At 37.9% G+C, this 72,089-nt stretch overlaps 4 protein-coding genes across 6 annotated transcripts in view; 1 reads left to right on the plus strand and 3 right to left on the minus strand.

The window, feature by feature from the left end:
* Positions 1–705: 705 nt before the first annotated feature.
* Positions 706–4,973, minus strand: LOC144419964 (uncharacterized). Its single transcript, XM_078110248.1, has 5 exons — positions 4,871–4,973; positions 4,120–4,193; positions 3,174–3,189; positions 1,899–2,246; positions 706–836 (listed from the first exon to the last, which is right to left on the minus strand). Exons 1-5 carry the CDS (start codon positions 4,917–4,919, stop codon positions 706–708), a joined length of 618 nt encoding a protein of 205 aa, XP_077966374.1. The 5' UTR covers positions 4,920–4,973.
* A 2,989-nt stretch (positions 4,974–7,962) lies between these two features.
* LOC120336587 (coiled-coil and C2 domain-containing protein 1-like) lies at positions 7,963–42,249 on the minus strand. 3 transcript variants are annotated; one of them, XM_078119774.1, is made up of 22 exons: positions 42,068–42,249; positions 39,490–39,652; positions 38,434–38,531; positions 36,638–36,832; positions 35,484–35,625; positions 34,992–35,143; positions 34,272–34,394; positions 33,492–33,579; positions 31,115–31,237; positions 30,430–30,648; positions 28,932–29,062; positions 25,505–25,583; positions 24,739–24,899; positions 24,258–24,416; positions 23,281–23,438; positions 21,909–22,038; positions 21,348–21,490; positions 20,195–20,285; positions 19,289–19,482; positions 13,196–13,386; positions 12,154–12,230; positions 7,963–11,233 (listed from the first exon to the last, which is right to left on the minus strand). In XM_078119774.1, the coding sequence occupies exons 1-22, from the start codon at positions 42,140–42,142 to the stop codon at positions 11,150–11,152; spliced, it is 2,976 nt and encodes a 991-aa protein (XP_077975900.1). In that variant the 5' UTR covers positions 42,143–42,249; the 3' UTR covers positions 7,963–11,149. The 3 variants fall into 3 exon arrangements, with proteins under 3 accessions (XP_077975900.1, XP_077975899.1, XP_077975904.1); XM_078119773.1 differs by having other exon boundaries at positions 24,739–24,902; XM_078119778.1 differs by lacking the exons at positions 7,963–11,233; positions 12,154–12,230; positions 13,196–13,386 and adding an exon at positions 16,202–17,236 and having other exon boundaries at positions 24,739–24,902.
* A 7,142-nt stretch (positions 42,250–49,391) lies between these two features.
* LOC120336603 (glycine amidinotransferase, mitochondrial-like) lies at positions 49,392–68,472 on the plus strand. Its single transcript, XM_039404321.2, has 10 exons — positions 49,392–49,515; positions 51,335–51,415; positions 53,937–54,053; positions 54,855–55,050; positions 56,110–56,300; positions 57,019–57,156; positions 63,782–63,946; positions 65,165–65,228; positions 66,350–66,466; positions 68,218–68,472. Exons 1-10 carry the CDS (start codon positions 49,486–49,488, stop codon positions 68,325–68,327), a joined length of 1,209 nt encoding a protein of 402 aa, XP_039260255.2. The 5' UTR covers positions 49,392–49,485; the 3' UTR covers positions 68,328–68,472.
* A 482-nt stretch (positions 68,473–68,954) lies between these two features.
* The window catches only part of LOC120336604 (uncharacterized), a 9,835-nt gene continuing 6,700 nt past the window's right edge, over positions 68,955–72,089 (minus strand). The window contains exons 4-5 of the mRNA XM_039404323.2: positions 71,333–71,882; positions 68,955–70,115 (exon numbers count right to left, since the gene is read on the minus strand). Coding sequence (XP_039260257.2) covers positions 69,866–70,115; positions 71,333–71,882 — 800 coding nt within the window. The 3' untranslated portion in view covers positions 68,955–69,865. The remainder of the gene's footprint in view (positions 70,116–71,332; positions 71,883–72,089) is intronic.

Genomic DNA, 72,089 nt, shown 5'->3' on the forward strand with positions numbered 1-72,089 from the left:
GGAATCATTGTGCGTAAATAATCTTGCAGTTGGTAGTAGTGTGTGACGTCATAAATATTAGCCAGCTTGTTTTCACAGAGAGATACGGCATCGTTGGAAGTGACGTTGTTCGTCTTATAAATAATCGCGCGAAAGCATTTCAAATCGTAAACCAGGCCACACTTTTCTGAAAACAAAAATTACAAGTTTTATCAACCGTTATGTGTAAACTGCAATCCACATAGTTGGGTGTTTTGAGTAATACTACCTTACATTGCAAATCTGTTTCTACACTCATCCCCGACACACATCCATTCACTAAAACTTATTAACTGGGTCTCCCATGTTTGACACGAACTGGTGCCAGATTCTGTCCTCACAATCAAGTGAGCTTACTTCTCATTCAGGGTAAAAAAATCTTAGTCGGACCTGTATCCACAGTCGAAGTTGACTCTTGAAAGGATCGAGTGGATGCAATGGAAGTGATTGATCGAGTTGTGTACTCGTTGTCAAGCACCTTAGTAGTTGTGACGTCACTAATTTCCTTCGTGCTGGAGATATTTCTTGTTGCAGACGACATAACGGATTCACAGATAGTTCCGCTATATAGCGACGAAGGAGGGACGTTATAAATCCCCGTTTTGGATTCGGGGTCTTTACTGGCGCGAACAACTATAGTTGTGTAAGATTGATCGGTAGACGGAAAACCAGGAAGCCAGTCTACATTTAGTGTGTGACGTCATAGATATTAGCCAGCTTGCTTTCACAAAGAGATTCAGCATCGCTTAACGTGACCTTGTACCTGTCGTAAACAATCGCTCGAAAACACTTTGAATTGTAAATCAGGCCACAATTTTCTGAAAACAAAAATGAAAGATTTATCGTTTTATTATCTACTATTATTATCGTTTTATTTCTATGTTGTTGTTGTTATTCTTCTCATTGTTGTTACCTTATGAAAAAATCGCTTTTCTCATTACTAATGGGCCAATGGAAATTTTTAATGATGAAAGGTAATATTTTCGCTGTTACTTTAATTTATACCTAGATTTCCTATACGATCTGATATTTCATCCGAAATTCTGCTATATTTTTATTTTTCATGGGAACACTGTTCATGGCCGTTTATGCATCGCTCTCTTGTTGTCAGATGTTCAGAAAACAGAACAGAAATTTCATACCACGTTTTTCATATGTCTTCGAACAAGGCTCTGTACCTGGGGCTAAAGAGGGGGGGGGGGCGGTTGTAGCTTGAAACGCTTTTTAGACCCGCATAACTCTTGAGAACCCACGTTTTCACGGAGCCGCTTTTGCGGTCTAACTTGAAAATTAGAAAATTTTGAACCTCCTTGCATTTCAAATTCCTGCGCACGCCCTTGCTCTGTGTGGGTTCGCAGGTTCGAATCCCATGCAGGGATGGTTATGTGCGAGAGGATTGCTGGACTCCTCGCCGTCGTTGGGTGGTTCACGTAACCGCTGGTCGGTTACGGCTTCCTCCACCACCAAGTCCATGCTCCGAAAACAAACAATATAACTAATCCCATACCCGACTTGGAATGGTAACCGGACGAGAGGCCATGGTTCGTCATATGGATAAGCCGTCTTATCGGCTTTCCCCTCCCCCCCTCGGATAAATATGTAAATCCTATCCTATCCTAGATAAATCATGACAAACTGAGTGGGATGTTGGGTATGGGATTTCAACTCGAAATGTGTAAAATTCGATTCACGTAGTTAGGTGGGTGTTATGCATGTTCGACCTCAAATTACACAGCTATTTTATACACTCCTCCCCCAAAACACCTTCATTAATTGAAACACACACACTAACTCCTTCCATGACGCCTGCTGGTGTCAGATTCTGACCCCACAATGAAGTAGGCTTACTACTCATTCGGTATAAATAATCTTAGTCTAACCTGTAACCAAAGTCGAAGTTGACTCTTGAAAGAATCGAGTGGAAGTTATGGAAGTGATTGATTGAGTTTTGTGCTCGTTGCCAAACGCATTAGTAGTTGTGACGTCATTAATTTTATCCGTGCTGGAGATATTTCTTGTTGCAGATGACGTAACGTCTTTAGTGATGTCATTACCTTCAGTAACGAAAGTCGTGCCATCCATCTGATTCGGGGTTGTTAGGTCAAACTTGGTCACTTCAGTTGAATGAACATTGTTGCCATGGTAAATTTCGGTTGTTATGGTAACTTCATCAATCTGTTTGTCCAGTAACGCTTCCTCCAGATTTTGAGTCAATTTATTTCTCAATTCTGCGGAAACGAAAGCTTTTTAACGATGTTTCTCAATTTTTACTATACTGTCGGGTATAAACGATTCCGGATACTATATATGGTGAATGAATTTTGACTTCAACCTCATCTTTCAAATTCATATTTTCTAAAAAAATCTCAGGTTCGAATTCCATGCCACCATCCAACACAGGGTGTAATAAATACGGTAGGGAATGCCGTAGTGGAAAGATCCTAAGCCTCTCAAAAACATCGTTTGATATTAGTTGCTTTTCACAGCTCAATAACTCATAAATTTGCCCATATCTCTAATGATTATAGAAAATAACACGTGTCCAAAAATTCACTGCACCAAATTTCGCAGTAGGAAATTTCGTCGTATAGGGTTATGGTTAGGACTGGGCATTTCGAATCGAATATGAAATTATTCGAATCGGTTCAGAGCAAAATTTCGAATCGCCGCCATCTTGTTTTTTTTTCGTTAATGATCGAGGTAAATTCCTCAATTCTTTTTATTGAAGCCTTACTTTTTCAACGCAATTCTGACATAGGACGTATTGATGATAACGTGTTTTTTATTGTGTGTGATCGCTCAGGAATATGCCTGAGTGATGTACTCTATGTTTTCAGTAATTTATGTGTCTGGAGGACCTAATACAATAGGAAAGTTACATACAATTACATATCTCCCAAGTATTCGAGATTCAATTCGATTCGAAAAAATTATTCGATTTGAATCTGAAATCATCAGGTATTCGAAAATGCCCAGCCCTAGGGTATGCTCTTGAAAAAAAAAAAATTTTTAATGAGAATTTACCTCAAAAACCTAATTGTTTGCATCACAAATACTTGTTTTACAGCAAAATGTTCTTGCGGCGATTTTCCCTATGCGGCAAGATTTCCCACGGCAAAATTTTCTAGAACCAGAATAATAAATTAGTAACTTACCTTGCTCATTTTTTGCCTGAAAAATAAAACAATAAAGTTAAGTGGATTAAAAAGGGTTAATGAACATGATATTGAGTGCAGTGTTCCCTCTAATTCCCTCTAAAATGTTACACTGCACAATTTTTTGTTTTTCTGCGCATGAATATTTTAAGGCTGAGCAGAGTCCTAAATGATTTAAGAACTCTGTGAAATAATACAATAATATATATTATCAGAATGCAAACAAAGTACACATTTAACATAATAGCTTCTTGAATTGCGACATCGGCCAGCGCTGGCATTGTAGAATCGGCTAAAAATTGTCCGTACCAAATGATTCCAAAGAAATCAAGGCATTTGGACGAAACAGACACGTGTGTGACATCACAATGAACAGTTTCGTCATTTTTACCACTACGTAAGCTTACTACGTGAGCTAAACGAACATGATGCGCTTTACATAACTTTTGAAACAATATTTTTTTTGTATAATGACGTGATACGACGCTTACTCGTGCCTTTTGCTTCGAACAAAGCCGTTTGTCGAAGTTCGATCCAAGGCATATAATCAGTGGTGAGATTCAAATTTTTTGTTAGCCAGTTCCGTCACAAAGGTCATTTTTTTCAGCCGGTTCTGGTGTCAAAAAGTCAAAGCCAGTAACCAGTAATGCTAACCGGTTCGCTGATCTCATAAAATTCCGTGAGACAGTTCTATAGAACCGATGCGAACCGGCTGAATCCCACCAGTGCATATAACGCATTTTCATCTATCTCGATTGGTTCACGCGGTGAAAGGATTATTAATTTCAAGCCAGAAAACGTCTGGTTTTCAGTAAATCGTTCAAGAATAGAGCAAAATGGTGTTGAATTGAATGAATTCATGCCATACTGCAAATGCCGCACAATTGCATTTAAAAAACGTTAAAAATTGTTCGAGAAAATGCCCCCTATGCTCACTATAACTCACCGTAATTGTTTCCTCCTGGCGGTATGACGTCACCACAACTCTGCCTCTGAATTGAACTTTCACAGAGATATCGACTGGGAATGTGAAAAGAAATATTGGCTTGAATTTTGTACAATTCCGACTCCGGAAATTTGAAAACAAGACTCCGACTCCGGAGAATGAGATTCGAAAAATTTGAAAGAAAAACTCCGGCTTTGTTTCATTTAAAAATCAGAATCGAACTCCGGAAAATTTGTAAATAAGACTCCGACTCCGGAGTGCGTGAATAGTACTTTATGTGTTCGATCTTCATGAAATATCACTCGCGTCGGTTGCGTTCAGTTAGAATACCACGTTTTCCCAACCGGAAAGTAATTTTGTGTTTGATGTATAATTATCGATATTGTTTAGTCTTTCTGCTTACTATAATACTTATTTATGCACATTATTTGGTGATTCCGAAGTATTCGTACCAAGATGGCGTACAACATGAACATAGTATATGTGTACCGGTTAGGATTAAGGTTGTACGTCATCTTGGCACGAATACTTCCGGAGCGCCCAATATTTAAACTGCACAAAACCGGAAGCGGTGCTCCAGAAGTATGCGCACCAGGATGTCGCACAACCTGAATCCTAACCGGTACACACATACTATGTTTAGGTTGTGCGCCATCTTGGTGCGCATACTTCTGGAGGTCCCCGGGAGCGCATTGAACATCGATTCATTGAACACCCCGACGAGAATATTACCAATATTTAAATCAATCACCTGCCGTGGAAAATCCAATGCACAAGAACAACAGCTTCAATCTTTCCATGGCAGCTTGCTTCAATTCCAAGCGCGAAATTTGCCTTCGTAAAGAGAAGTCGATATCAGTGCTTTTTAACCGTTTTGGTGGAGCAGAGGTCAAGTCCAGTTTTTTCCAACCAGTAAAAGACAAAAATCATACAAAAAAATAAGGAAAAATGATATTTGCATCACTGGGAAATGAAAGCCGGATGCAACTGAAACTGGTTATCGAACAGCGACACCAAAGGTTCGGTACTTCCGAAGTATGTGAATCAAGATGGCGACACCGGTACGTAGTATGTACACGAGGTTAGGTTAGGGCGTTCGGCCATAATTTCAGGTAATAATACTGCGGGAGTTACTTGGCTAGTTCCTGAACTCGTAATGTAACTTTATTATGGAAAATTGGAATAAAAATATGGCTTCACCCTAACCTGGTACACAGACTATACGTTCCGGTGTCCGGCATCTTGATTTACATACTTCGGTAGCGCCACCCAAGGTTCTAACATCTAATTGGACAGATTTTGGAGGGAAGTTTCAAAATAACTGATATTAATGGTGAATACCATATCGTCACGCTAATAACTGAATTGCGTAAGTCATTTTTCGCAGTTTTGAGAAAAACGTAAAAAACTTCCTAATGATATTGTTATGCCATTGAGAGTCGATAATTTGCCATGGTTCAATTTTTTGATCGTAGCCGGATTTAAGTTAATTTGTATGACGCAGTTAAGTGACGTAATAATGTCGCACTGTGACTTAGGCACAAAGGTGTCTATGACTTGGGGACATTTTGCAATTTTGCAACTTTACTATATGCACCAGTCATGAAACCTAAACATTCCAAATATTTCATATTATGAATTTTGCGTATTAGCCAACTAATACCAATTATTAGAGATTTGTACTAGAAATTACCGTGTATATGAGCAATAAGCCCAGGGAATAGCCGGGGATCTAAAAACTCTCAGGAATTACTGCACAAAGAATTGCATAAAGTATACAAAATTATGATACTAACAAAACAAAATGTTCCTTTAAGTGTCGCAGGTTTAAAATCATATTGGCAAACTTGATAGATATTTGATTATATGAATCTTTCGTACAAAGCCACTAATGCTAAAATGTGAGATTTGAAGAAACACCCCCAACGCCATGTTTTATGAGAACAAATTAGTAATTATCCAGTTGTGATTCGTAATGATTTTAAAATTTGATTTTCCAGCGCAATCTGCATTCTTAACCCAAACCTTAACTGGATAACGAGAATATCGGTCAGAGACCGAAGACACATCGATCGAAAGTTAGGGGATCCCAAAACAGCGCTCTTACTCCATAGTGACACCTTGTGTCCCATCACTAATTAGTTAATAACTCGCTAATTATACGACATAATTCATCCAAAATCATATGATGAATGCACATGCAAAATCTGAAGCAGATTCAATCTCGCTTTCGTGAGATATCGCGTGCATCTAACAGACAGACAGACAGACAGACAAACAAACAGACAGACAAATACCTATCAACATACTTACCGATTAAAATCGATAAGTAATTACCAATTTTCCTTTTTTGATTATATTTAAACAATATACATATATTAATATAAACTCTCGAATGTGAATGGAAACATGGGGAACCCCCTGGACTGAGCTGGTGGAACCTCAGGGACCGATTTAAAGCCATTGGTCTTCAGGGTGGTCCAAACCCAGGTCCATGGGCCACATTTGGCCCGCCACTTCAATATCTGTGGCCCGCGTTGCATTCGGAGAGGAATCAAAAAATCGCATTTCGTGTGTTTCGTCATAAAATTAACCAAAAAATCTGACATATTGTTGCATCACTAATGTCACTAAATTGGCTATTGTTATGGCTTGCTGAGGCAACTAGCGAAGTTAAACGAGAGAGGTTCTTGGCACTATTGTGGCCCGCGAACAATGCAAAAGTAATTTTGTGGCCCGCGGAGCTGCCAATCTTGGACCACCCTGGTCTATATATAGTTCTCCATGGTGGCGGCTGCAATTCATCTACGAATACTATTCCTTGGACCATGTTCACAACCAGCCGCTGCATTCCGTGTCAATCATCGTTATTACTTATCGATTTTAATCGGTAAGTATGTTGATAGGTATTTGTCTGTCTGTTAGATGCACGGGATATCTCACGAAAGCGAGATTGAATCTGCTCCAGATTTTGCATGTGCATACATCATATCTCGGTCCAGAAGCCTATTGATTTTGGGCGAATTATGCCGTATAATTAGCGAGTTATAAATTAATTAGTGATGGACACAAGGTTTCACGATGAAGTAAGAGCGCTGTTTTAGGGATCCCCTAACTTTCGATTAATGGCTTTGGTCTCTGACCGATATTCTTGTTTCATAAATTGTTAAATAACAGGAAGACGAATTGTGGTAGCATGTTTAGCGTTTCCAAATTCTAAACGGTTTCCTTGTCACTGACTGGTCCTTCGCATAATCGTACGTTTGATTCGGATTGCCCGGTATCTACAATATTATTTAAAAAGAGCACGGCGTTTAGTTAACTTACGCCCTAATCTTAATTTAGTGCTTTTTTTCAGAAACCTGTAGAACAAATCTAAAACATAACTAACTTGTTAGCATCGCGACCTGACTGAAATTGAGCAATTTCCCGGAGTTATTTTTAGGTCCATGCTGTCAAAAAGTTTGTAATTTCAATGTCATTTTAGTGTAACCCTCTTAGGTGATTTATTGTAAATAAGCTTGTTTATTGACGAGTTATATATGGCCGAGTATAATTTGCAATAAGTTGTGAATATTTTATTTTGTCGCTGACCCTAATCTGTGTAGCTGTATGACATCATAGGTCATTAAAATACTTCCGCATGCGTACCTGTCCCAGGCCCGTTTAAATGAGTACACAGGATATAAATACCTACAATACGTAATATACCGTAGGTTTATACATGCAATATCAACCATTGTGCTACGGTCGTCTAACGTAAAAAATAGAAAAACAAAAACGGGTTTGCCGACTATCCCGTTATTCGAGATTCTCCGAGTTTCAATGACAAAAACGCAAATGTTGCATAGGCATTTATTTAAAACGATGAAAGAAAAATTACACATGTGCTCTAGTATAGATTACGATTATTTATTATACATTTATTACTGCAAAATAAAATGGGATTTTTATATTTATCCCGGGGAGGAGAAAAGTCGATAAGCGGCACATTGCATACCACGACCTTTCGTCGGTATACACGTCAGGGTATTGGTATACCGGTAGGTAATTACCCAGAGGAGAAAAAAATGCGACAATACAGCTTAATCACATGGCAAATCATCGCCTCTTGTCCGGTTACCAGTACATGTCGGGTATCGGATTAATTAGCCAGTTGTTCGTTCCAGATACAAGGCATTGGCCCGCATACTTCATATCTGATGAAATGAAGCTAAATTATGGACGACAAAGAGCAATATTAAAACTTAAATTTACAGATTTGACATGTTTATCTTGGGGAGAGGAACGCCGGAATGATGACCCATATGGCGAACCATGGTCTTTCGTCATGTTGAATATGGGATTATTTGCTAAATATACAACGACTTTGATGGGGTGCAGACATCCCACTCCTGACAATAGAGCTCATTGTTGAATTATATTTGGACGATTCTTATGGCATATTATGTACAGAGCTCAAAATGAAATCATTAACTCTTGAACATGAAGTCGAAGGGTAAACGAAAAGATGGCTTACTAATGTGGAAAACCGCGATAATGTTCGGACCATCTCAATGGTTCGGTTGGATTGTTGCGCATATTTTGTGCAAAGCTTGAAATGAAATTTTTTTCTTGTAAGAGTGATATCATTCACAAAAAATGGGATTGAACATGCATAATGAATAAAGGGATTTCATGTTTACCCAGGGAGAGGAAAGTTGATAAGATGACTTTTCTTCTGGTTACCAGACCATATCTGGTATGTGGTATGGGAATAGTAAACCAGTCATTTGTTTTAGATGCATGGACTTGGTGATGGAGGAAAGAATGAATAGAACGTTCCATTCTTCGCAATTGGACGTCGAATATACTATTGGGTGTCCATAAAGTCCCTTCACAATTTAATTTTTTGTTATGAAGTTAGTTCTCAATATATCTTAGCCAGGTTTGTTGTTTTTAGTCAATAATTGTTCAAGTATTTTTAGTTCATTTAATACATCTGTGAGGGCCAAAACAATATATGGTATCGATAAATTTTGTATTGCACTTTGCATTGCAATATTCAAATTTTTGAATTTGAAAATTCACCATTTTGACGTCAAGCATTTACAATGAAAACTTAAGAGCAATGACAATACTTGTACCGTTACACATACCGTTGAATTCAAGCTCGTCAAAATCGTCAGATAAGAAACACAGAACGTAAACAGAGGGTCAAGAAAGAAAGAAATATATAAGTAATTGCCTTTCACTGGTCATTTATATAAATTTTAGGCGCTCCAGAAGTGTATGTACCAATATGGAGGTAACTTATTTTGTTCGTCTATTTTACATCAAGTTTTGTAAAGGGACTGAATCCTATGGGCAGTACCCAATTTTTTATATATGACAAGCAAAATGTGCTGTAGAGGTTCAGAGAAAGAAATGTGAGTATATGGATAACAAAGAATGGATATATGGGTTACAGCCTTTTACTAGACATTTTTTTCCTTAACTAGCACAAATTTCAAAGCCGTCAAGAGAAAAGTGATTTTCTGCTATAACAACACCAAGACCATCCCACAATGACAGCAACTCAAGGAAGTATCCATTTTTCCAATATTCCCATTTCTGTGGACAATGTGTCCATGCATGAAATATTCCTGGAGTGAGGTGCTTTATAGCAGCCTTATATAGCCCAGGTAGAAATTTCTGAAGTTGGTTTTATGGCCCTTCAACAAAAAATGTTGCACATCTGTGCATTAGATGAATAGAGACACTTTGAGTCATTATTAAATTGTGACTCGAGTTAGTTAGTTAGTTATGGTAACACAACATGACCATTCCTAAAAACAAAACGATCCGGCACTCCAGAAGTATGTACACCATGATGGTGCACAACCTGATAACCGTAACCTGGTACACATCCTATGTTCAGGTTGTGCGCCATTCTGGTTAACTTGAGTTACTCGATAGTGGTATTCATAATTGAAAGTGATTGATTGCCTAACACACTGGTTCTTAACCAGAGGGCCATGGCCCATTACTGGGCCACAGGAACATATTCAGGTGAGCCATTGACCTATTAAAAATTGCTAGAGTTGTCGATAAAGTTAGTTAAATTTGATGGTAGTAGCAATGGATGATGATGTTTTTGTTACACGGTGATAATTTTTCCCTGATTATTATTAACGTAAAAGTGTCTCTTGAACTCTTGGTACTCTTGAAGTATATGCACCAAGATGTTGCATAACCTGAACCCTAACCTGGTACACAATCTGAGTTCAGGTTGTGCGCCATCTTGGTGCACATACTTCAGACACTTTTACTTTAATATTAATTAGGTGAAAATTACCATCGTGTAACAAAATAAAGCATCATTTGGTGCGCATACTTCATGAGGTCCAAAAATTATATGTTTTTTTTATAAGTTTTCCCCCCACATAAAAATGTTAGTTGGCCACTGAATTTTTTTGCAACGAAATTGGGCCACAAAAAAAAAAGTTGATTGAGAACCGCTGGATGAATTGAATTGAAAAGTGATTTCCTGTTGTAATGAAACCACAACACATCCACTCCTCTCTCTCCCAACAAGGTGTTTATACATGAAAAATTCGGTGCTCCAGAAGTATGCGCACCAAGATGTCGCACAACCTGAATCCTAAACAGTACACACATACTATGTTCAGGTTGTGTGCCATCTTGGTGCGCATACTTCTGGAGGTCCAAAAATTCTTATAAGTGAAGCGCTTTATAACAGCCTTATATGTAAGTGTTTGACGGAGCCATTATCGATAAATAGTGACTCAAGTTAAAACTTTAACTGGAGCCTCTTCTATGGCGGTTAGCCATAATTAAAAGTGACCGATGAAATAGTTGAAACAAAAACCAATTTCCTGTTTCTATAAGTGAGCGCTTTATAACAGCCTTATATGTAAGTGTTTGACCCAAGTTAAAACGTTAACTGGAGCCTCTTCTATGGCGGTAAGCCATAATTAAAAGTGACCGATGAAATAGTTGAAACAAAAACCAATTTCCTGTTTCTATAAGTGAGCGTTTTATAGCAGCCTCATATGTAGGTGTTTGATGGAGCCATCTTCTGAAGTTCATTTTCAATCATTTTCCTTTTGGTTAAGCTGAACTTAGCTTGATCCTGCAAAGAAAGTAACTATTATTTAAATATGCTTTTCTTAGTTCCATTACATTTGAAGCAGTTTCCACAGAGCACGGCGCGTTGGCAGAATCTCATGGTCTGGTGAGAATGACGTCATCGGAAACACCGCGATCTTTAAAATTTTAATGAACGATTATCAAATATCTTGACTATGTTTATCATAATAAAAATATCAAAAATAATGTAAAAAATATTCTATCCTCAAAACTGCTCACGTGTACGATGAAACATATCTAGAAAATCCCAAAAAATGCAAATATCTGCTCTGGTGATCACATTTCCCATAAGAGCTAATGTTAAAATTTTTTACATCACTTTTATTTTTGCGCGTAGGATGGATTTTAAATGAATAAGGTCTATTGCACCTGCATACTATTGCACCTATGGGAATTTTTTTTTTGGATAGTTGAACCCATACTAACCCTAACCCATGGATTTTAGCACCCACATATAGATTGAACTCGCGGATATACGGGTGCAAACGTATGGGTTCAAATGTACGGCCAGGGCTTTTCTTATTTATTTCAGATGAAAAGAAAGCCGATAAGACAGCGGTCCTGAAAATGTGCAAATTGATAATTGCGGCGCGAATATCAACAGAATTGTGTTGAACATAATTAAAATATGATCTACTATTTTACATACTTTATCTATCTACTTTATACTTTACATACTTTGTCTATCTTTTCTATTGTTTCTCACTTTTCCTGTGTGTAAGTATGATAAATCCTTTTTACCTTTCTATGTTATTTAAAGTGATAAGACAATACAATTCCAGAAATTATTTTAGAAATTTTTACAATCTTTCCGAGAATAGTGGCACCCGTGGCATCAGTGACCACCTCCTGTGAGCCTTGTAAAAAGGCTCAAAAAAAATTCACATCAAATTTATAACTTACATGTTTCCCTTGCCTCACATATGTTTGAGCTTCTTTCTTCAAATTTTCAGTTTCAGATTTCAAAAACTGAACATAAGCTGGAATATAAATTAATTTTTAGATACTGGTAATTGAATCTCCAAATGCTTGTTCAGAGTACAATAAACAATACATATTTTAAATCAAAATCATCGTTATGAACATTCAAACAAGTTTGCTGCCAACTCGCAAAAACAATCAAAACAAGCATAGAAAATCTGGATTTTTTCCAGTCCCCGCCAACCCCCCCCCCCCCCCCCCCTAATATAAAAATACTCACATTATTCAGTCAGGGTTTGGGTTAGAAATGCAAATTGGGCGGGATAATTCAATTTCAAATTATTCCCAGCCCCAATTCCAACTGGGTGATTACTTACTCGGTATTTTAAAACATGGCGGGGTAATATTAGTGGGGGGGGGGGGAATAATTGGAAAGGGTCTGACAATTTTGCAAAGGTAAAGTAAGAAAATATTTTTTCTGTGGTCAAGATCGGAGGAAACATTCATTAAAACGGCGTCTGATTCTACATTTAAGGACTGAATTTTATATTGAAACTTAAATTCAATGAAGATTAACAAAAACCACTCATCCCACTTAGCATTTCCCCTTTCCGTCAAAATTTTTCTCCGCATTCAGTTTTGTTGACTCCCCAAATTTTGGACTGGTTACCCTTATAGCTCTTGACAAAATTCGGTACTCCCGTAGTATGTGCACCAGGTTAGGGTTTAACTTTATTCCTATTTTCCTTATTCGGATTCTATTAAGAGTTCAGGGACTGTCTGTGTTAGCCAAGTGAATATACCCTCTGCCCATAGGTTTCAGTTCCTTTACACAACTTGATGTGAAGTGGGCGAACAAAATTAGTTACCTCCATATTGGTACACATACTACTGGAGCGCCCAGTTTTGGTCCCTCTCAAATTTCGGACTGGATATGCCTTTGTACCTTTATTGCTCTTGACAGCATGCTATATTCAAAAACTCAAGATTCCAATTTGGAAAAGAATCATGATAACCCACTCACCGCGCTTAGCATTCATTCCACCTTCTCGTAAAAACTTTTGCGTCGCATTCAATTTCGTTAAAACTGTTTGTTGATTTTGAAGCACAGAGGTCGGAGGTCGTTCGCCTTTTCCTTGCAGGTCTTTGATCTTTGCTTCCACCATTCGTTTTTCTAATGCTAAGACTTCGAGGCTGCCAATCTTAGATTCTTTCCTGTGAGAATATTATGAATATTGTATAATATAAAATGGAGACTGCTGTAATAGTTAGCTGACAATGGACTTTGAGACAATCTTCGATATTTAAAGCAAAACGGCGACTGCTGTAAAGATCAACAGACGAGCGTGATAAAATTTGGGGTAAAATATTTAATATAGAATTCTATGAAGAGGAGAGTGTGTTTCTACATAGTTATCGGATTGAAATCAATATATAGTCAGTCCTAAGTTGAAGGCTGTTGTATTCTATGAATATCTCACCTGCTCTCATAAAATTAGGAAACACAACCAAAAACTGACAAATAGCATACAAATGAAATTTGAGAATTTAAAAGTGATATCCTTCTGGAGAATTCTTCTATCTTAGAGCACGGAACATTTAATATTGATTAGGCCTTAAGTCGCGGAGACAACCAATAAAACACAATCAACCCCGCAACAACAAGACTAATAAAAATAATTGGCAAAACACTCCCTTCTGTTTTCAATTTTACTTTGCTATTTTTGTATCAAGATCACAATTTTATTTAGAGGCATTTTACCCCACAAAAAGACATAAATTCACAATCCAGCTCCTGACTTGAAGAATTCTCAATTCAAACTACGGCCAGCGATAAAATTCAAAGTTTTCAAGACGCTTTGATGTCTGTTAAGAACTCAAACCTTTAACTTTCGAACTCTTGACTAGCTCAAATTTTTGACGAGAAAATACAACTCTTGTCTCAAGCTCAACACTCGCAAAAATCAGCAATTTTGTATAACTAACTACCATGCTGCTCATTTCATTTATAAGAACTTTTTAAATATTATTAAAATAAATGTGACAAAAATACATTAAATTTCAAAAATAAATTTTATTAAAAAATTTATATAATAAAGCTAATTATAGTCTATCTTTGGAACAAATAAAATATAATGCATATTATATACAGGAACATATCTAATAATAATACATGCATATAGTAGTAACAAGAAAGCAATACTCAAATATATGAACATGAAGGCCAAATCGAAGCAAGTAGTCTACCGGTACCGTCAAAAACTTACTTCGCGCAGCAAGAGAGAGGTGGAAGAAGCGCTACAAATACTTAGTATTAATTTCCACCACACAAAATTTTGAAGTAAAAAAGGAATCACTTAAAGCCCACAGAAAGTTTTGAAATAAATAAAAGTAATAGTCTTCTAATGATGAATACAATCTCAAACCACTGAAAATTTCAAAGCAATTAATGAGAAAAGTGATTTTTTCATACAGTAACAACAAGAAGATAAATGTCAGTTAGGACAGGATTTATTTACATATTTATACAGGGAGAGAGAAAAGTCGATAGGACGGCTTAATCATATGGCAAACCATGACCTCTCGTCCGGTTACAACAACATCTATGAACACGAAGTTATAATCACTAGCAGTAGCATAAACAAACTACACCAGGGGTGGCCAACCTATGGCGCATGCGCCAAACGTGGCGCATTACATCTTTAACAGGAAAATAAATGAAGTTTAAATATTGATACTAGAGGCCTGTTGTCACAATATTACGCCTAAATTTACTTCTTTATCGTACCTTTTTCTCTTCGTTGTTAAAAACAGCTTTATTGCGTAATGCTCAAAGTTTTATTTATTATACTTCCTTGCTTAATTTCTATTCATGTGAAGTTGTAAATTGTAAAAACTACATATACGTGTGTATATATGTGTGTGTATTATAAATTTATATAATTTCAACAAGAAGCGGACATTAGGCGTGGGAATACAAGAGATTTACGGCGCATCTGAAACATTATGTTCAAAACGTGGCGCGTGGTATGTGAAAGGTTGGCCACCCCTGAACTACACAGAAAACCAGGTCCATAAAGTCCCTTTTCAATTTCGTTATGAAGTTAGTTCTCAATACATCTAAACCAGGTTTTGTTTTATTTTACTCATTCAATCCCTAATATGCATGTAAGTGCCAACAGACTATATATCGGTGTCAATTAATTTTTTCTTGCCATTCAAAAAGGACTTTTTTATAAACATCCTGTTAGGGTCAAATAAAATAGTACATGCATGCAGTGTGGGTCAAAGGGAGGATTACTTTTGACTCTCTGCTGGTCGGCTACACTTCTCAAACTAACAAAATTCACACGAAAGTCATATTTCTGCAGTATTTAAATCAGTTAACACAGTTCAAATAAGTAATCTCAAATTAGCAGTGTTGCAGGTTATGGATTATTAGAGTATGCAGCAGGGAGTAGTTGAAATTTGTAAAATTAGGATCGCAGGATATTGTAAAGAGAAAAAAAACTAGAAAATACTTTATATGCTCGCATATAGGACGACCCCCTAAACCGGCCCTAAAACGGTGAATTTATAAAAATTCTATATTCTATATTATAAAAATTTGTTCGGTGTCTGATTACGGGGGGTTCGCGTTGATTGTTTCGTGACTCCAGGGGTACTTGACGAAAAAAAGGTTGAGAATCCCTGCCCTAAACCGATGCATTAAAATCCTCATATACACCGAGCCTACAAAATGTAACACGCTGTATGCAACTACCACAGCAAATGATTGCAGAAGAGAATTAGAGCGATCAGAGTTATGCACGTATAAGCAGTCCCCTTAGTTTTTTGAACTCCGCTTATATGCGAGTATATACGATAATAGAATTGTAACCATTTTCTCTACATCGAGGTATTAAAAGTAGTCAAAGTGGTTTCAATAATTCAAATAATGGATTTCAGTTAATAATAATCTCAAATCTGTAATATTGCAAATTATGGATGGTATGGGATGGTAAATAAATGAATTTCTTTCAAATGATTTGATAAAAGGTAAAAAGCTATGAAATGGATTGGTTTGTCAAATATAGACCAATTTAAAATGAATTACAAAAATATATATAAACAGACTTTCATAAAAACACAAAAAGTAATTTATCGCTAAAATCCAGTCACATTTACCACTGGAGTCCCAAAAAATTTTTGTGTCTCTTTAAAATTGAGCTTGTGAAGTGGGAATATACGATTCGTACAAAAAACACCCAGAACCAAGGCCTGTTGCCCAGTTCCTAGTTAGAATATGGAAATTGAAAACTGGCGGATTTTCAAAACTACACAGCAATATGGATTTCAGGATATTTATAAACACGCCTGAACATTAATTTTAACGCCTAGTATACAACTTTACATATTTCCCAAAAGATGAGGAAAAGCGATGAAAGGTGCAGCCTAGTTACCTGTTAATTATTCCAGGCATGGTCTTGTAAAGAATTTTTCAAATAATGAATAAAACATGCATTGTGTAGAACGAAATTCAAAATATCATTATAAGGCTTTATTATGTACTCAAAGATTTTTTGAGATGAATAATTTTGATTTAGATCAGGGCTTTCCGACTTTAAACTAGTGACCCCTGTCAAGGGTGGCATTGTTATGCAAGCGCGTCGCATCTCTGTTTTCTCTTGATATCGTGAGATTTACGTTTTGCACTAGTTTTAATATTCTGTTTCGAATTCAAAAAAATCCAAAAAAGTACAATAGATATTTGTGTGAATTGGTGTACCCTTCGCGACCCCTAAAAGTTGTTGCACAGCCCCCTATGAGTTTGCGACCCCCAGTTCGAGAAGCCCTAAATATGATTCTAGTTAAGTCTAGTCTTTGTAAATGATAAGATAAAAATAGTAACATAGTTATAATAATTGGGATAGATATCGAAATATTATTTAAACGTTTGAGAAACATAAAAAAGAAGCGATAAAATTAGATTTTCTAGTCTGAAGCCAACTTTCATCAAGGTATAGTCAGTAGTAGATGAAATGCAGTTGCCACTCATAATAATTCACAGACTTTGGAACTTGGACTGAAAAAAAAAATAAAAATATTCAGTCAAATTTGAATTTTGTTTATTTATCAAAAAATGGGAAATTAGTTTGATAAAAATTTGAATTAATTATAAACAGAATTATAAAAAAAAAAATTTGAATTTGATTCACTTAACTTCTAATAGTTAAAATTTTTGATCAAAATTTAAATGTTTCCTTACTAAGGCATGTACATGCATGTGTGGTAATTTCATAGTAAAATTTGAAAACCGTGTAAAACAGAAAAATCGTGAGTGGCAACTACTTGATGTGAGTGGCACTACTGATGTTAATTAAGATGAAATTTCCAGAGTAATGGTAGCGAATAGCAAGATGCGATACATTAAAAGCACAGTGTTCCAAAATATCAATTCATTTCTTAAAATTTACTTTTTAGTCTGCCTGTGTAGAAGAGACTGAGCTGAAATGATCAAATTTAAATCCTTACTAGATAGTGACAGACTGTTGCTATTCAAACTACTCAGTGTTCTAAATTGGTCGGGGAGCACACCGGACGAATTTCTGCCATTTGTCCGGTTGAACGCCCTTCTTACTTTACTCAAAAATCTTCCCTTACCTCTTCACTCGCTTGTAGCGATAAAAGAGTGACCTGCCCTGGATACTGACATACTATTACGGAGGGAAAGACAATAAAATTGTTCAGTGCTCCAAAAATGTGTACCAATATGGAGGTAACTAATTTTGTTCGCAACAAGTTGTGTAAAGAGACTGAAGCTTATGGGCAGGGGGTATATTCACTTGACTAACACAGAAAGTCCTAAACTTGTAATAGAACTAAAATAAGGAATATCGGAATAAAATTATGGCCTAACCCTAACCTGGTACACATACTACGGGAGTACTGAATGTTCAGTCATTGACTCTGATACAAATACCATTCCCGGTCGGGCGGGAATACTTATGGTGCTCCAGAAGTATGTGCACCAAGATGTCGCACAGCCTGAATCCTAACCGGTACACACATGCTATGTTCAGGTTGTGCGCCATTCTAGTGCGCATACTTTTGGAGGTCCCTACCAGTTATTTGTTTTAGATTATTCTTACAGAGATACTCTTACAGCGCAAACCTTGTCAAAAAGATTCACAAACTCATCCCTCAACATCTGTGCATAAGTCATAATAAGTCTCTATTTTTCCAGAAGTAATTAGGTAAATAAAACAAAAGTTACTCGTTAACTTATTACTATCTGCATATGTATATATATATATATATATATGTCATAGTAATGACTATTGCTCGACGTTTGTTTTGTAATAATAAGACAAACGCTCGTTGTATTTAACACAGAAATATAAGTCACAGGTATGTCAGAATTTGAAAAATTATGTGGCGATTATTTACAGGCGGCATTTGAAGTGGCCAACAGTTTATCAACCACTTATCTACACTTTCTTTACTTTTGTGTACGAGGTACTAATGATAACTAACAATTGATAATTGACGTAATACACGATTGTTAATGGCTCTACGGTTAGAGTTGCCATACCGTCCGGAAAATTCTGGACATGTCCGGGATCTTGGGTTAAATTTTGCGACCGGGAAGAATTAAAAAAATGCTCAAATGTCCGGAATCCGGAATTTTACTGCATCTGCAATCGTACTGTGCACACTGCTAATACAGAACATTGTTATTTCATACCGTGCGCATATTTTTTACTACGAGGTCATGAAAATAGTCATGCACTGTCCGGAATATTGCTTTTCCAAATATAGTGACCCTATCTACGATGTGGCGCATCATGCTAAGCGTTAGAATTACGCTCGCCACCGCAGCTTTGATTATTCAAGGTTTGAATCCCATGTGGGGATAATTATGTGCGAGAGGATTGCTGGACACCTCGCCTCCGTGGGATGGTTCACGTAACCACTGGTCAAATATAGCTTCCACTACAATCTACTCCATACATCTGAAATTGGCTCCGCTGGTAAACGAACGGGAGGCTGTGATTCACCATATGAATAAGTCGTTTTATCGTCTTTCATCCACCCGGGATAAATATGTAAATCCGAATAAAAGATACCAACTTACTTTGGCGATGTTCTCGACGCAGCACTTTTCGGTTTCGAACCAGACGGTCTCGGAGCTGCTGCTCTACGTTGAACGTGTTCATGACTCACAACGAGCCATCGTTCGGTAATTGTCTTCGTTTCTGAGCCCACTAGTGGTGTACGCATCCGTATCTTGACTTCGATTCGTCCAATTACCGCTCTACCTTCTTTGAGCTGTGAAAGTCAAGTGTTAAGTAAACCTAAAGCATTAAATGCTTGCACTAGTTGCACATAATTGAAAGATTTTCATTCGGCCCAGGTGAGAAGGATCAATCAATCAATCGTCATTACTTATCGATTTCATTACTTATCGATATTAATCGGTAAGTATGTTGATAGGTATTTGTCTGTCTGTCTGTTAGATGCACGCGATATCTCACGAAAGCGAGATTGAATCTGCTCCAGATTTTGCATGTGCATTCATCATATGTTGGACCAGAAGCCTATTGATTTTGGATGAATTATGTCGTATAATTAGCGAGTTATTAATTAATTGGTGATGGGACACAAGGTGTCACTATGGAGTAAGAGCGCTCTTTTGGGGGATCCCCTAACTTTCGATCGATAAGTCTTCTGTTTCTGATCGATACTCTCGTTTATTTGTTAACACAATATAAATATATCACAAGAAATATGACAATAGTGTGTGTACCAGGTTAGGGTTAGGCCATGATTCCATTCCGATTTCCCTTATTTTAGTTTTATTACGAGTTCTGGAACTGACTGTGTTAGTCAAGTGAATACACCCCTGCCCATAGGTTTCAGTCTCTTTACATAACTTGATGTAAAGAAGGCGAATAAAATTAGTTACCTCCATATTGGTACACACACTTCTGGAACGCCAAATATAAAGCAAACAAAATAAGACGAAAATGATAATACTCACAGGTTCAACAGCTCTGATCTCGCATGATGTTTCCAACGATCCAAGTTTAACGGACGCACTCCCGAGTGATTTGTCCGACCGAAGAAAGCCCCTGTAAATTAATCAACAAATTATTAGTATCAGTTGGGGTTATGCAGGACTAACTATCCTTTACGCTGGTGAATTCATATAATGCAAGGATGTAGCAGCAAGAGTAAAAACGAGAATATCGGTCAGAGACCGAAGACTTACGATTGAAAGTTAGGGGATCCCCCAAAACAGAAACTGCGGTTTCGATTCGAAAAATTCTGCAAACCCGAACTGTATTCTTTTGAATAGTTTTCAGCCAATATCAAAAATGTAGGAAACAATAGCCAACTCGCCATGTCGTCGTCGAAATACTACTCGAGGAAATACTTTTATGAAGAATTCTGCAAATCCGAACTGGATTGTTTCGATTAGCGTGGAAAATTTCTCAAGGAAACTTGCGCATCGCAACGACGTCAAAGTTACAAGAGAGATATGGACAAAGCTCAAAGATTAATCACGAGATACGATCTAGCGGTGTGTATCCTTCGCTCTGACTCACTAGCGTAAAGACTTGCGCATCGGACACACACATTCAGCGCGTCTCGAAAATCTCACGCTTTGTAAAAATCCAGATCTAGTCATCACTAATTAATTAATAACTCGCTAATTATACGACATAATTCCTCCTAAATCAATAGACTACTGGTCCGAGATATGATGAAAGATATGAGTCTTGCTGCACACTAACACAAATGTATTTCCGTAACGTTTCGTCCGATTATTATGGTACCAATATATGTATATAGGCAGTGGTGGGATTCAGCCGGTTTGCACCGGTTCTATAGAACCGTCTCACGGAATTTAATGAGATCAGCGAACCGGTTAGCATTACTGGTCACTGTCAATGTTCTGTTTGTAACAGAACCGGCTGAAAAATATTACTTTTGTGAGGAAACCGGCTGACAAAAAATTTGAATCCGACCACTGTATATAGGGTAGGCAATGCTGCGACACTTGTAAAAGGGAGCTCCATACAAATCAATCGCAGTTTGGACAAGGCATTGTTCAGAGCGAATAAGCGATAGAAAAATCAGAATATCGAATTATTCATCATCAACCATCCTCCCTGCTACTCATTACTTACCCTTTTTGGATAACTTCAAATTTGACAGCTTTGTTTTTGATCGCACGTTGAAAGCTTTTATTCTTTCTGTTGATCGGAACTCTGAATTGTGCATCGTATTTTAAATTCGATTGTTGCTCCGTTTTGCCTTTGATAGGATTGTCCTGCATGAGAAAAAGGGAAATGGAGACTCGTCTCAGGGAATACTTATGCATACTTAAAAGGAGGTTTAAAAATGGATTATTATGACTGCAGAGAACCATCTATTGTACATTCTATCAGTAATCAGTAATTTATTTTGCCGCCATAATGAAGTACACTATATGAATAAACAATACAAAAAAGGAGCAAAATAGTACTTCAGAGTGGAGCGAAGCACGAGACACCAAGACTGGTTATTAAGCAGCAACAACACAAACGGGGTTAATAAAATTATGGAAAACGTTTTTTTATTCCATCAGTTACCACAAGTGAAGAAAGCAAGCTTCCAGTACCAAATGTTTGAAATCCGATTGGGCAACTAGTTTTGGAGAAAAAAAGATTTTTTTCAATAATAACAACAACTCGTGTCTAAAAGCTTACATGTGGAAAAGGCATTTCCCACTCTACAAGAGGTTCCTTAGAATGTCCATCCACGTCGATAAGTTGAACAATCACCAATTCCATCTCCGAACTGTTTAATTCTGGTATAATGTGAACACTTTCGAAGGTTCTGAAAATAGAAAAGGTACATTAGCCTAAACATATGTAATATGCTTGCTATTAGTTATTGGTTAAGCCAGTTTTCCAATTGTCTTCGATAGTATCACCCTTCTACCTATTTTTAATCACTTTTTTTCTGCTCTCACTATGTGTAAAAAATTTGTGTTCGTTTGTTGTTTATTCTGTATTGGGTTATTAGCCATTGATACCTGTAACTCACATTCTGGCTTTTTGTACAGTTTTGAATAGTTTATAACAGAGGTCGGCAACCTTTTGTCGCTCGCGGGCCAAAATTAAGTTTGCAAGTCATTGGCGGGCCGCACATATTTTTAGAAAGTTGAAAAACTAAACGGCTGATACTTTTTATAATAAAAATCAAGCAGTGATACATCTCTCGAATAGAATATAGATTTATTTCCCCATTGCATCTCATAAAATTCCATTTGAATATTTTCAGCGCCATTGAACCCTTTGCACTTAGCATCAACTTTTCTGCTTTTAGTCTAAAGAATATATTCGCCAAAATGGATATTTTGTTACTCTAAGTTAGTAAAGCGCCGCGGGCCGGATTATAGTGCTCCGCGGGCCGTAGGTTGCCGATCCCTGGTTTATAATGAGTGTAAATCAATTAATATTGGATAATCAAAAAATATTAGTAACACCACAGGCAAAAACAAATTAAAAAATACCCTTCCCAAAGAAAGTTAAATTCGTCAATCAGATCGGGAAATGCTTTCCTAAACCAAGTCACTTGCCTGCCAACTTATTCTGTGTGAGTTTGTAAGTTTGAAACTGTTGGGCTGATTATGAGCAGTGGTGAATTTCTACCCAAATTCATGTTAAAAAGTGGATGTGGTGGCAGAAGGCTAGAGAATTGGTCCAAACTGAGGCTTTAATGTTCCTTTGAAAAAAGGGGTTAATGAAATTTTGTTGCTGAACTCCCAGGACACCAAATTTGGACCCAAAATCTCTGTCGTGAGTAAGCCTTCATTAATGGCTCATGGCGAATATGCTTAGATAACTAAAGGGTTTTTGAGTTTGTCGGAAATTTTGACATTTTATCGGCAATAAAAGAAGTCGGGCTCCTGGAGAATTTTGAACCTAAGATATTTTCCCATACACACTACCCCATCCCGGGCGTATTAAATTTGGGGGTCAAATTCGAACCGGAGAACCTTCTGTTCAGTGGTACCTCATACAGGGCCTTGTTTGGAGTGGATGATTGTCAAATTAAAAACAACTTCCAACTTACTTGTTATCAAAATAATATCTGGGAGGAGGATCACTATGTCTTTGTAAATTCTTCACAAAATCTAAATCTTGTTGAGAATCTCTCGATAATTTATCGAACATATTCGCACCATTTACATCTCCGCTGTGTGTGAATTGCTCGCTGTAACCTCGAGCTTTCTGTAATAAAAAAATAGGGGTGTGAAGACATGGCTAGCTAAGCCAGTGATCTAATTTTCACCAAAATGAAAATACACTTGATGCAAACAAAATATAAGAAAAAAAACTTAAAAATTGCATTTTATGATGACTGGTGACATGAAAAAACTAATGACAACAATGTTAATGTTAATTAACGACCAACAAACTTTGAGTCACGAGTGAAGAGCAGTTTCTTACCGCCAAGTTACTTTTGATTATCATAAGAATAATTATACATGAGCCACTAGAAAGCATTGAAAATTCGCTCGCCACTGCATCTCTGATTACCCTACGTGAGTTCGAAGGGTTCGAATCCGATGTGGGAATAATTACAACGAATATTATTAAGAGTTCTGTTCGAATCCAACTAATCGAAAGATCACAAGATCTAGGGACATAACCTATTGATGATTTATCATATTAATACAGAATAATAAAATGCAAACTAGGTATGTGCAAGAGGATTGCTGGACTCCTCGCCACTGCAGGGCGGTTCACGTAATCGCGGGTCAGTCACAGTTACCACCACTTCCAAGTCCATGCATTTAAAACAAATAACTGGTCCCATACCCGACATGAATCGGTAACCGGACGAGAAGCCGTGGTTCATCATATGATTAGGCCATCGTATCAGCTTTCCTCTCCCCGGGGCGAATATCTGAATCATAACCTATCCTAACGCTCAGACCGCCAGGCCGTCATGCCAACTGAGAAGTTTGGAAGTATGCAGCCCATGGCCTCACAGCTCAGTATGATTCATCGGTCAAAACCAGCAAGAATAAGAAACAACAACCTCACCTTTATTTGTTCTTTCAAAGTATCCAGTAATGTTTTATATATCTGATCATCATCCTCATGTGATCCACTTCCTCCCAGAATCTCAAACTCAGTGTCGTCTGACTTCTGGGCTCCTGGAGTTCGTACTATAGGAGGTTGAGGAACTTTTGTTATGTCAACCTGTGATTAGATTTTGAAATTTAACAACTTTGGTTCTTGTTGCCGCAACTAAGCTTTTTCAATTCATTTGAAGGGGAAATACATCTGCCTTCTTATGGGTTGGGTGGTTCTCTAATACATTTAATTTCTGAAAACCAGACTTTATCTGGCTCACTTTCAATAAATGAACCGATATAGATGAAAATGTTCGAAAATATTACACCTGTTTTTTCACACAATCACCCCTGGCTACTCATATGACGAATCGGAAAGACTTGAGCATAGACGACAAGAAGTTACAGAAACAACACGCTTTGAATTTTCGCAGTAAAAAGATTCTCACCTTTAAACCATTTTTAGCTTGCTGTATCATTGGTTCGAATCCCTTCATTTTTTTCAGCATATCCATCGCTGTAACTTTATCTCCCTTGTTCTTGGCTGCCAGTGCGGCCTTCTTGAACTCTGCTTGCCGGTTCTCGAGAAACTCTATCTGTGACTGATAAGCTGCTGAAGGTGGAAGGTAAAATACAAAATAATTTCTTAGAAACTAAAAAAAAAATTAGTGGGAGTAAAATACTAAATAATTTATTGAAAAAAAGAAAATTGAAAATTCAAGTGGGGTTACAATACTAAAATATTCGTGAAAACAAAAAAAAAGTTTGGACGGGATTACAATACTAAATTTAATAAAAAAAAATTCAATTTTAATGAAGAATTAAATACTAAACAATTTATCAGAGCAAATTATTTTAAAAGGGGGGAAGGGGGGTAATATAAAATAATTTCTTAGAATGAAAAAAATAGTTAGAGGGGAAACACTCATCTGAGGATCAAGCCTAAAATTTTTTTGTGGGAATAGGGGGTGGTAGAATGCAGGGATTTTTCGCTAATGAGGACTAAGTCACTCAATTTGAGCATTTTTTCAATCATGATAAAATGAAGTAATTCTAATTTCAGGACAATAATTATCTGCAGATGAAATTGAAATTTTTTTGTGAAGGTGACGAGGAGGGGGGAACACAATTTTTTTTGAGCAGTTTTTTATTTCACGGAACCACTCGAACATCTACCGGATATTTGACCAAGATGATACAATAATCTCTACTTACAACTTCGCTTAGGTGAAGGTGACCTTCCTGGTGACTTTGGTTTTTGAAGAGTGTTTGGTGCTGGAAGCTGTCTGGCAGGCTGGAATGAAATAATGGAAATTTAGGCATAAGTTCTTTATGATTTTAGGACTAATTAAAAACAGGATTTTAATGTTTACATCACAAAAGAAAAAACCCTATATAAATTGGTCCTTATCGTAGCCGTAATACATTACCATAGATCCCCATACTTTGTGATGTTCATTAACTAGGTTTTCTGGTTTTGCTCAATGATTGTAGTTTATATGGTCATTTTCGTTCGTTGATTCAGATCTTGACTGGCAATGAAATATGATGATGCAATGCCAGTCAAGATCTGAACCAATGAGCAATTTCTAATGGCGCGGCGGTGTGGCTCAACGGGCTAAGCGTTAGGAATACGCTCGCCACCGCACCTCTAATTACTCTGCGTGGGTTCGCAGGTTCGAATCCCATGCAGGGATGGTTATGTGCGAGAGGATTGATGGACTCCTCGCCGTCGTGGGGTGGTTCACGTAACTGCTGGTCGGTTATGGCTACCTCCACCATCAAGTCCATGCTTCCGAAAACAAACAATATATAACTAATCCCATACCCGACATGGAATGGTAACCGGACGAGAGGCTGTGGTTCGCCATATGGAAGAGCCATCTTATCGGCTTTTCTCTCCCCCGGGATAAATATGTAAATCCTATCCTATTGATTAACTATATGCAATCTATGGAAGAGACAATTCAATTAGCTATTGAGATCATATAGATATCTATATTCCATACCCACTGTCAATAGTAGGCAGTGGCGCAACCAGGCCGTTTTCAACGGGGGGGTCCGACCGGAATTTACACAGTGCAACCACGACGTAAGTCGCAACGCCACTAGGTGTCGCCCCGCTGACCACGATTAATTGCTCATGGTTAAAAGGGAAACGCCATCGATTAAATCCCAGCCTTTCGCTTACCTTGCACTCGTTCATTAACGGCGCTTCGCTATGTCTTGCTCCTCGTGGGTAGCAAAACGCCGTTCATTACATTCCAGCGAATTGCTAACGAAAAGCTGTTAATTATTTTCAACGTTTTCCTCGCTTTGCGCCTCGTGGATAGTGAAACACGGCTTGAATAAATTCCAGTGTTTCCCTCGTGCCGCGCCTTGCTCGTTAGGTGAATTCGTCAAGACTAAAAACAAAATGCACTTCTTGCGAATGGACCTTTTCCCGACCCTAACCCCGGAAAAATTCTAAACTAAACTGAAGCTCACCGGAAGACATAATGACAATTAAAATAATTGATTTACAACTAATTTTTGGAAACACAACTAAAAACTGACTAATTTAATGCAGGGATGTCCAAATCGAATTTAAATTCAAATATCGCAAACTTCAAATACTGTTTTTTACTTGTTCAATTCTAAACTAAACTGAAGCTCACCGGAAGACATAATGACAATTAAAATAATTGATTTACAACTAATTTTTGGAAACACAACTAAAAACTGACTAATTTAATGCAGGGATGTCCAAATCGAATTTAAATTCAAATATCGCAAACTTCAAATACTGTTTTTTCGTGTTTATAATAATCCCAAATATGGCGCACATATCCTAGGCGTCGTCGTCCATGTGTGGTTCGGCAATATATTACAGCTGACATGAAAGAATTTCGATAAACGCCGACTTGAAGAACTTATAAGACTTCGAGGACGTTTTTGATTGAAAATATTTTCTTATCGGGTATTTTAACTTAGTCGAGATGGTTTAGGCGTCCTCGGCAAATTTTGTCTTAATTAGTTGTTTTCATCCTCAGTTTCGATAGTGACCGAACATAACAGGAAATTCTTTCATTTCTTCTAATTTAGCGCGTATAAAATAGCTCTTAAATAGTATTTAATATCTATCGCGGATTTCGTCGGCATCCGGCATTGATAACAACATCAGTTTAGTTAAAGTTAGCGGTATTCATTTACAAACAAAAATACATAACAGCCGACATGAAATATTCAAATCAGCGCAGAATTCAATAATAAAGCACGTTTTATGGTCTTAATATGCACATAGAAAGAAGAAAGGACAGAGAAATAACGACTAAAAACTAAGAACGGTATGGTATGTTTGTGTACTTTTGTTTACCATCGTCATCATAATCAAATTAGTTGAACCCGATTCCCAAATTTCCGTCCGCCAATAATGGAGAATGAAGATGGAAAACGTGTTTTACTTTTTGAGTCAGCGATGATTTAAATTTTTCATGTTATGTGTTATAATTTTTAGATTATAAACCAATACCTCCAACTTAAAATGAACGATATTGTTATCAACGACGTCAGGACTCGGGATAACGATAAAATCTCCGATAGAAACCAAATAATATTTAGAAGCTATTTTATAGATTGCAAGAAATTAAAAAATTTCCCGTTAAGTTCGATAACTATCGAAACTGAGGATGAAAACAATTAATTAGGACAGGATTTGCTTTTAAGTTTATTGCCGAGACGCACAACATATCTTGACTAAATTGAAATATACAATAACAAATGTAAAAAATTTTCAACCAAAAACGTCCTCGACGTCTTATAAGCACTTCAAGTCAGAGTTTATTGAAAACATTTCACGACGACTGTTAGTTATTGCCGTGCCACACATGGCTGCTCTCGATTGCGATAAAAAATGAAATAATTGTGGAATGTTTTTAAATCAGAACGTGGACGGGGGCGGTAGGATGTTTACGGCGTTTTCGGTTTTCGGCCTTTCATATGTAGAAAATCTTAGGTTATTCGAAGCAATATTTTTCCGAAAATAATTTTCGTATCCAGATTTTCAGAGTTTCTCCTGCATTATTATAACATGAAGACGGGCGGCGTTACATTGCGTCAAGATGATGAAGCACGAGAGTATTCGTCACAAGAGAGAGAGAGATAGCATTATGCTATTGTCGCTTTCAATTCGCATCGACAGCGCGCGATTTCTATATTTTTGAGATAACATATCTCATTTTCGAATACAAACATTTACGCGGGGTTAGCGATTATTACGTAACTATCAGCAAAAAGGTATGATTGAAGTCGGGCGGTGTTAAATTACGTCGAGGTGATAAAGCACTGGAAAAAAGTAGTTTTCACCGGATTGTTATGACCGTGGAACGACGTTGTTTTAACGTAGAACAATAATAAAAAAAAAACGAAACGGGGGGGACACGACCCCCGTAACCCCCCCGCTGGTTGCGCCACTGATAGTAGGGTTTATGGGGTTTGCACTAAACCCTTCATGATATTCAGCGCACCCGTTCTTGAGCCATGAAATACATATATTTTCAGAAATTAGGGAACCTGTTGTTATATGATGTGAAAGAAAAATTGTTATTGATAGTTTACATCTTATTACTTGGCCATAAGTGCTGTCAAAGTAAAATTAACATACTTGAGATGGGGCAGCAGTTGCAGCCAGTGCAGCATTAGCAACTTGTGGTTGTGGGGCTCCATCATCGTCTTCTATCTTTAATAAATTACCGGCTTGTGCTAGGACATCTGCTGGATCAGATTGCTTCTCACCTGGAGAATAAGCAGATGAAAGCCATATGGAGAGCAGGATTTCCTGAGCTGAGCGCTCGCCCCCCTAGAAGGCCTTGTTGTGATCGCCTAGGGCAGGGGTCGTCAAACTTTTGTCATTCGCGGGCCAAAATTGAAGGTTGCAAGCCATTGGCAGGCCGCACATATTTTTAGAAAGTTAAAAACCAAGGGAATGGCCAATGAATCACATTTTTCCACACAGATTTCAGTTAGATTTCAAGCAGCGCGCAAAGACTGATCATTTGAATATTTTCTGTATCATTAAACTATTTGCACACAGCATCAATTTTTCATTGTTCTGCTGCCATTTGTCTAATTATAATCAATTTATAGGCTCATTAAACGAGTGATTGTGAATTATATACTTGTTAAATTATAATATAATCTAGTGTCTCAAAACAAATTCTGTTATGTAAAGAATATAATTGTCAATACAGTTGTTGGGGCTCCCGAAGTATGCGAACCAAGATGGCGGACATCGGAATGTAATATGTGTACTAGGTTAGGGTTAGGCCATAATTTTAGGTATAAATACTACGGGAGGCTCTTGGCTAGTCTTCGAACTGATAATAGGACTAAAATAAGGAAAATTGGAAAGAAAATTATCGCCTAACCCTAACCTGTTACCCATGTTACGTTCCGATGTCCGCCATCTTGGTTCGCATACTTTGGGAGCACCCAGTTGTTTTGTTAATATAACTCAGTGAAGCATCGCGGGCCGGATTTTATTGTACCGCCGGCGGGAACTGGTCCGCGGGCCATAGTTTGCAGACCCCTGGTCGAAGGGCACAAGAAAGGCCTAGGGAGGCCACTAGATAACATTTGTAAGTAAATTGACTATTTGTTTAAATATTTGACAGCGATGCATTTAGTTATATTACTTTCGATGGTTTAATTTTTTAGTATACCGCCCAAAATAACTGATGGAAATCTATTAAAATTAAAACCAATTAATATTATAGAAGAGCGGGTGGTCTTAAGACCTTTAGGAAGGAGGCATGAATCCCTTCCATAAAGTTTTTTGGGTGCTCCCAAAGTATGCGAACCAAAATGGCGGACATCGGAACGTAACATGGGTAACAGGTTAGGGTTAGGCGATAATTTTCCAATTTTCCTTATTTTAGTCCTATTATCAGTTCGAAGACTAGCCAAGAGCCTCCCGTAGTATTTATACCTAAAATTATGGCCTAACCCTAACCTAGTACAAATATTACATTTCGATGTCCGCCATCTTGGTCCGCATACTTCGAGAGCCCCGTTTTTTGATTGTGGCCTCTAGGAGAACACCTAATGGCCCCCAAAGTTTAGTCTGAAAAAGCCTGGTGCATTGTAAATTCCCAATTACTTACCTGGCAAAGGAGGATATCCCATCGGTACAGGCAACTCATTCACAGCGACAGGTTTGCCAGCTTTATGTGACCGAATCGCGTCATCATATTGTTTCACTATTCTCATCATTCTCCGAGATTTGCTGCCGTTCCCCTCTGTTTTCGCTTGATCTGCTGTGCTTTTATATTTCTGTTGACGTTGGATCAGCCCTTCAAGAATTGTCTTTGGTATTGGAACAGCTGGAAAATGAAATTTTCTTTTAGGTTTTAGTAAAGTTTTTAGAGCATATTTTCATTGACCTTGTATCATTTCGCTTTGTTAATTTCTGGCAACACTGCCTGTTCATCACATTTTATTAGTATTGTTTCATGCTTCACTCATTTTGGAAGGATCGAAATCTTCATTTTTTTGTTATCCTTTCACGCTTCACTGATTTTGGATCTGCTTGCTCTATCTTCTGAGGAAGCTGATACAAAATCAGTGGAGCGTGAAACTATAAAATGAAGTGAACAGACAGTGTTGCCAGAAATTAACAAAGTAATATCAACAGGTAATCACAAACTGGGAAGACTTTGATCCTTACAAAAAGAGAAGCTTCTTACATAATTGCTAAATATAAGTGAATGCTTGCACACTGCCTTGTTCAGAGTTAAAAGGTGATAAGAAAAAATTACAAACCCACTGTCTCCCATTTTATATCCTTACCTTGTTTAGCAGGAGGCTGAGCAGTTTCAGTAGGTTGTTGAGTAGGAACAGCAGGCTGGGCAGCAACAGCAGCAGGCTTAGGCTTATTTTCAGCAGCTCTGGGAGGTACTGGAGGGGCTTGACCTGAAGAATAGAATATATATCTTTTCATATACATCAGGCGTCCGCGGACCCAATGCTGCCCACAAAGAAAAATTATGCAGCCCGCGGAGAAGTGAAGATTTTGGATGATGTGCATCCAGCAAGTTTTTAATTTACTTTAATCTAGTATGTGTGAGTAATTCCAATCCATTTGCGTTGCAAGGACAAGACCTGAGTCCAATTCATCTATGCATATGGCGTTCAATGCCCATTAACGCATATTTAAGATCAATAACCAAAATTTTTATGCCTGCAACTACTAAAAAGCCTATTTTAGAAAAATGAGTGGCCGGCAGCTTCACCCAGTTATTTATATCCGGCCCACCTGTATTAAAGGTTGCACACCCCAGATATAAATCAATTTAAGTAAACCTTCCTTCTTTCATCTGTAAATGCTGTAAATTTGAAAGCATTTGTTCAAATAATTATAAAATTAAGTGATTTTTCCACTGCAACATAAATTTAACTATATGATCTATAGATCATATCCAAAAGTAAACAAACCATTCCAAGTTGCCAACGAGAGAGTAAATATTGGGCGCTCCAAAAGAGTGTGTACCAATATGGAGGTAACTAAATTTGTTCGCCTACTTTACATCAAGTTGTGTAAAGGGACTGAAGCCTATGGGCAGGGGGTATATTCACTTGGCTAACACAGACAGTCCCTGAACATGTAATAGACTAAAATAAGGAAAATCGGAATAAAATAATGGCCTAACCCTAACCTGGAACACATACTAGGGGAAGGCCAAATATCGTATTGGCTATAAAAATAATATTTATGACATTTTACACATTTTAAAATTTATGATCGTTTTTATAAATATGCCGACAATGCCGTACCTATTCTTTGGAAAAGATTCCTAATTTAATTGAGACATAAGCTTATATATATTTATTTATATTAGCTTATATATAAGCTTAAATATTTTCTTGATTACTGATTTCCCCAAACAACAGATAAACAAACCGTTCTAAGTTGCCAACTGTATAGTAAATATTGTAATGGCTATTAATATAATATTTATGACATTTTATATTTCGGACATTGTAAAATTTATGAGCGTTTTTATAAATAAGCAGTAGCTATTTATTTAGTAGGATGGATACCTTGTTTGGGGCTCCAGAAGTATGCGAACAAAGATGGCGGACATCGGAATGTAATATGTGTACTAGGTTAGGGTTAGGCCATAATTTTAGGTATAAATACTACGGGAGGCTCTTGGCTAGTCTTCGAACTGATAATAGGACTAAAATAAGGAAAATTGGAAAAAAATTATCGCCTAACCCTAACCTGTTACCCATGTTACGTTCCGATGTCCGCCATCTTGGTTCGCATACTTCGGGAGAACCCCTTGTTTAATAAACTTTGAAATATTTTTTAGACTATTTATTCCCCAAACAACAGATGAGCAAATCTGGATAAACAAATATTAGGATTTGCCTATTCACATACACAGCATTTAAAATAAAAAACAATAAATCATTCATAATAAATACAAATGTAAAATATTAAATCATATATTAGTTATGTTTAATACAATTCTGTTAATTTTTGCGGTGAGTGGACTTAGTAACTCGCCTCATCCCTTGGGAACAGCTGACCCAGAGTATCAGGTTTGGTGAGTATTTAAACTATACCAAAGTACCCCTAAAATAAAGACTGCGAAATTGATTTGATTCATTTTGGTCAATAGTTCCCAAACCGTGGCCTGCTGTTCAATTATGGCCAGCATATCGATTAGCTTAACACTTTTATTTTGTGTCCTAGATTCAGTGTCCAATTGTTACATCATTATCAGTTCCACCATATTCGTGACAATTTAATTATATCGGTATCTTAATTATACAAACCAGTAACGAGTGCACGCCTATACTGGCCAGCTAATATCCTTCCACTAATATCCTAATTTTGGTCCAAGGAAGGTCAATCACTTTTAGTAACCACAGATTTTGGTCACCCTGATTGAAAGCTTTCAACATTTGAACAAGATTTCGAAACCAAATTTTTTTGGTGTAAAAAGATTCTGGTATGAGCTCGGGGTTAGGCCATAGTTTTATTCCGATTTTCTCATTTTAGTTCTATTACAAGTCCAGGGAATGTCAGTGTTAGCCAAGTGAATATACACCCTGCCCATAGGCTCCAGTCTCTTTATACAACTTGATGTAAAGTAGGTGAACAAAATTAGTTACCTCCATATTGGTACACACACTTATGGAGCGACAAAATTCTTACCTGATGCACCATCTTCAGGCAATTTTGGCATCTGACTGAGATCGACTGGTTCTCCAGCATTTGCTGCTGATATGACGCTGTCAAATTGCTGTAGAAAAAGAAAAAAGTTTTCTATGAACTCACATGTTAAGAAAAATTGGAGAATTAAGATGTAAAAAAATATTATTTTTCCTGTATCATGCATAGAAATTTTTCGTAGCTCGAAACACTTCTCCGACCCTTATAACTCTTGAAAACAGACGTTTCCCGGCTTCTGGCTAGATCTGCTAGCTCAGGGTGGTCCAAGGTTGTCGGCTCCGCAGGCCACAAATTTTTTTTTTTTGTTCGCGGGCCACAATAGTGCCAAGAATAAGTAAATAGTGCAATACAAATCAAAGACTTGTGCAAACACATCGTTATCAGGCATAGCCATTCCAGGCTAATAGAATCCGCATTCGAATTTTAGTTTTCTATGATGCCTATATTGTTAATATACATTCCCGACCACAAAGATAGAAAGCCAGATAATAATTTAGACTGCCAAGCACATCATCCAACTTCGCTATTTGCCTCGGCTAGCCATAACATTAGTCAATTCAGTGACATTAGTGATGTAACAATATGTCAAAAGATTTTTCTGGGCAATTTTATTATGAAACAACACGAAATTCGATTTATTGATTACTCTCCGAATGTGACGCGGGCCACAGATAATAAAGCGGCGGGCCACATAGGGCCCGCGGGCCTGGGTTTGGACCTGCTAGCTGGATTAGAAATTTCAGATCCCATCAGACAACAAACCTTCACAATTTTAAAATATTTCAATGCATCAGCTTTATTTCCGGATTGTTTTGCAGTCAAAGCCGCTTGCTTGAATTGTTGCTGTCGATGTACAAGCATTGAGACAGTGTTTGGGTCAACATTCTGAAATGGGAGTAAAAAGTTGATAAATTTGCAGTTTTAACCTTAGTGAGAGTGTCAAATACTTTAATATTCATCAAGACAATCCGCTTGTTTTGAGTGGACAATCCGCTTTTTAGTTTTGTGAGATTTTACTACTAATATTAGTTTGTATTAAATTACTTCACTGCTAAGGACAAACATAAAATCAACATCCTAAATTTGCAGTTCTCTTGGGCCGCGCCTCCTTTTTAGAATTTGTCAAGTCTTGCGTCGCTACCCAAAAATAACTAGCTAACAATAAGTCACAAATAACAGATAGTAAGGCGAAAATATGTGGAACAAACGTGCATATCCAAAATAAAGAAATGTAAGTATCCAAAATAAGGCAGGCAAGATTTATAACGAACATTTATATTTAGCTTCACGCCCTCTCAAAAAATTGTCTACGCTACCTTTGTGGGGCGCGCCACTGTTCCAAAATGATAATTTTGTTTATGAAAAATATAAAAAACAACATATATTTCTATGTCAATCACTAAATGTAGTGAAGGTGATAAGATGGCTTAAATCAAACGTCGAACAAGTCTTGGAAACTTTGATCTGCCATGCTTCTCTCACCTTCTGCTCTTTATCAGTCTTCTGCTGTGCTGCTAGATCTGGTTTAGGAGAGGAGGCGGGTCTTGGTGGAGTGGGCGTGGCTTTCATTGGAGAACCTGTTTCCATTGGCTCAGATACATTGATTGATGGAGGAGAAGATGGTGCAGGAGATTCTAAAAACAATATAGATGCTTTTGATAATTTGTGTTAAACAAAATAATGCAAAAAAAAAATGAAAATATTTTAAAAATGCGAAGGGAATTTATCATTTCCATATATTGTTTTGGCTTCCGCAGAGCTGATGTATTAAATGAAGTGAAAATACCTATTTTAATTTTTGGAGGACTGCTACCCTTCCACTCCATTCTTGTGCTCACGTGCAAAACTCGGACATGGACTTGTTAAAAGTCAAGATGCGAAAGTGCTCATAAAAAAACTTGGAACAATTCAAGTCATCACTGTCAGGGTAAATTCTTCAAGTGATTCCTAACACTTGACATTAAAAATCCAAACCTTTTGTTGACGGAGCAGGAGAGGCATCTGGTTTTCCACTGGCTACTGGAGGTGGAATATCATCTTCATTTATTGTTTTTCCTGCTTTTGCTTTTTTCAGCAAATCGTCCAAAGTTTTGTTGCCACGTTGGTAACGTCGGACCTGGTTTACAAATTTGGTTTTTATTTTTTTGAAGCAAAATTGTATCTTTTCAAACATTAATATTGGCACAATGGTGTAGTGCAGTAGTTTCCAAGCTTTTAAAGCTTGTGGCCTTCTTCTGGAGGCTTTTAGCCCCGTTTATCATTCCAGTGGTATTCATTACTTATCGATCTTAAGATCGGTAAGTATGTTGATAGGTATTTGTCTGTTTGTTTGTCTGTCTGTTAGATACACGCGATATCTCACGGAAGTGAGGATGAATCCGCTCCCAAATTTTGCATGTGCATTCATCATATGTCGTACCAGAAGCCTATCGATTTTGGATGAATTATGTCGTATAATTAGCGAGTTATTAATTAATTAGGGAACACAAGGTGTCACTATGGAGTAAGAGCGCTGTTTTGGGGGATCCCCTAACTTTCGATCGATAAGTCTTCGGTCTCTGACCGATATTCTCGTATTATATTTTGATTGGTAGATTCCAAATCCCTTTACAAAAATGCGTGTAACACTCAAATTATTGTTTTTTTTCCACAATATCCATTTAATAAGCTTGCAGTTGAACATGATTTACATCAAATTTCATCAAAATATAATTATCTTATGATTCTGATGAAAAACATATGTCAAAAGTAGGGGCCAAGATACTACAAAGAAGGGCGTTCCAGAAGTATGTGTACCAATACGAAGGGCAACTAATTCTGTTCGCCTAATGTACATCAAGTTGTGTAAAGAGACTGAAACCCATGAGTAAGATGTATACTTTCTTGGCTAACACAGACAGTCCCCGAACTCGTAATAGAACTAAAATAAGCAAAAGCGGAATAAAACTATGGCCTAACCCTAACCTGGTACACATACTACGGGAGTACCCAAAGAAGAATAACATATTTGAGATAAAAAATGAAAAAACTTTTTCGAACAGTGCGACATGAAAGATCGACAACGGGTTCAGATTGATCCATGACTCAATACAAAAATATCATTACAATTCAGACTAACACAAACTAACCTTTGAACTTTCACCTTTAGCCTCTGCATTTTGAATCGCAGTCTCATAATTTTTTTTTCGCTCTTGCAAGATTTGTAGCTGACTTCCTCCTCCACCAGGTGACGGTAGAGGACTGGGAGATCGACGCTTATTTGGTGTGGGAGCTTGAAGTGATTCGTCAGGCTCTTCATCGCTGACGAGACCCTCTAGCTCAGCCTGCAAATAAAATGTATGGTTAACAAGAGAGCTGTGCTCAAATATATGAACATGTTAACCAGAACGAAGCAGTATTTACCTTTGACACCACCGGTACAAACAAAAAATTCGGAGTTTAGCGTAGAAATAATTTACAGAATCAAACCGGACAGCCAGTGTTCCCATGGATAAAATAATACAGCGAAATTTTAGACGGAATATCAGATTTCATGCGAAATTTAGAAATAAATAAAAGTAATAGCCTTCTGGCAAAAAAAACAATCTTTACTCACTGAAAAGTTCAAAGCAATTGGTCCAGTATTCGAAAAGAAAAGCGATTTTTTTAAAAAAAAATGATGGTGACAAATAATAATAACAATAACAACAAAATTTTGAAACGATCGTTATGTCCACTACGTGTCCAAAAACAGAAGAAAAAGTGATCTGTGAACAAGGGCGAGTTCATACAGTATTCAGTAGTTTATTTTTCCCCCACACCTAAAATAGGCACAAACATACAAATTGCAATAAATTAAATTATAAATAGGCCATATTTCAGGGTGAAGGAGACGCGAGAAACCAATACTGGTTATTGAACAGTGGCACCTATACCTGTGAACAAGGGCACAGCCACAGTGTTCATACCTTCTTCAATATATTCAGCAATTGACTCTGTGCCGCGTACCAGAGCTGGGGACGCAATGTTTTCATGGACATGACGCCAGAGTCTAGCTTACACTATTAGCTAGAGCAGGGGTTCAACCTGCTTCACGAGAAGATTTCCAGGGGTACTTCGACGGCAGTCGAATTTTGTGTGTGGCTGTTTTTTAATATCCTTTATTACTATCAGAGGGAAATGCATGTCGATTGAAACTAGATGCCAATTGGAACGTAGATTTTCCCTGATGTCGTGTTGTTGTGATTGTGATGCAACAATGTGAAATTCACGGCTTTGCAGGCAAACTGTGAAATCTTATAAGACAGCGTGCTGCGAGCATCGGAGAAAGTGAATATGCTTATCAAAACTTGGGAGTGACTTTAAGAATTCATTAGTTGGGCGGAGGACAAGAGCAATAATATCAACACGAAGATTTAATTTAGTTACATCTGGTCAATAAATTATTGTTTCAACAAATCGTTATTCAATATATCACAAAGTTTGTTCGATGCCTGATTACGGTGGTTCGCGTTGATTATTTCGTGACTCGAGGAGTATTTAACAGAAAAAAGGTTGAGAACACCTGAGCTAGGGCAAGAGCTTAACTTTATGGTGAAAAAAATTAAGGCTCAAAGCCAAAGTCATTGTGATTTCATACCAGCTCTCCCCACATTCCTGATTAATGCTGGAATGTAATGAACGGCGTTTTGCTACCCACGAGGTGCAAGACGTAGCGAAGCGCCAGTAATGAACGAGGGCAAGGTAAGCGAAAGACTGGGATTAAATCGATGGCGTTTCCCTTTTAACCACGAGCAATTTATCGTGTTTCAGCAGGGCGACACCTAGTAACGTTGCGACTTACGTCGTGGTTGCGCTGTGTAAATTCCGGTCGGACCCCCCCGTTGAAAACATTCCTGATTAATGCACACACAACAATTTTTGGACTCCTATATTTTTATCTCACCATGAATTCACCTTCTTCTTCATCTCCAATATCAACATCATCGTCCATATCTTTCATTGAAGCTGAGATCTGAGCATCGAGATCACCCCAATCCATTACTGTGAAATAAAATAGAATTTTAAAGATGTGAGTTTAACTTGAAAGATGATAAAATGGCACCCAAGTCTATGACTGTCAGGAAATGGGATTATCTAAGAACAAAAATTATATTAAGATGACATAGACTTCTAAATTACTCTTATCTTATATCTGTCAAAAAATGAGAATTTTTTTAAATTTTCCCATATGAATAGACTTCTTAATAACCCAGTTCTTTACTGTTGAGAAATAGGATTTTTTAAGTTGGGAAATTTTTTAATATTGCTGAGGAGGGTATGGAGATCAAGTGATGGTTCGAGCGTTAGACTTATTGAATATGTTCGCATCGCAGCTTGAAATCGTAATTTGTGTTTCAAAAAAAAAAACTTTTTCATATCAAGTTTGGTACAAGATAATTTGATAAAATAGACTTTAGGATTACCTCTGTTTTTTATCATAAAGAAATACAATTTTTCCAGGGTTAGAACTTTTTCACATCAATCCAAAGGAGCGGTGATAAATAGAAGTCAGTCAGGGCTTCTATGCATGATTTCATATTTCAGTTGAAGTTAGGTTGTAGTACAACTAACTAAACCCCCCACATCATCCCTTTTTATCTAAATTCATTCACTTTTTTATTTACAATAATTACCAAAACCAAACTGAGAATATCGGTCAGAGACCGAGAACTTATTGATCGAAAGTTAGGGGATCCCCCAAAACAGCGCTCTTACTCCATAGTGACACCTTGTGTCCCGTCACTAATTAATTGATAACTCGCTAATTATACGACATAATTCGCCCAAAATCAATAGGCTTCTGGTCCGAGATATGATGAATGCACATGCAAAATCTGCAGCAGATCCAATCTCGCTTTCGTGAGATATCATGTGCATCTAACAGACAGACAAACAGACAAATACCTATCAACAGACTTACCGATTAAAATCGATAAGTAATAAAAACTCTATAACTTACATTGCTTAGAAGACTTTGGTGCAGGTTTTTTCTTTCCTCCCCCGCCCCCTCCTCCACCTAAGAGTTGATTCAATTCGGCTTCTAAGGCTTTATCATTTCCTCCGCCCCCTAATCCGTCATCTAAGTCCATATCTTCATCTCCGTAAACTGCAAACATTCCCATCTGAAGATAAATCAAATTTTTAGTGGAAATGTCTAAAATTGGGGACACGTAACTCCTTATTAAAATGACGTCAAACAAGAATGTGGCATATGATTTCCATTTTTTTTCAAAAATAAGTATGTCTTGCGCAGAATAAGATTCTAGACAGATGCATTTAGTTAGGATAGGATTTACATATTTATTCCGACGGAGAGGAAAGCCAATAAGATGGTTTAACCATATGGCGAACCAAGGCCTCTCATCCGATTACCAGTCCATGTCGGGTATGGGATTAGTTAATTACTTGTTTTCGGAAGCATGGACATGATGGCGGAGGAAGCCGTAACCATCGAACGTTACGTGAACCATCCTTTGAAAACGAGGAGTCAAGCAATCCTCTCGCACATACCCATCCCTGCATGGGATTCGATAGTGTTCAGCACAAGACAGACTTATATTTAAAATTTAGGCTGTAGTTTCACATTCTGACATTAAATTTTTGTTTTGCGCTATTCAAGTCATTAATTAATTGTGCAATTCGCTAGACCACAAAATGGAAATCAATGATTGAATATGTTTGAAATTCAGAAATTGGTAATATTCGATACGTGTAGGGTGGTGTAGCCAGTCTGCGGACAATTTCATTCAAACTGCTATAAAACAAAAACCAATATTTCTAACCCGTTAATTTTTTCACCGTAGGTGCATTGGCATTTATTCTACACGCTAAACCCCAATTTAACTTTCTACGACCAGGGGTTAAAGTTATACAAACCTCAAAAGTACGACACTCTGAAGACGTATTTGCGAACGAACGACCAGTGTGTGACCACGGCTTTCAAGCCTTGAACATCGTTTCTGCTGCGTCGAGACTAGGGCATACGCAGCCATGCGTGAAAAAAATGGGGTTCTAATTGCATTTCTGACCGTCGTATATTTTAAGAACACGGTTATTTCGAACAAAATTCTTCAAATTATAAACAAAGCACCGCATCACAGCAATCAAACAGACAAAAACACGGTGGTCGCAAATTAGTTGATAAAGCTATTATTGACGTATTGGAAATGTGCACCCCCCTATTCCCCCTCCTTCAAATGTAGAAACGCGAAACTTTCAAATATGGTTAAAAGAAACACAAATCTACCCACCTGCCAAGTTTCATCTTTTTATCTCTCATATTTGTATGGATTTTCAAACTTTTTTAAAGGAACAATGGGTAGTTGGCGACATGGTAAAATGGTCCCTTTTTTTTCTTCGGTCAGGTTTTCGGCCGTAACTTTTTTATTTGTGGCCGTATTTTAGTGTAATTTCGCAGAGCTACGAGGGATAAGTGCACGATAATGCGTGAGAAATATCGTCGCGGTTCGTTAATTTTTTCGGCATTAATTTAATCGATAAAGTTGATGGTCGCAGATAGGTCATGGCCGCAAAGTGGGTAAGCCTATAGCAACTAACCCCCAAATGTACCCCATTTCATGTTGAAATCATCATGACAAAGTTAATTTTTCCCAAAATTCGAACAAAGACTTTCGTAGGAATCAAATTACACCAGTTTTAAGAACATAACAGGTTCCATCCATTCATTATCAAATTAAAATTTATATTCTCAAGACCTTTGGCACTGATTGAAATAATTATCTCTAAGTTCCCATCCGTACGATGTAAATAATTACCCTTATTGAGATAATAGGAGTTTCTGTTTATAACGTGAATCACGAGCTCACGTTTACAGCATTTAATTGGATTTATGGTCAACGTATAAATACGACTCCGATATCTTTCGATAGGACAGAGAAGACGATGTAAACCATTCTAAGCTAGTCTGGATTAATGTTATAAGATTTATATTCTGTGTGTTGTGGAAATTTACGAATAAAAACATATAGAGATTTTTAACGCATCTTCATTCACGTGGGCGTTGAAGCTGAAGGGTGAACGGGTGACTTGCAAGTCAGAGACAATCTACGAAATAGCAATATACGGTAACATCCCATTCATCTACCAATATATATGTTATAAATTACATTCATTTACAAATAATACATGCTATAAGCCACCCTAGTCTATTTGTTTATTTTTTTTTGTTTACTCTATCTGTCTATAGTATACCCTAAATTTATCGCGTTTTATTCTTACTTAAATAACTTCTCAGTGGTTGTGTGTGTGGCTGGTGGATGTATGTGAGCGTGTGTGAAATAACTTGTGAGTAAACACGTAGTCTACCAGTTCCTCTTGCTGTCTTGGCAAAACCTTCCATCTTATATTTTGTACGTTATAAACCTTATCTAAGGTTTTGTTTGTCCCCTGATTTCATAATCAGTTTTTATTTATTTGTTTTTATCTGTCAAATGTATTGTTATGCTGATTATGGAGTCGAATATAATAATATTATTATTATAACTCTCAGACTGTAATACAGTAATAACAAGACTTACCGGCGCTCGATTTCTCCTCGGTTCTGCGCCCCCATCTCCAGCTTTGGGAGCTGATTTCTTTTTAGAACGAAACATCAGAACTCCTTCTCTTAGTTTATGCAGATATAATTATATCCAGGACTAGATACTTGAAAAATATCGAGCCATAAACTGCGACAGATCACCAAACAGCAGAAACGTCACATGAGAGTGAGTGTATAGTGAGTGGTGATTAGAGTCTAATATACCGTTTAAGAATGTTCGGATATCTGATTTTTTGCAGCAACATATCGCATCGAAATGACCGATTATCGCTTGTGTGAATCCGAATACACGTAAGGGAAACGCAATTTACAATTTTGCAGATATATGATGGAACTGCTTCAATTTTTTTTATCCTTGTGCATAATTCGCCTCTTCAGTTTTTCACGATTCAAGTCTCTAGTAATTCAGTTGTCACCCGTATAGGAAAAGATGGGATAGGATTTACATATTTATCCCGGGGAAAGGAAAGCCGATGAGACGGCTTAATCATATGGCGAACCACGGCCTCTCGTCCGGTTACCAGTCCAGGTCGGGTATGGTATTAGTTAGCCAGTTATTTGTTTTCGGAAGCACTTGATTGTGGAGGAAGCCGTAACCGACCAACGGTTACAACTACGTGAACCACCCTACGGCGGCGAGGAGTCTAGCAATCCCCACGCACATGATAATCCCCGGGATTCGAACCTGCGATCCCACGAAGAGTAATCAGAGATGCGGTGGCGAGCGTATTCCTAACGCTTAGCACGATGCGACACACCACCGAGCCAAGTAAGCTTGATCTTTCTTGGAGTTAACTAAATAAAAATAAAGCATACTTCGAGGAAAATTTGAGATTTAAAGAAGGTAAATAAAACCATATGCAGCGCTCTACAGCTTCTTTCATCTCCACATGAACTGGTAACCGGGCTAGAGACCATGGTACGCAATATCATTAAGCCATCCTATCTTATGGGAAATTGCGTCTCGCATTCTGAATCGGGCGTAAATGTATAACCAATCACGCCAAAACAATTGGATGGAACTGTATTCTCTAGCTAAGACACTTGAGAGAAACACAGATAAACTAGGAAAATTGCTATCTTCTAATTAATTGCTTTTTGATCTGTTATCAGGGGCATGTGATTCATCTCACTATACTGCCTGGAATGAGGACGATGTGCAATAAACAACGAGGAAATCAGCTTCACTCCAGTGCACCGAGCGTTGATACTCCGACATATGATTTTGCCTAACGGACCAGAAGTAACATCTAAATTTCAATTTTTTTTTACAAATTTTGTTTGCAATGGTTAACAAGAACAAGAATAAGTATTATATTGCACAACAATTTTATTTGTATATGTTCGTTATTTAATAAATATTGTCGTACAACGCAGCAGTCGTATATATGCCCTTTTTATTAATGTAATATTGGGAAATGCTGCACAATGGACTTTTCCCCGACTTTCGGCCCCCGAAAAATTCTTACTACAGTATACTTTACCATTGCAAAATTTACGGGGCTATTTTAAGAGTGCTTTTGCGAGAATAGAGTTCAAAACGCGGAAACGAGGTAATGTTTACGACCACGCCTGAAAATCTGTAGGGAAAAGTGTCTGAGCGGATGCGAAAAGAGAGCATTGTTTCGTCACTTTTTGCATCTTGCTGATTGGCCAATGTTAAGAAGTAAACAAGGAAGTCGATGCTCGGGGAAAGATCCATAGCATGGTTTTGCACAAGTATCCAATTTCTGTATTATCGTGTTTTTCTACATGCATATATACTTTTAATGTTCGAAGCAACTAAACACGCATTCACACATACATACGTTATACGGCTCGGCGGTGTGGCGCAACATGCTAAGCGTTAGGAATACTTTTGTCCAGTGGCGGCGCGTCAATAGGGCCAACCGGGGCAACGCCCCGGTTGTTTTTTCGGTATAATAAAAAATATTCGAAAAATACCTCAATATCGGTTGCACAGACTGTCTACACTAGCCATATTCTCCCGACATGGTTCATTTTTCGCTCGCAAAGCCTTCGCCGAACGTCGACGGGGCGACGCCGATTTTGCCCCGGTTGCTCATTGTATATCGTATTCTCCCTTTTATCTTCCACTCGCCGCGTTTGTCTCGTTTGTTTTCTGTTTCTTTCACTAAATCATCGGGGCTAGCCCCGAAATTATGACGACACAATGCCGACGTTTCTTACAACAACGTGTTGACATATTCACGCATTCCTGCTCGTTCGTTGGTTGCTTGAAGAGTTGATAGTTTCCTCGCCTTCGTTTTTGTCGCTTGTTTCGCTATTTGAATCAGTTAGAGACCTTTAGTCCATTTGCTTTCGATTTTCCACATTCCTTTTGAGCTCCTCACTTCTTTCCGGCTTCGCATTTCTTAGCCTTAGACCTCATAATGAATAAGGTTGATGCACTACTTCGCACTCCGTTTTCGCAGCTGCCGCTGGAACAAAAATTAGAGGTACAACGTCTTGGCCTTAGACCTCATATTTGAAGGCCCGAAGAGGCCTTATCAACCAAAAAATTGTTCACTGGAACAATCCCATGACGGAGGAAAGCGTCGGCGTACATTCTGCGCAGAAACTTGGTATAAAAAACACGAATGGTTGTGTTACAGCGAGGACAAAAATGCACTTTTTTGTTTTTATTGCCTACTTTTTGCTACCGCCCGTGACTCACGTTGGTGTAAATTTGGTTTTAGAGATCTTAAACATCTTTCCGAGCGTGCCAGGGATCATCAATTCTTCTATGGAGCATCTGGACAATGCAGTAAAATACCGAACATTCGGAAATGTTAATATTGCAGCACAGTTGGATGAAGGACGCGCGGTTTCTATTCGTCGGCACAACCAAAACGTCGAGAAAAACCGCCATGTTCTCGGTCGATTGATAGATGTTTTGAAGTTCATTGGTTGTCACGAGCTGTCCCTCCGTGGGCACGATGAACGGGCTGGCTCTTCTAATAGAGGGGTATTTTTGGATATGGTGGAATACACCGCATCCCTAGATACAGTATTGAGAGATCATCTTGATGCCGCAACTGTTTCGAAAGGGACATCTAAGAATATCCAAAATTATTTGCTCGACTCAATGTATAAAATTTATTTACAACATTTGGCTCTGGAAATTGAGAATTGCCAGTTCCTTTCGATTCAGTCTGACGAGACAACTGACATCACGTGCGTTTCCCAACTGGCTGTGATTTTTCGGTTTGTGAAAGATGGTAAACCTACCGAGAGATTTCACAGCTTTGTACCAATCGTTGATCGCACGGCTTGCGGGATATCGGCTGCACTGAAAGAAGTGTTACAGCCTTACAACGCGAAGTCAAAATTGATAGCTCAAACTTATGACGGCGCGGCAGTCATGAGTGGGTCGAAATATGGTGTTCAAGTTTATATAAAAGAAGATTTCCTCATGCGCATTTTTTATATTGTTATGCACACCAATTTAACCTCGTTATTAAAAATATGTGTCTTGATACCCCTCTCGTCCGTATATTTTTTGCAAATGTTTCGGGGTTTTCTTCATTTTTTTCCGTTTCGCCGAAGCGCTCTGACCTCCTTCGCCAGATATGTAGCCGCCGTCTCCCAGCTTGTGCACCAACAAGTTGGAACTTCCAATCACGCGTGGTGCAGGGCGTGTCCGAAATTATGTCTGAGCTCATTGAGTGTTTCAATGGCATTCAGAGCTCTCCGGTTTGGGACGAACGCTCTGTGAGGGAGGCGGCAGGTCTAAAGCATCTGCTAGAAGATGATGAGTTTTCATTTTTTCTCGCTTTTTTCTCCACAATATGGATGGAGCGTCTGTGCAGTCGTGTATTTCAGACTTCTGCGATGCTGTATCTCGTATCCGCGAAACAATAAAATACGACGACACATGGAGTGCTTCTTTACGCCGCGGGCAAACAACGCAGCGTTTGATTTTGTCTGCAAAGGAATGCTGTGACATTCTGGTGAATCAAATAGGCGATCGTCTGCGCACCTTGCCGCGTTCTCTTTGATGAACCCCAAAAAATTTTCAAAATTTGCACGTCAATTTCCCATCCATTTGTCCATCCAATAGGCGATCGTCTGCGCACCTTGCCGCGTTCTCTTTGATGAACCCCAAAAAATTTTCAAAATTTGCACGTCAATTTCCCATCCATTTGTTGGCTACTGTCTCCAAATTTTACCCCATGATAAACGTGGGTAAATTGGAAAATGAATTGCGATGTATATACACCAATCAAACTTTTTTGAACATCACATCAACTTGCGCGCTCTATGGGTTCCTCATAGATAACACTCTAATAACTACCTTTGCGGCGTCTGCAAAATTTCTGGACATCATTTTGACGACGCCTATTTCTTCCGCCGACGCAGAGCGAACATTCAGCACGCTGAAGCGTATTAAAACGTATCTCAGAAACACAAAGAAGCAAGATAGATTAAATTCTTTGGCTGTTTTATCCATTCACAGAGACGTTATTTCTGGGATGCATGACTTTAATCAGCGCGTTATTGAGCATTTTGCTTCCAAGAAACCGCGGCGTGTTGCATATATGTTTAAGCAGTAGAAGTCTAGCAGCATATATATCTATGAGTGAGCGACGCATGTCCTTATCTTTGCATTACCTTTCCTTTCTTCATAGTAACGTTTTAAACCTTATTTTAGGTTTTGTCTGCTTTCCCGAAGTTTCTGTTAATATGTCATTGTATTTATCTGGGTAAATATTGCCTTTCCTTTTGAAAGAGGTTTCAAAATAAACTGTGTCTATATTTATTAATCCCTTGACTTGTACCGGTTTTGAAGACACTTTCTTATCGTTAAAAATTGTCGTTTTTGCCGATTGGTTGTTACCGATGGAATGGTTTTTATACTCATAAAATGATGGGAGAACTTACAGCGCTCATCCCGTCCCCGTAGATGGGGGTGACTTGGTCCCGCAGTAGCTTGCCCCGGTTGTCAAAATGACCACGCGCCGCCACTGCTTTTGTCCCATCCCCTCTGCTTGGGTTCGCTGGTCTCGTGAGGAATAATTATTATGTGCGAGAGGATCGCTGGATTCCTTGCCGCCGTAGGATGGTTTACGTAACAGCTTGTCGGTTATGGCTTCCTCTATCACAGTGGTTCTCAACCTTTTATGGCTCGTGGCCCCCTTCCGGAGGCTTTTTGCACTCGTGGCATCCCTGTTCACCATTCTAAAAAAATTGACGTGTTGGATTGTATCATGTATTTACGACCTTTTATAGAATGCAAAAACAAACTACAGGCAAAAAAGTCAAGCTTTTTAGTAAATAATCAATGGGAATCTTGCGCTCGGTTCTGTCTAACTAGGTTCATTTATATTAGGCACCGTCTTTCATATAGTCAGGCAATTGTCACTGTCAACATCCGGACGGTTACTATAGATTTTGCTTTGTTTGTAAAAAGATCAGAAAAAAAATAGATTGGCACAGATAGGTTGTGGCAAATTGAACTAGCAATGAAGAAGCTTTCTTACTAAGTATTAGGTGAGAACCGCAAAGAGATAACCAGAAACTAGAAAAGTCTTCTTTGCTCGATTTCAAAGCAAACTTGTTAGCACACATAAGCAGCTATGTCACCAATGAAGCCAGCGTAACTGTGGTAAAGTGTGGTTCATTTTCGTATTATGGGCATTGGGAATTTACATATAGGCTTCAAGGTATGCAAATGAAGTCGCTTCACAATCAATTTTTAGTCTTGTGTCGTGGCCCCCCTTGAACTGCTTCGTGGCCCCCTTGGGGGCCCCCGGTTGAGAACCACTGCTCTATCATCAAGTCACCATCAGTCTATTTGTCATGCCCCGGTAACGCCCCATGGATCTACGAGTCATAAAAAGAATTACCGTACCAGTTAAACCGCAAGACTGAAGATGTCGAAAAATATAGAACTTTGAATGGTTTGGGATTTCATTGAAAACTAATTTATACTTGTATTATAACATGTCATATCAATAGCAATGTGTTATCAACGACGCACACAGAACCTCAAATTATATTTAACATTGCGTCATGAACATGATGCAATTTGAGCAAATAGAACGTGGTCTCCTATTTCGTCATCATTTTGATCGGCAAATTTGATTGCTATGTATTGCAAAGTTAACGAACAGACTTGAGTTTGGACTAGAGTTCATTCACCCGCTTCTCTGCCAATGCTATAGCCGCGATGGAATGACTAGGACGTTACTCAGGATAAAATGATAAGCTGTTGAAATAAATGCATCGAGGAAGGATTGGTAGACTAGTTAGTCCGGTGTCACCTCTACTGATTTGTATGTTAAAATAAAGTTACCATCACTTTCACTGAGCTCGCTACCACGATAAATAGAACTATTCATTATAACAACAGGGACGTGATAGTTTTTCTTGAGGAATTTCTGGGAGCAAGTTCAAGAGTGCTCACTCTCAAGTACATGAGACGCATCTCGTACTTACCTGTGTTGCTTGATCCAAAGTTTTAACCAATAAGTGAAGCGAATTTTCAATTTTATACAATTTTCACGCTGTAAAATTTAAATAATGTTACTTAATTTATTGGTTTAGCACGATGCTAGACGTTTGCGCCTACCTCGAGCATAGGTAAAGCAGCACGTACTGGTCTGCTCAAGATTGGCTAATCACGTGTGTTTCTTTCACGCTCTGAGCATGCGCATACCACGCTCACAGCTCGTGTTCTCAGCCACCTAGACTCAATGCCACACAGACTATACCACTCGTAAAACAAAAATGTTTGCATTGCTAATACAACTATTCGTATCAAAATAGAATATATTTCCGTATTTATACCAGACTGGCGGAAATCCAATTGTGCGGCGCACAATGCAGCATCTCGATGGGTTACCGATTTGACAACGGTATGGGAATAGATAAAAAGTTTAACGGTCAACCGTGCATAAACGTAGGTGAATACCAGCGATTACGTGACCCACGTCGCAGCGCGAACATCGCCGATATTCTCTTATCCCATATGAAAGTTGCAATGACAGGCTTTTGTTAAGGCTCTTGCTAAAGTGAGCGGTCGACATTGTACAGCATTTCTTTTTTAATTTCCAATAATCGGGCAAGGATTACCCGGGCACTGCGCAGCGGTGATGTGGTTTACCTTCATTATGACCTAATAAATATATTATGACGAAACAATATTCTCTGGACAGTTGAAATGCGAATGCAGATCAGCGACTGGTGCCGCGTTTGTCAGATATTTGTTTTAGTCTACTTATTTTGATAAATTTAGGTATTTCAATGGCTGTGCCAGATTAAAAGAGAGCGCATTTCATTTTATACTTTACGTTTTCAGAGCTAGACGATATTATAATCCTACAGGTTATACTGCTGACTTGATTATCTTGGATAAAATTACTCAAGTTTCGAAGAAAAGATCTCGAGAAGATGCTTCGTACGTTCATCACAAACTCCTCCGTGAATATCTTATCTATGACTTGGTAACTATAGGGTTGAGTGCTTCCGATTTTGTAATTAAGATATCCCAAAATACCATCCATCTCCATTTTACCGGTACCATGATTCTTTTCAATTTGTTTTGTATACCTCATGACAAGCTTAGCCTACCTTCTGCGAATTTTTAAGATATTTTTCCTTCGTTCAACCAAAACATGAACCAAAAGAAGTCTGCGTGCAATCATTGAAGTGCTAAAAGTAACGATATGTTAACATCTTTGACATAGTGACGTTCCCGGAATCTAAGTTATTTTTTAAAGCTGTCGCTCGGCTCCAACACTGTGGAAAGTAGCTTTAAAAAAATTCCAAGTGCGATAATACCGCAAGAAAGTGGTTTTGGCCGCCTCATGGATTTCTAGCGGGACAGGGAGGGGTAAAAGTCAGCTGGCCCCGCAACTCATTGTGCGCGTAGGTCTATGAGTGTAATCGAGAGTCGCTCCCTTATATCTGAGAATCCGACCAACGCAAACTATTAATAGTATTTCTATCCGCAGTCATATAAAAACACCCTTCATTTGAATGGCAAAATGCACGAGTTTAACCCAAGATTGCAAATGCCGCGCTTCTGTTTGCAAACTTCATTTAACCAATGCAGTTACAAAAAAAAAACACAAACTGGAAACTGTAACTTGCACAACAGGCAGTGGTCCGCTAAATAAATAGTCAGAGCGTTATTAATATTATTAGGAAAGTTTCTAAGTAGTTCGCGTTATAGATAAAACAAAGTCAACGAATAAATTTGCAAATAAAAACTACGTAAATATAATAATCTATTATACGTTGCAATTAATAAAGGCATTTTATATGTATTTAAGTGTTTTTGAATCCTCATTAGAACTTTAGTTCCCGTTAACCTTACTTAGTGAACTGGGGTTAAATTCGAATTTTTGGTCATTCAGTAACGGGACAAATTGTCGTTAAATGCCAGAAATGATCGTCCGTGACGATATCACAATAATTCACAACTTTTTCAAACGTGGGTTATTTGAGAAACAAATCCTGGTCAGCGTAATCTTTCCCATCTATTTGGGGGCGCTGTTTCGTGACTTGATCCAACCTACCGGACGATCATAATCGACAAAAATATAAAACAATATATCAACTATAAATTCCCCTTTTTTCTCAAAGAAAATTGTTTATTTTTTCCATGTGGCTTGTTTTTGCTAGAAGTTTTAAAAATTGTTGACACTTGGCAGACATTAAATCGGATGATGCCCAACTATCAGCAGGTGCCCAAAAGGCAGCGTCAAAATTTGGCCGATCCAGTGGTAAAATTAAAAATGTTTGTCAACCGGTTCTATCACAAAAGTCATATTTTTCGGCCGGTTCTGTTACATGTTTTTTTTGTAATGCTATACGTTGATCTCATAAAATTCCGTGAGACGGTTTTATAGAACCGGCTGAATCCCACTACTGACTCCATCTCATCCAACTCTATAGTACTACCGTGTTTCCCCGAAATTAGACATAGACTTAGTTCAATTTTCTTTTGAAAAATACCACTAGGGCTTATTTTGGGGGATGTCTTTTGTTTTCATGCATCAAAAACAAAATTACAAAGTAGAGAATAATGAGATTTTCAAATACACAAAATATGAAAACCGATATTCATTTACTGCTAAGTCTTATTTTTTGAGGAAGGGCTTATATTAAAATCATTCTTGAAATTTAGGCTATGTCTTATTTTCGGTAAACACGGTATTTTATCTGAACGTAAAAATCCCCAGCGTCGACTTTATTTTGCCTATTTTTCTTTTACACGTCCGAAATACACGAAAAGAGGGTTTTGCACCGAGGATACGCTCGTCTAATCAGCCAGCAGTCGAAGAGAAGCCAACAAACGGCTGCTGCTCCAATCGAGGTTAGAACACTTATTTTTATTATGAAAGGCGTAAAAGTTTGACACAATTGTTACTTATCGATTTTAATCGGTAAGTATGTTGATAGGTATTTGTCTGTTAGATGCACGCGATATCTTATGAAGACAAGATTGAATCTGCTCCAGATTTTGCATGTGCATTCATCATATGTCGTACCAGAATCCTATTGATTTTGGATGAATCATGTCGTATAATTAGCGAGTTATTATTTAATTAGTGATGGGACAAAAGGTGTCACTATAGAGTAAGAGCGCTGTTTTGGGATCCCCTAACTTTCGATCGATAAGTCTTCGGTCTCTGACCGATATTCTCGTTTGGTGGTTGGTCATTGTTATATCTATCTATGACTGGGGCATGTAGGTGGTCCATAACTTTACCATTTCGATTTTGTTATGAAGTCAGTTCTCAATATATCTTAACCCGATTTGTTGTTTATTAATCAGTACAGTAATTAGGCTTCCCGCTGCTTGTCAGCAGGGAACCTATTGTATTCCTGTGTTTTATTATTATTATTTATTATTATTATTTTTTTTTTTTTTTCAAATTGGTCCTACAAACTTGAAATTCACCTCAAATGTGCAGAAGTTCTCAGCTAGCAATAAAATGCAAATTTTATGCATGACTGACCACGCTTTCACGCTCCAGTGAGCAAAACGCGTCTTCAGTTTTTTTGCAATTTCTCAAAATTGATACATGGTATTGGGTTGAAATTCATAACAATGATTAATGGACATGTTCCGGATACGATATGTCAAGGATACGCATGAGTGACCTCGGCGATACGCTCCAGTGAGCAATATAGGATTTTACATTTTCATCTTCTTCTCGAGAACGACACTACTTAGAGACTTGAAATTTACATCACATGCAGATAATAAGTCCCCCATCATAAATTGCAAATTTTATGCATGACTGACCACGCTTTCACGCTCCAGTGAGCAAAACGCGTCTTCAGTTTTTTTTTTACGCGGGAAGCCTGTTAAAGCTGCACGCAGCTCTAGTTGTAATTGGTTTCGTCGTACATGTTAAAGAACTTAAGCTACTACAGTAAGTATTGTTACTTCATTTAATGCATCTGTTAGGACCAAGGCCAAAACAATATATGGCGATAAATTACCTTTGAAATTTTGAAATTTTTTAAGACTTTATGGACACCCTATGTCCTGAAATGATAATAAATAAGTGACCAATATTATAGTAAACAAAAGCTAATACAAAGTAATATTTCTGTATTTCTCTCCCGAAAGCAACAAAATTCCCCTACATTTCTGTATTTTCGGCAGCTACTTTAATTAATACTAGATTGACTATGATTTGTCTATTTCTTTGACTGTAATGCATAAATCCTTCAAAATCGCTTGTCAGATTTTTAGTAATAAACGCGAATAAGATAAACATAAAATAAAATGCCTAACAGATAACCTAAATATTTTTATGAAAGAGCAGAGCGCAACGAAGGCTTAGAGCAGGCCTGCCCAACGTTTTTCGTCTCGCGGAGCACTTTCAAGTTACGAAATTCGTTGCGGGCCGCAAACGTTTGTATCAATCATTAATACCAGCTAAGCCCTGATTTCGGTGTAGGTAATTTACATAATGCATGAAAGGCAATTTTATTAACATCAAATCAATCAATTTAATAATTGCTTTCTGGTTACTGAGTAGGGCTGGCAAATTATTCGAATTTCAAGTCTAATATTAGAATAGCAGTTTACTATTCGAATATCTGGTAACACAAGGCTTGGACATGACACTTGTGGTTCTTTGACGACCACACGAGAACACACACATCACGTCGAAGTTAAGTGTTATATTTGCATTATATAGTGTTTTTATTCATTCATTTTCAGTAGCTATAATACTGTCTCAATGTTTAAATGAGCACAAATGTCGCGGGAATATCAAGTTTAAATTGGCGGTTTCGTAAAATTTGACACCAATACAAATATTTAATAAAGTAATATATATTACGAAGATTTCTGGACAAATACCCTACATATACTGATTCGTGACCAATATGCAGCAATTCAATTTCATCAGAATTATTGACGGATACGCAGTGACGACATTTCCGAAATCTAATTTAACCAAACATTTGATAAAAAAAAACATAAAAGGACGAGTCCCGGGACCAGTATCAAAGATATTGTTGACTTTTTATTTTACGTTGGCGATAAAGACGGTCAAAGCAGACACGTAAGCAACAATCAGAATGAAATTAATTCGCAAATTTAGGCTCCAAATTCATTCCTATAATTGCGCTCAGCGTTCGTCCTCAATGATCACACAATATCTTTCGAGTTCGCCTGACAGAACGCTCAGTTATGAAGGCACTGGACAAACGGCGAAAAGTGTTGACGACATGGACTACACTAGATTGCTTGACGGGCCGTCTGTTGTACACTCCTGGCTCAGAGTCTTTGTAAAGAGCTGTGGACCACGAGACCCACTTCCCTAGTTCAGTGTGCCAAGGGCTCCATGTTTTTAAACCTTAATCTCATTCAGAAATCAGCCGAAGACACTTGTCCCGTATCTTCATACAATGAATGGGATCCTCTTGAAGAAGTTATTGTTGGAAGACCCGAAGGCGCCTGTATTCCCAGTTTTACTGTTGAAGTCAAGGTAAATTAACATATATTTTTGTAGGATACTTTCAGGTATACACTCCGAGCGAGGCTATATGTATGCGGCTACTGTGAGTAGCTATTTTCGGATTGCTATTGCCTTTGATTTTTACGCACTCGAGCAGTGATCCCCAACTAATGGGTCGCCAAAATTTTTTTCTGGATTGCTTGTTTTTGGGTCGCTTGAATAAAAGGTTGGGGACCACTGCCAATTTTGCCTACCTACACCTGCGAACCCCGTCGTGAAAAGTTACATTTTATGAACAATATTCACAGTGTTACAAAAGCAAAAGTGGAAACAATAAGTCTCGCGCCTTATCTAAATTTAATCACAATTCTAACGAATTACTTGAGCTATTATTTTCAGGTAAAACATCAAACTTTGGTTTAAGTTTGGTTGGGGTAGCATCAGGCGACCAGATTGGATTACCTAACAGGTCGGAATTGGCTCGTCGGCCGTGGTTTGCCCATGTCATAGTTATTAACGAATACTCTGGTTAACGTAAAAATGTTTCGAGTCAAATCCCAGCCCTGAATATTAAGAATTTTAAAATTCTGTCCAACATAGATTGTGGGCGCTCAAGAAGTATGTGTACCAATATGGAGGTTACTAATTTTGTTCGTCTACTTTACATCTAGTTGTGTAAAGGGACTTAAACCTATGGACAAGGGGATATTCACTTTGCAAACACAGACAATCCCCGAACTCGTAGTATGACTAAAATAAGGAAAATTGGAATAAAATTATGGCCTAACCTGGTACACATACTATGGGAGTACCGAATGTGTCTATTTATAGGCAAATACAAACCAAGCTTACTGGAATTTCTACGAGAAACATGGCGGGCAACTATTCCCGGAGAAGCATCTTGAACTCGCAGTGAAAGAAGTCGAAGAGTTTTGCAATATTCTTCGACACGAAGGAGTCACCGTAAGAAGACCGGATATTGTTGATTGGGCGAAGGAATATGAGACTCCGGATTTCAAAGCTAAAGGTTCGTTTAGAGCGGGGGTCGGCAACCTTTCGTCGCTCGCGGGCCAAAGTTAAGGTTGCAAGTCATTGGCAGGCCGCACATATTTTTAGTAAGTTGAAAAACCGAATGGATGGTACTTTTTACAATAAAAATCAAGCAGTGATACATCTATCGAATAAAATATAGATTTATTTCCTCATTGCATCTCATAAAATTCCATTTAAATATTTTCAGCGCCATTGAACCCTTTGCTCTTATAGCATCAACTTTTCTGCGTTTTGTTGCCATTTGCTTAATTATAATTAAATTATATGCTTATTAAACGAGTAATTGTGAAATATATAATTGTTAGGTTATAATATAATTTAGTCTAAAGAATATATTCGTCAAAACGAATGTTTTGTTACTATAATGTATTGAAGCGTCGCGGGCCGGATTATAGTGCCCCGCGGGCATCATACAGTTTTTATATTTATCCCGGTTGTCAGGAAAACCGATAAGACAGCTTAATTATATGGCAAACCACGGCCTCTCGTCCGGTTACCAGTCCATGTCGGAAATCGGATTAGTTAGACAGTTATTTGTTTTCAGATGCATGAACTTAATTTCTAGTAATGGGCCTGCGATCACATTAACCACCTTACCGCAACTAGGAGTCGAGCAATCCTCTCGCACATAACTGTCCCCATAGATTTCGAACCTGCCAACCCACCCACACAGCTTCCCACATATCGTTAGATGCCAGTGAAACCATGCGCAGAGCTTTGTTCGTAGCTAAAGACTTATAAATATGTCGTATAAAATATAAAGCAACGGTAAAAGAGATATCGGCTTACGTGTGAAGAATAGCAGTTGGGCATTTGCACATGCAGCAAGAGGACGTAGCCTTTGTTGGGGGTTTTGAAATGTTAGAAAAAAGCATTTTTCCATATCATACATGGTATTTTCATAGCTTGAAACGTTTTTTAGAACCTCAAGAGTCAAGACTCTTGTGACAACCCACCGACCGGCTAACTGATACGGTCTACCCGTTTTAAAATATCTCAAAATCAAATTACTAACATTTTTACATAATTTCAGGTTTGTATTCCGCCATGCCTCGCGACATTCTGATCGTCATAGGAGAAGAAATAATCGAGGCTCCAATGGCTTGGCGATCCAGATTCTTTGAGTATCGTGCTTATCGCTCGATAGTCAAAGATTATTTCAGAAGGGGAGCAAAGTGGACGACAGCTCCTAAGCCAGAGATGAAAGACGATCTTTATGACTGCGTGAGTTTCTTGTATTCCGTGACTAGCACCGTTCTTCGATGGCGTATGACGTCAAAAAAAGTTTTCCATATAAAGTTAATAATAAAAAATATCTTCAATACCTAATTCCGTCATCGACTATGACGTCATAAAAATGTCTTCGAGTTAAGTAAATGAATAAAAACTAGTTTCAATATTCAATTACGTCATCAAACATGACGTCATACTATATTTTTCGTGTCACGTAAATAAATAAAAACTATCTTTAATTTCCAATTTCGTCATCAGGTATGGCATCATAAATTTCCATATCTTCTTCACGTTAGGAAAATAGATGAATTATATGAAGTATACGTGATGAGCTCTATTTCTGGTTTGAGTCGTCGATGTGATGATCGCTATTAAAAAACATTGGGCACCGGACCAGACACATTTAGCTGTTGTAATCGTCTGTAAGTGAGTGGGTCGGTGGTCTAGTCGATGAATGTATTCCAGTCTGGGATTCTAAGAGATTCTCCAGAGATCATTTGTTTGAGATGCGAGTCCTTCTTAGTGTATTCCTTGTTTCGATTTTGTTTCAAGCGAGTATTAATGTTCATGTTGGCGGGGTAGATAGCGCCAATTTTGCTAACTTTTAACAAATGTGCACGACAATCAGAAAGCGAAAAAGCAATTAAAACATCCCAGTTTTTTGAAAGGAAAAAAAAATCGTTTGAATTCTAGAATTACCATTACACAGGATTATCCAATGAGCAACGTTCAAGATCGTCACATTCTTGCGTCACAAGGGAAATTCGTAACAACGGAATTTGAACCATGCTTCGACGCTGCCGACTTCATTCGCGCGGGAAAAGACATATTTGCACAAAGAAGCCAGGTATTAAAAAAAATTCTTTTCTTTTATAATATCTTTAAGATTTGGCAAGCGATATTTTATTATTGTGTGGAACAAAGCTTCAAGAGAGGACATGTCTTTTTATTTGACACCGTCTTTCAAAAAAAATTTCGGTTCCGGATCGAATCGGTTCCCGACTCGGATTCCGGATCGGTTCCCGACTCCAACTCTAAAAAACCTAAAAGTCAATCATGAAATTTTGTCCGCCATTACATTAAAAATTTCATCTTTGAATTGTGTGTTTTTCGTATTCCAAAAAATTTGGAATCGGGGTAAGATAAAGTGTGCCGACTCGATTTTGATTCGGCATTTCAGAAAAACGATTCGTTGGGGTCTGGAAAACTTTGAATTGGGGTAAACCAGAAAACAACCACAAAAACTATGTCTTCCCTTATATGAATTTTTTTTCTATTCAAAGCTTGAGTTTTTGTTATTGTGAAACATTTGATATCAGATATTGACAACTCTCAATCCTGGGCAACGCTTTAGGATTCGTTATTTTTTCTAACTTTTATGTTACAATTGAAATTTGAAGTTAGCCTACTGTTTGTTTTAGTTAAAATTTTGGGTGCTTCCGTAGTATTCGTATGAAGATGGCGCACAACATGAACTGATGTGTAACAGATTAAGGTTAGCAGGTCGTGCGCCATTTTGATACGAATACTACGGAGGGGCCAAATTTTGAGCCCCAGTTTTCATAAAAACAACTCCGATTTCCGACTGCTTGTTCACAAAAATTTCGACTAGGACTCTACGCCCAAAGCTATATGCGACTCCGACACTGTCAAACCGCAAGAAATGATAGTTTTTAAAAGGAGGTAGATATTTTTTTTTTCATATTTTAATTTAAAATAGGATGGGGGGGGGGGTTATTCCCGACTCAAATTACTTCAAATCCCGGATATAATTCAATCAGCTGTATTCCAAAATTCATTTTACCAAACCGGTTTTACGTCAGACTGACAATTTTGAACAGCTGTTTGGACTTTGCTCGTGGTGGCGCGATGACATATTGTCTTAACTTGTGTGTTAATACACTGAGAAGCTGTGTGTTTAGTATTTATGGTAACATTCTAACTAAACATTGAAGTATACTGTTAACACAACGGGCAAATTAACTTTGTATTTCAGCATAAACAGCCAGAATCGAATAATTTTAAAAATATGTTTTAAATAATATTTTCAAGTGGAATTATCCTTTATCGGGTATCCGCTCTAAGAGACCCGTATTCTCGGTCGCTCTGTCTGTTCGTACGTTTAGCTCAGTGGTTCCCGAACTAGGGTCCCTGAAGCACTTTCGGAGAGTCCGCGAAACAAATCTGTAATATGGCTAATAGCTTGATAATACAAATTAGGTCCTTAAATTCGCAAATTCACATTTGTCACCTTTTGCTGCTTTGCAATCAGCGTTAAACTGATTCTTCACTTTTTGTTTCGGTCACGCTGCCTCTTTGTGATGTCACATAGCTGTGGGATCACAGAGAGAGTTTAATTCATGTCACCACAAGTTTACTTCAGAGCTACAGCTAAGGCTTCCCCCTTTGCACGTTTATCTAATATCGAAACAGGCTCGAAGTCACACATGTCATTTGGTGTTGCGTTTTATATTCTTTTGTTCGTTTTACTATACGGCGGACTGATTTTTTGTTGTGATCTTTTACCGTTTTGATTTAATGCACAAGGCCGAGAATCAATAAAAAAATTGCTAGGTGTCCGTCATAGAATTTTTTTCAAAAAGTTTGGGAACCACTGGTTAGCTGCTGTATCGTCTAAACTGCTAGGCCGGAAAACGCTGGTTTTCAGGATTCTTGAGGGTGTAAAAAGTGTCTCAAGATACGAAAAATTATTATGTATGATACAGAAAAATGCTCTTTTTTACATTTCAAAAGGGACGATGGCCATATTTTTTCAAAATGTTTTTGAAATAGCAAAATATAAGGTTTTGGACATCCCTGGTTTTGAACTGTTTTTTCGGATGACGGAGGCGAAATTTTATTATGACGCACATCATCCCAAAAATGGCGCTTCAGAAGTATGACGGGTAGAGGCGATATTCACTTGACTAACACAGACAGTCCCCAAACTCGTAATGGAACTAAAATAAGGAAAATCGGAATAAAAATGATGGCCTAACCCTAGCATGGTACGCATAATACGGGAGTACCTAATAAAGCCAGGTTAAAACCTAAAAGCCCGTATCCAAAGTACGTTGCACTTCAAAAAAAAGGAAAGCTGTAAGATAATGTCAAAGAGGTCCATCGTTATCTAGCACGTCATCAGATCGAGTTGTGTATTTTTGGCTTATCCGTAGCTAAAACAAATCGAGTTTTTCAAATTAGCAATGTTTATTTTGTCTATGGCAGATAACACATTGTTTGAGTTGCGTGTAAGATCAAAGTTTGCCCGTTTTAGCAAACGCAAAGTATTTCGAAACAGTACTACGTTTTACAGTAAATAATGTATGCATATATTATATCAGGGGGATCCAAGGTTGCGAGATGGAAGGGCCGCAACCGTTTTTGAGGAAGTCTCGCGGGCCGCAGTTGGAAGCAAAACCCAAAAAAGGAAAAGGATATTACGATTTTACTTACTTTAAATATATTAAATAATGGGAGTTTACTGATATAATCATCCTATTGCTATGTTGCAAGAATGGCATTTTTTTATATTAAGGATATAAATCGTTCTGCGGGCCGAACAGGGCCCGCGGGCCTGGGTTTAGACCACTTGGTATTATACGCATTACAATAATACTATGGAAGTAAAAAATATCATTAATACTATACGCAAATACAAAAACGATGTAGAATCTGAGCACATTCTTAAAGTAAGCATATATAAAATTAGATTGTTGCTCTCTCGGAAGATTTTTTTCGCAAAGACACGCAAAAGAATCATGCTGTGTAATGTCAAACGAGGCCAGGCACTTGAACTTTAGTCAAAACTTTAAACGTGTGGTATTTATTAATGTTAATATACTTTCGTAATTGTTTGACGTCATCTGCTGCTGAAATAATGAATTCGCTGACCCGACGATTTGGATAGTGTTTTCGCGACAAAAATAAATATCCGGACCACAATTTGATGGGCCAACAGATAAAGGTGACTGCTTAATAAAATCCTTCAAATGTATCAACACATTATTTGAGTTGCGCTAAGTTTAAAGTTCGTCGGTTTTAGCACACGTGCTCAAAGTTAGCATGTATTAAATGAGACTGCTCGTCCTATCCGGAGATTTTGTCACAAAGACACACGCAAGAACCATGGTACGTAATGTCAAACGGGTACACCTCAATTTGATAGGTCAATAAATAAAATTGACTTTTGACTGCTTGAATCAAAGCCTCCAAAAGTATTAAACACCTATTAAGAAAATCTGGCTGCCATCGTAATCTATGACTAGACCAGTTGCTCCCAACATTTTTATCAACCTACCCACATTTGAAGAAAATATATTTTGTAAAATATAGCGACCCAAGGAATACGTTCAAATACTAAACATTCTATATAACAGCGTATTTGCTATCAACGAGTTTTTGAAATCGACGCGTGGCTTTACTTTAAATAAGGAAATTAAATGCTGTCAAGTTTTTACGCAGACCCACGTATGCAATACCCAGTTTTGGGTCGCAACTCGTGACTCCTAGGTTGATAAACACTGTCTAGACTTCAACAGTGCGGTTTTTGACTGATTCGGATCTAAAAGAAACCCAATTCATTGTCAACATAGCAAAGTTTATTTTGTCTGCGGCAGATAACACATTGCCGGCGTTGCGTAAAGTCTGAAGTTCGCCGGTTTTAGCAAACGCAAACCCCCCAATAAGTGTTTCGAAACATTACTATTTTCATTTGAGTTGCGTAAGGTACGAAGTTCGTTCGACTTTTAATTAAGTGATCGTGACTTTGGTCACGTTATACTTATAAAAAAAGGTTAAAATTTCACTATTATTTGGCCATTAAAAGCCAAGGCCATCATGTCAAGTTAGGGTTGAGGATTCAGAGAATGTTTCGTTCCCTCCCGAATATTTCGTAACATCACAAAGTTTTTATCACTGTCTATAGACTCTATATCATGACCATACGTATATGAAACGTGTGTAAAAAAATGCTAGGCTGGGCCAGAGAAGGATGGTATACACTCATTACTCATCGATATTAAGATCGGTAAGTATGTTGATAGGTATTTGTCTGTTTGTTTGTTTGTCAGTCTGTTAGATGCACGCGATATCTGAATCTGCTCCAGATTTTGCATGTCCATTCATCATATCTCGGACCAGAAGCCTATTGATTTTGGATGAATTATGTCGTATAATTAGCGAGTTATTAATTAATTAGGGATTGGACACATGGTGTCACTATGGAGTAAAAGCGCTGTTTTGGGGGATCCCCTAACTTTCAATCGATAAGTCTTCGGTCTCCGACCGATGTTCTCGTTTGTTTGTTTGTTTGTCTTTTAAATACACGCGATATCTCACGAAAGCAAGGTTGAATCTGCTCCAAATTTTGCATATGCATTTACCATAGCTCGGACCAGGAGTCTATGAATTATGTCGTATAATTAGCGAGTTATAAATTAATTAGTGATGGGACACACGGTGTCACTATGGAGTAAGAGCACTGTTTTGGGGGATTCCCTAACTTTCGATCGATAAGTCTTCGGTCCCCGATCGATATTCTCGTTTAATCATTGCCCACGTATTATTGGCTTTTACTGTTTACCAGGGGTGTGCAAATTACGGCCCGCGGGCCGGATCCGATCTACCGAAATGTTTCATCCGGCCCACTTGCGTCTGCTAAAATTACGACAATAGTTTTTGTGGATATAAATTTCTGTTGAAAATATCGATGAAAAAAAATCTCATAATGACCACGATTGTTACATCGGTTCACAATTATTGAATAAACGTTAGCCTAGCTGTTGTAACTAAACTGTCGAGCCTCCGACCTAGTGACCCTGTGTTGTCTATAACTGTCCACCACTCAGAAATGTAATTGGTCAGCCATGTTGTATACCTTTAAAGTAATATTTTATTACTATGAAATGTTAGTTAATTTTTCAAGTTATTACATTTCCAATATCGCGTCGCACTTGTAAAAAAAATAAGTAAATTTTACTATCAATAGGATGTTAATAGATAGTTTGATCTCGGGCGAAAGAAGAATATAATAGGGTAGCAGTGGTTGCCAAAGTTGACTGAGAGCTAAATGTAGAAGCGGAATGATATTCGCGGGCAGGGAGAGGAGAGCGCCGCAAGGGGCCGGTATTGGGACAAAATTTAACGGTAATCGTACATTTGAACCCATGCCTATATCCGCGGGTTTAATCTATATGCGGGTGCTAAAACCCATGGGTTAGGGTTAGTATGGGTTCAAACATCCGTAAAACAAAAAACGTTTGTTCAAATGTAATGGAACCATATTTAAGATACCAGTATAATTGAATTGTAACGAATATGCACATGCTTGAACTTTGATAATGACGACTTAAATGGCGGTATTTAGGAAGCAAAAATAAAAAAAAACATAAAGTGTTAAACTATATCACTCAGGTTCGATGGGCAATAATAAATCGTTACAAGGGTTGTAATTAAACCGCGGGCCGCGGTTTGGGAACTTCTGACGTATAGGAGTTACAAATTACAATGTCCCATCCATCGATGTCTTATTCATTTTGTTGAAGCTCAGTAACTTCACAAGGCCACATTTTTTTATTGCTCACAGGTTTCACATATAATGACGTAACATATTCATAGAATATAATCACATTGTCCCCTTATCCGATGAGCTAGACTCTATTTTTAAAGTCATAAAGTCGTTCTGCCATTTAAAATTGGCATCAATAAGCTACGACAGAATGTGGCGCTCCAGAAGTGTGTGTACCAATATGGAGGTAACTAATTTTGTTCGCCTACTTTACATCAAAGTTATGAAACTCATGGCCAGAGGTATGTATATTTACTTGGCTAACACAGAGGGTCCCGACTCATATTACAACTAAAATAGGGAAAATCCGAATAAAATTATGGCCTAACCCAGGGGTGGGCAACTTCTCTAGTCGGCGGGCCAGATGTTGGAAAATGAAGTTCTCGGCGGGCCGGATTATAACATGAATAGTATTCAATATCTTAATCACATATTAAGAAAGAAAATTATAAATCGCGTTTAAAGTAAAGTTTGAACTACAAAAAATAGAGACCAAAAACACATAATGAATTTATCATAATGTACTGAAAGTGTAATAATGTAATATCATAATGTACTGATGTACAGTCAGCGGGCTGGTCAAAATCACGTCGCGGCCCGGACTTGTAAACACACTACGGGAGTACCCAATATGTTATGGTAGCGGTTCTCAACCTTTTTTCCCATCGCCTATTTTGGAAACCCTATTCACTATGCATAAAAACTACTTTATTTGTTCAGTCCTCAATGGGTCCTTGACTAGTATAATGCACAAGTCGCACTCAAGCTTTTGTACAGTTTATGTGCGCATAAATGAGCATTATAGTCGTCGTAAATACATCGTAGAACCCCCCCCCCCCCCCCCCAACTCCCTCTTAAATAGGGAACATTTTCATTATTCTATCAATTTATTTCTTTTTCATAGGTTACCAACTATATGGGAATAGAATGGATGCGTCGCCATCTTGAGCCAGAGTTCAAAGTTCACGAGATCTCATTCCAAGACCCGAACCCGATGCATATCGACGCCACGTTCAACATAATAGGACCTGGCTTGGTTCTCTCTAACCCAGATCGACCTTGCAATCAGGTAAGGATGCTCCCGTTGTATGTGTACCAGGTTAGAATTCGGGCATAATTTTATTTAGTATTATTAAATTTTAGTATTAATGAGTTAGTTAACTTGTTGCCACAGTTAGACGCCACCGTTATCAAATTTTATTTAAAAAAGGCTTCTTCGGGCAGTTTCACTTTTGATTGAAAACACAATTATTGAAACGATTACAAAACATAAAACTCACGATTTCGGGATAATCAGAGAAGCGGCACGCTTACATAAAAATGCCGACTTGACACGGGTCGCGGAAAATTTTAATATATTTGAAGGGGTCGCGAGCTTAATAGTGTTCATCACATGTGTTTCATAAATGCTGAACGATAAAGTGAACTTATTGACAGTTATATGCAGGCATGGATACAACGAATATAAATGTATATGTACCTCCGCTTACTTCGATGTTATTGGACACGTTTAGTGGACATAACGATCGTTCTTGTTGTTCTTTGACACGTTTTGAAGAAATCGCTTTTCTCTTTGATTACTGGACCAATTGCCTTGAAATTTTCAGTGGTTAAAGATAAAAATTTTCTTCAGAAGGCTATTACTTTTTTGTTGTTGCTATGACGTCATCAAAATTATTGATATTAGGTGGCGCTACGTGTCCATATATTTGAGCATAGCTCTCTTGTATATTCATAAACGATCGTACGGATCTTTTGTATAAAGCCCCGCCAAAAAAAAACACTTAAAAAAAAATTGTTCAGTTAGGGTGAGGGCTAGGAAAGCAGATTCCGCTGAAAGATCATTTTTATTCCTAACCTAATGACGATCACTAATTTGCTATTTTAAAACGCGGGGGGTGGTGTTTTTCTAAAATCTCACATTTTCGCTTAAGTGTTGGAGCTTTCTACAAAAGATCCAATTGTAATTTGTTATGAGAGTTAATTTCAGTTGTGCAGTGTTCTACACTCTGGGCTCCGTTGTTTATATCCCGTGATTATTACATTATTGTATTGTAATCACTGATTATCATTGTCAACCAACAACGGACTGCATCCGTCCTACTGCATCAGTTACGAGTTGTTACGAGTATCAAACGGTGATTAAATTTAGCTATATTTAGTGACTTAATGAAATTATGTTCTTATGTTTGAGTTAAGATGTGTTTTTAGTTTCTGAAAGCCATGATTTTAGTTGTAATAAATAAACTGTCACAACATACTCATAAAACTATTCGTCTTTCTTCAGATTGAAATGTTCAAAAAAGCCGGATGGAAAATTGTCACAGCTGCAAAACCTGTAATTCCCGACTGTAAGTAAATGCAAATATTACCGAGCCAGCAGTGTTCCCTCTAAGGTGTGCGCGCGCACACAGCTTTCAGAGGCTGCGCACACGCATAGATTTACTGCGCACAGACCTATTTCGATGTAATGTAACAATGTGCTCGGTTGGCAGGTTGAGAAAGTTTGTTGTTGGCCCACTTATTACCCGGTTAGAACACCAAAATTTCTGCGCACACATACTACAAAAAATTAGAGGGAACATACCGAGCCAGCTATGCTCAAATGTATGGACACGAACACCAAAGCGACGTAGTAGTCTGCCCTACCTATACCTGCGGTTACCAACGTTTTATGACTCGTGACTCACCCAGTGACGTATCTACATAAAATGGCGCCAATGGCAAGGTTAAAAATGCGCTCCCTTGACCATTTCCCGACAATGTTTATCGACTGCAGTTGAATTAAGATACGTGTATGTTATTTTTGGACACGTTTAGTGGCCATAATGATCGTTTCAAAATTTTGTTGTTATTGTTATTTTCTTTCGTCATTATCATTGAAAAATCGCTTTTCTCTTCGAATACTGGACCAATTGCTTTGAAATTTTCAGTGGTGAAAGATAAAATTTTTCTCCAAAAGGCTATTACTTTTTTTTTCGCTATGACGTCATCAAAATTATTGCCATTGGCTGGCGTTACGTATCCATATATTTGAGCATAGCTCTCTTGTTTAAGTAATATTATGAGTTTAAATGATTTCCAATTTGAAACTATTTTATTGAAATATTCTACAATTAAAACTTTTTGCTGATTTTGCGCATCTATCCAAACGGCGCACATGGCATGAGCCACACCCTAGAAACGCCACTGGGCCCACTCCGGAGGTTTTCAGCACTTATGACGCTCCTGTTCATCATTCCCGCGGAATTTGTAGTGTTATTTTGATTGATAGAATCCAAATCCCATTATGTTCAAGGTGTGGCTTTGGAATTAAGTTAGCGTGATGTCATTTCGTTTGAGTGAGAACAGAGTTATGCGCGAATAAGCTGCCTTTTAGTTTGGAAACTTTTTTTTTTAGTTTTAAACTCGGATTATATGCGAGGATATACGATAGTTACACCACAAGACTAACCATCTTTCTTTCATACAGCCCATCCACTATGGATGTCGTCAAAATGGCTTTCTATGAACGTTCTGATGTTGGATGAGAAACGAGTTGTCTGTGATGCGAATGAGATTCCTACTATTAAAATGTTTGAAAGGCTGGGTAAGAGATTGTGATTCATTTGTAACTTACGATAGGATATATTTTTATGCTCATCCCAGGGGTGAGAAGAACCGATAAGACAAACATAGTATAGGCTAGGGCTGGGCATTTTCGAATACCTGATGATTTCAGAATCGAATCGAATATTTTTTTCGAATCGAATCTCGAATACTTGGGAGATATATAATTGTATGTGACTTTCTTTTTGTATTGAGTCCTCCAGACACATAAATTACTAGAAACGTAAAATACATCACTCAGACAGATTGCTGAGCGTTCACACACAATAAAAAACACGTTTTCATCAATACCTCACTACAAAAAATAGTCATACGTCAGAATTGCCTTGAAAAATTATGGCTTCAATAAAAAAAATTGAGAAATTTTCCTCGACAATTGGCGGAAAGGAAAAAAACAAGATGGCGGCGATTCGAAATTTCGTTCTGAACCGATTCGAATAATTTACTATTCGATTCGAATATTCGATTCGAAATGCCCAGCCCTAAGTATAGCCAGCCACGTCCTCTCACCAGTACATGTCAGGTATTGGATTAGTTAGCCAGTTATTTGTTTCAGATGCATGGACTTGATGATGAAAGAAGTCGTAACCGACAAGCGATTACGCACTTACACTACGACGGCGAGGAGTCCAGCAATCCTCTTGCACATAACTATCCCTGCATGCGATTCAAACTTGCGAACTTGCGAAGAGTAATCAGGGGGGCGGTGGCGAGCGTATTTCAAACGCTAAGCACGATGCGCCACATCGCCGAGCCGATAAGACAATTTAAACATATGGCGTACCACGGCCTCTCGTCCGGTTACCAGTTCTTGTTGGGTATGTGACCAGTTAGCAAGTTACCAGTATTTGTTTCTGATGCATGGACTTGATGGTGGAGAAAGCCATAACCGACCAGCGGTTACGTGCAACACCCTACGGCGGCGAGACGTCAAGCAATCCTCTCGCAGATAATCGAAAACACGAATCCTCTATGAGTAATCAGAAGTGCAATTAACGATTAGCACGATGCGCCGAGCTAATATTTTCAACTGACATTATGAGTCTAACCCTGACATGGGCAAACTGAAGCCCACGGGCCAAATCTGACCCGTTGGTTGATTCAATCTGGTCCGCCTGATGCTTCCACAAAAAAACTATGACGTTTTGATAACAAATATCCCACGGATTTTGTTGAGATTGCGATTATATTTAGTTTTGACACGAGGCTTATTGTTTTCCACTTTTGCTCTTGTAGCACTGTAAATATTGTTCATAAAGTGTAACATTTTATGTGGATAGGATAGGATTTACATATTTATCCCGGGGGAGAGGAAAGCCGATAAGACGGCTTAACCTTATGGCGAACCCCGGCCTCTCGTCCGGTGACCAGTCCAGGTCGGGTATGGGATTAGTTAGTTATTTGTTTCGGATGCATGGATTGATGGTGGAGGAAGCCGTAACCGACCAGCGGTTACGTGCAGCACCCTACGGCGGCGAGGAGTCCAGCAATCCTCTCGCACATGATCATCCCCGCATGGGATTCGAACCTGCGATCCCACGAAGGGTAATCAGAGATGCGGTGGCGTGCGTATTCCTAACGCTTAGCACGTTGCGCCACATCCCCGAGCCTGTCACACTTACATGGCCCGCTAGTCTGGGTGGGCAAAATTTTTGGCCCTTGGTCTGAAACCGTGCCCACCCCTGGTCCAATCTATATTTTGTTCCTTACGAAATTATTTCTTACATTAAGGTATTCAACCTATCAAAGTCAGTCTACGATATGCGAATTCCCTTGGCGGCGGTTTCCATTGCTGGACAACTGATGTTAGACGAAGGGGAACACTGGAATCGTATTTTTGAAGTAAACACTGTATTTCCGTGTGTGGAATGGACTTTGAACACTTGCCGCTTTTCGTTACGATGTGAACACTGATTATTGTTGAATGGGAAATTTAGCAAATACATTTCTTTCTTCAAAGCCGGGCAATTCCGGTTAAAAAAACGACCTTTTTTTGTTTTTAGGGGGTGATGTTGGATTACAAGAAAATTCTCCAATTTAAAATTTATCAAAGATCGGCCGATAGGGGTGTGGCAGAGGCGTACACGGGAATTCGTTGGGGGGGAGTTAAAAAGTTGTTAACGTCATGATATTACGTGATTTTTTGTGTTTTACGCAACGGTAACATATATACTGTGACGTCATATTAAAACGCATTTTGAAGTCCCAATAAATTTTCCGTATTTTGGAATAAATGAAATATTTTTAAAATCTGCGTAAACTACAAAATTAATCACAACCGCGTATATTTGTTAACAAATATCTTTAATTTGAAAACAACCGATAAGCTCGAAGCTTTAATAAAACGTAATTAAAAATTAACTTCCATTTTACATTGCAAAACATTAAGATCAAAATTATCGATCATTTTTTAAAAATAAACGAATCTGTGATGAAAGAGATTCGAAAATTGTAAAATATATAACAATTATTAGAGTATTAGGACACAAACTTTAAATAATATAAATTAGTATATTTTGTTTTAAAGTTGAGGGAGTATGGTTTTTAGACTTGGGAAAATCATTTTTTTTAATGTTTTCAACCTTTCAAACGCATAAAATTTAGGACAAAAATTATTACCCTAATGAAGAAAATTTGAAAACAACTTAAAAATGAACAACAGAGAGTTACTCGAATATATGGACACGAAAGTCAAAACAAAGTAGGGTAGTGCAGGAGTCGGCAACCTGCGGGCCGGATGTATAATACAGACAAAAATTGTTTTTTTTTTATATCTCAAAAGGGGTCCGACCCGCAATTTTCCCTAATAAATTCTCGTTAAGTGCAAAATAACGATTAAATGAGCTTACTCTGCGAGCGCGTAGCGTGGTCATTCAGTATATACATGCCCAGGCTTTCCATGGGACATATTATGCTGTCCCATCCCACCTCCTGGGATTCCCATTGGAATAAAATTCAATAAAAATTATTAAATCCAGGTTTAGCGTCTACTAAATAAGACTACATGTACGAAGAGACATGCAAAACAACAAACTTTATATTTATAAATAAATAATATACATGTGTCCATCAGCCCCTTCACGAAGTCTATTGTTAATGCTGAATATATTTTGCTCTTTATTACTTACAATAAAGCTATGCTGAAATATATGGACACAAAATCCATAACGAAATGTTTCACCATCATTTCCCCCAAAATCATACGGTTTTCGGTCCCACGTGTCCCATGGGAAATACAAATGTGTCCCATCCCATGGGACGTTTCCCATGGACAAGCCTGTATATATCATCTAAATTGTACAGTATTTTTGTTTGATAAACTCAATAATTTGCCCTAAAATTATCACGAGGTCCACAGCGGCTGCAAAGATGCGATGACTTAGAGTCGGCGCTGGGGCAGAGTTTCGGGCAGGATGTAATGTGGCTCTGACGACGAAGAACAAGCAACGTATTCTCCTTCATTATGACGTAACACCGGGTTCATTGTAGTGTATTCAGTCTCACTCGTGACAGCTGCCGGATTATATTCACCAATTTCCTCGTAAATAACAGTGGATGCGTTAGCTGGTTGCGGGGTACCTAATTCTTGAATTGGAATCCCATGGTCTTCTTGTCGATGTACAAGTTTCCTATAAAATTATATAGTAGGTATAATATGATTAAAGTATTTACTTTTTAGCAGGTGCTTATTAAGCCTTTTTACCTTTAGGGCACCTATTCACTCCTTTTACGTTCCGAAAAAGGCACGGCACGAGATTCAATGATTTATAACGATATGTAAGCTACACCCTGGGTGAACAGTGGGCATGGGACACGAACTCAAGATGTGTTAAACTGCGATGTCAATACAGTTAAGAAAACGTTCCAACCTAAGGTCATCGCCTAATTTTATAAAGTTACGATATTTGTTAACATATATAATGGCGTCAATGAAATCCGAAAAGTAGATCATCGGCATAAGAGACGATTTCCCGACTCAGCAAGATATTATAGCTGTCTTCACAAGTGAAATTTTGCACTCGGTGCTATAAGCTACGGAAACCACGAAGGTTTTGGAATGAGTACCGCGTTTCCCCAAAAATAGGACTTGGTCTTCTTTCAATTTTCTTTCGAAAAATAACACTAAGGACTATTTTTGTGGGAGATGTCTTTTATATTTTGTTATCAAAGCAGAGAATTAAGAAATTTTCAAACATACAAAACATGGAAACAGATATCCATTTACTTATAAATAACACGTTTTTATTCATAATAACTGCTAAACATAGGTTATTATTCATTTAAAACGTGTAGGAGAGATTTCTTGCTATTGACTAGGTCAAAATAAATTTCGCGCTATCGACTAGGTCTTATTTTGAAGGGAGGGCTTGTTTAATTATCATTTTAAAAAAAGAGTTTTTTTATTTTTCAGACAAGCTCTTATTTTTGGGGTAACACGGTATGTCATTGTCTAGATTAGGTGTTTTTGAAACCGACTACCTAGGTAGGCGGAAGGAACGTAGTACCAGGTTAGAGTTTGGCCATAATTTCAGGTACAAATACTACGTGAGTCTCTCGGCTAATCCCCGAACTTGTAATAGAACTAAAATAAGTAATATTGAAAAAAAAAATTATGGCCTTACTCTAACCTGGTACACATACTACGTTCCGGTGTCTGCCATCTTGGTTCACACACTACGGGAGTACTAAAATATTAACTTGATACCATACACGAGGATAACGTTACTTATAGTGAATTAACTGCGATTTCAAATACGCAACTCTAAATTTATTCTCCAAATAGGGTGAGTCTACTCTCAACGCTGCGATGAAATGTTGTAGAAGTTACAATGCGATAGTGAATTACCTTTTCTTCCAATGAATATAGACTCCGACCACCACGATTTGCAATATGAATGCGAACACAATTGAGCCGACAATAATCCCGATGGTCAGGTAAGGTATGGCCGCAGGATCATCTTCCGATTGGTCGGTAGAAACCAGATCATTTACTGATTGGTCAGTAGGTTTGAGAGAATTTTGTGATTGGTTAGTTGGTTTGAGAGAATTTTGTGATTGGTTAGTTGATTTCAGAGAATTTTGTGATTGATTAGTTGGTTTGAGAGAAGTTTGTGATTGGTCAGTAGGTTTGAGAGAACTTTGTAATTGGTTAGTTGGTTTGGGAGAAGTTTGTGATTGGTCAGTAGGTTTGAGAGAACTTTGTAATTGGTTAGTTGGTTTGAGAGAAGTTTGTGATTGGTCAGTAGGTTTGAGAGAACTTTGTAATTGGTTAGTTGGTTTGAGAGAAGTTTGTGATTGGGCAGTAGGTTCGAGACGAAATTTTCTTCGAATCGTAGTTGTGGGTAAGGTGGTTGTTGTCGAGGTCGACGTGGTCGTTGGTGATTTCAATGGTTTACCTGAAAGTTTAGATTAATATAAAATTATCGTATGTTATGGACCGTATGTATGGATCAGGTAGTGTTTTATGCTCTATTGCAGGGGTCGGCAACCTGCGGGCCGGATTCGGCATAAATGGCAACAAAACACAGAAAAGTTGATGCTAAGTGCAAAGGGTTCAATAGCGTAAAAAATATTCAAATGGGATTAATATTTTGAGATGCAAT

Source organism: Styela clava, chromosome 2 (genome assembly GCF_964204865.1).
Source record: "Styela clava chromosome 2, kaStyClav1.hap1.2, whole genome shotgun sequence".
NCBI lineage: Eukaryota > Metazoa > Chordata > Ascidiacea > Stolidobranchia > Styelidae > Styela > Styela clava.

Bases quoted from the DNA above. Each gene is read 5' to 3' on its own strand.
- LOC144419964 (XM_078110248.1), bottom strand. From the start codon at position 4,919: ATGGAAAGATTGAAGCTGTTGTTCTTGTGCATTGGATTTTCCACGGCA. The intron at 4,194-4,870 runs GTGATTGATTTA...TCACATTCCCAG, and splicing joins CATTGGATTTTCCACGGCAG to TCGATATCTCTGTGAAAGTT. The intron at 837-1,898 runs GTTAGACTAAGA...TTTTGTTTTCAG, and splicing joins AACTTCGACTTTGGTTACAG to AAAATTGTGGCCTGATTTAC.
- LOC120336587 (XM_078119773.1), bottom strand. From the start codon at position 42,142: ATGTTTCGTTCTAAAAAGAAATCAGCTCCCAAAGCTGGAGATGGGGGC. The intron at 39,653-42,067 runs GTAAGTCTTGTT...ATTTATCTTCAG, and splicing joins CGAGGAGAAATCGAGCGCCG to ATGGGAATGTTTGCAGTTTA. The intron at 11,234-12,153 runs GTAAGTTATAAA...CTTTCTTTGCAG, and splicing joins ATGTGAGGCAAGGGAAACAT to GATCAAGCTAAGTTCAGCTT.
- LOC120336603 (XM_039404321.2), top strand. From the start codon at position 49,486: ATGCTTCGTACGTTCATCACAAACTCCTCC. The intron at 55,051-56,109 runs GTTCGTTTAGAG...ACATAATTTCAG, and splicing joins TCCGGATTTCAAAGCTAAAG to GTTTGTATTCCGCCATGCCT. The intron at 65,229-66,349 runs GTAAGTAAATGC...TCTTTCATACAG, and splicing joins AAAACCTGTAATTCCCGACT to CCCATCCACTATGGATGTCG.